General features: G+C 31.0%; 5 protein-coding genes across 8 annotated transcripts; 4 read left to right on the forward strand and 1 right to left on the reverse strand.

Moving 5' to 3' along the window:
* The first annotated feature begins 18721 nt into the window (after nt 1-18721).
* LOC115706456 (probable E3 ubiquitin-protein ligase RHB1A) lies at nt 18722-21763 on the forward strand. Of its 4 annotated transcripts, none has more exons than XM_030634108.2 (5): nt 18722-19134; nt 20293-20412; nt 20555-20930; nt 21009-21118; nt 21243-21763. In XM_030634108.2, exons 2-5 carry the CDS (start codon nt 20350-20352, stop codon nt 21270-21272), a joined length of 579 nt encoding a protein of 192 aa, XP_030489968.1. In that variant the 5' UTR covers nt 18722-19134; nt 20293-20349; the 3' UTR covers nt 21273-21763. The 4 variants fall into 4 exon arrangements, with proteins under 4 accessions (XP_030489968.1, XP_060969723.1, XP_030489969.1 ...); XM_030634109.2 differs by lacking the exon at nt 18722-19134 and adding an exon at nt 19156-19323; XM_061113740.1 differs by having other exon boundaries at nt 18790-19134; nt 21009-21763.
* Nucleotides 21764-26333: 4570 nt separating this feature from the next.
* On the forward strand, nt 26334-29498 carry LOC115706457 (G-type lectin S-receptor-like serine/threonine-protein kinase SD2-2). Its single transcript, XM_030634111.2, has one exon. It carries the CDS (start codon nt 26536-26538, stop codon nt 29374-29376), a length of 2841 nt encoding a protein of 946 aa, XP_030489971.2. The 5' UTR covers nt 26334-26535; the 3' UTR covers nt 29377-29498.
* A 1203-nt stretch (nt 29499-30701) lies between these two features.
* On the reverse strand, nt 30702-31529 carry LOC133034346 (uncharacterized). The gene has a single exon (XM_061109410.1). The coding sequence runs from the start codon at nt 31527-31529 to the stop codon at nt 30702-30704; it is 828 nt and encodes a 275-aa protein (XP_060965393.1).
* Nucleotides 31530-34042: 2513 nt separating this feature from the next.
* Nucleotides 34043-37494, forward strand: LOC115706459 (eukaryotic translation initiation factor NCBP). Its single transcript, XM_030634113.2, has 6 exons — nt 34043-34425; nt 35466-35558; nt 35690-35794; nt 35906-35983; nt 36876-36995; nt 37080-37494. Exons 1-6 carry the CDS (start codon nt 34237-34239, stop codon nt 37209-37211), a joined length of 717 nt encoding a protein of 238 aa, XP_030489973.2. The 5' UTR covers nt 34043-34236; the 3' UTR covers nt 37212-37494.
* Nucleotides 37494-43614, forward strand: LOC115704479 (protein DETOXIFICATION 34). Its single transcript, XM_061109412.1, has 8 exons — nt 37494-37557; nt 40340-40947; nt 41084-41709; nt 41822-41878; nt 41971-42209; nt 42569-42687; nt 42973-43059; nt 43339-43614. The coding sequence occupies exons 1-8, from the start codon at nt 37494-37496 to the stop codon at nt 43408-43410; spliced, it is 1872 nt and encodes a 623-aa protein (XP_060965395.1). The 3' UTR covers nt 43411-43614.
* The last annotated feature ends 11016 nt before the right edge of the window (nt 43615-54630 follow it).

Here is a 54630-nt window from a genome sequence, read left to right on the forward strand (position 1 = left end):
GACTCTAGTGGGGAAGAGTTCAAATCTTGAGGGAGTTTTTTTTTTTCCTTAGTTAAATTGTTATTGCTGGTTGTGTTTGATTGTTTACTTAGTTTACTTTTATTGTTGTCTTTAGTTGTGTGAGTAATAAATATTATGTGGATTAGATGTGTATTAATCATGTTGTTTTGTCATGTTTGTTACGTTTTGTTTTAGCTTGCAAATGAGAAAAATATTGCATGTATTTTCAGCTTGGTTTAGTGTAGCGCTCGATGATGAAAAATATCCATTTTCCTCTATTTGTGGAGTGCCTTGGTTTGTGTGTTGAAAATGCTAATTTTAAGTGTTATTTTTGTCCAAATGCTAGCCTATGAGGAATGCTTTCAACAATTGTGTGCTTGTGTTATTCCACCATACCTTGAGTTTTTAGAATAGCTAACACTTTGAGAGAGTTTAAGCATCTAGAATTAGCTAGTGTAATCCTTGAGGCGAAATCCTGGCGAGCTTTATAACTTAGAAATGATTTAGGCCATCTTTGGACGTTTGAGCCTTTCTAACCTTCCCTATAAAATCAATTTTTCTCTAGTCACCCAAGTTTGAGCCGTTTAGCCTATTCTTGTTGTGCAACCCAATCATACATCTAACGCCAATCCTAATTTGCATTTCCACATATATCCTAACTTAATTGCTCACTTGTCAAGAGCCAAGTTTCACATTAAGTTTGGGGTGAGTGCGGTGAGTGTAACTTGTGGCGAGCTAATTCAAGGTTATACTTTTAGCCACATTGGGGACAATGTTGGATTGTAAGTTTGGGGTGGGGGAATTAGCTCACAAAGTATATGAGTATGAACTTTCAATTAACCTTCTCTTGCTATTTATTATATAAGTATAATATAGTAATAAATGTCTTTCTAATATATAAAAAAAAAAAGAAGAGAATAAACGTAGCAAGAGAAGTCAATTTTAATATCAAGTACTTGTGAGTATTGAATTAGGGAAGAGGGTCAAGAGAAAAAAAAATTTACGGAAGAGACTCGGCTTTTGACAAGTGAAGTGGTTAGGTGTTGAGCTAGCTTAAATACATCCTATACCATACCCTAACCCAAGCCTAACATTCAAGCCTAGTCAAGTCCTTTTGATCTAAGTTGCAAAGCTAAGCTACATTAGTGGAGAGGATTGCACTAATTCAACTTATGGAAGCAAACCTTTAAACTTGAGGATCAAAGGTGGTTGTTATAGAAATTCAAGTTGTTGGTGGGAAGTATTTGTTGGAAATTATTTTACCAGGATCTTAGATCTACTCACAAGTATGTTTATTAACATCCTAAATAAGAACTTTCTAAAACGATAAATTAAACACATATAAAGTTTAAGAAACCTTACATTGGTTGCAGCGGAATTAAATGACTCCTTCCGTTCAGATATCTAGCCCTTGATTCCTTTCTGTAGCAGAGCATTATCAATATCTGAACCTGGATCTCTTTCTCTGAATCTTTTATGCTGAAACTCCTTTGCTGATGATCTTTCTTCACGATCTTCCTCACTATGATTGAGGTATCACTTGATGTGTGTGGGCACTACTCAAATCACTAAGGATTTCGAAATTCTAAGGAAGAAGAGAGAGAGTGGTCAGCTAAAGATAGGGAGAGAGAAGGCTCAGTTTTTCTGAATAGAAAAAGTCAGAAGAAAAGTGTGTAATTTTTCTGAAGCCTTCACTATCTATTTATAGCATTCCTACTAGGGTTAGATTTTAATTATATGGCATTAAAATAATGAAAAAATCAGTTTAAATTTCCTACAAAAGTGGCTGGCCCTAAACTTAGTGGATTGGGCCTTGCTTTTTGCAATTTTGCAATTTTAACACCTTTTGTATCTGATTTTCTCAAAAATGCCAATTTCCTAATTCAACCATTTAAATGCCAATTCTAACTATTTAATAACTATAAATAATTATTAAATAATATTGTCATTTATCATATTTATTAATTGAACCATACAAAGTATCATAATTAACAAATATGCCCCTATAAACTCTTTCTTTACAATTTCGCTCTTACTTAGTGAAAATTTCACAAATAGACATAGTCTAACTTGTGAATTATAATTGATTAATCAAAACCAATTACATGAGTCTTACAAGCAATATTATCTCAACTAGTGGGGGGACCATGGGTCTATATAACCGAGCTTCCAATAAGTAGATCAAGAATTTAGCACTAAAATTCACTAACTTATTAATTCTTCGTTGAATCCACGCATAGAACTTAGAATTGAACTCTCAGTATATAGAATGCTCTATATGTTCCACCATATAGACACATCATTAGTTATCCATTGTTATAATCCTAATGTGATCAATGATCCTCTATATGAATGATCTACACTGTAAAGGGATTAAATTACCGTTACACCCTACAATGTATTTATTCCTTAAAACACTTGACCCCGTATAAATGATATTTCAGCTAATGTGAAATGAGTACTCCACCATTTATGTTCGTTTGGTCAAGCTCGAAGGAGATCATCCTTTGCTTACTATTCGCCAGATAGAAGCTATAGATTCCATGTTTATGCTAGCGCTCCCACTCAATTGCACTACCGTGTTCCCAAAATGTACGTATCACCCTGACCTAAAAGTAGGCTTAACTAACAAATCAAAGAACACGAATAGCCTTTCAAGATTGAGCCTAATCATATCAGGATTAAGATCATTTGATCTAGGATCAACTTGGCGATATTGACTTGAATAGATATTACGGTAAGTTTAATAAATCTAAGTCAAAGTTCAATATCGGTCCCTTCCGATGCATACTCCATGCATCCAACCTGAGCTTTACTTTAACCAATGTTGGAAAGAACATAGTATTTCTCCAAATACAAGTAAACTCTTGTTGTAGATTATCATATCAGTAAAACCCTGTGTCTGATAAATCTAGGAAACTTTATTCACATAGTCATGTTTACTTTCCAATGTGTTGACGGCACAATAAACAGGATCAAGTATGTGAAAAGGGTTTCAGATGAATTTATACATTATGTACATATAATCAAGAAATAAATCATGTGAACCATGCAACATTAAATGTTATTTACGATCTATATTAATAAGTAAAATACGATTATATTGAAATGAGTTTTATTTAGGGCATAAAACCCAACAAACTCCCACTTGCACTAATATAAAACAAAAAGTGCGTTTCAAATAATCTCAACACCTTGATATACAAATCAAGTGTAGTAGTAGTAAACTCCTCATAATAGGATCTGAAAGGTTGAATTAACCACAACCTTTTCTCCACCATTACTCTTCCTTTAATCACAAAATCATTGATAATGTGAAATTCCTCTCTATATGTCTACTCTCTTGGGATGTTTGGATTACTATATCTTTGGCAACTACTTTTGGTTAATCAGGAAATTAACACTAGTAGTTTAAGGCAATTTGGAATGGTGCCAAAGATGTATAGAACTTTCCTTAGACTGAATAAGTACCTTTAACATTCAGTCTCTCTCTGGTAGACCTAGAGACTTCAGATAGGTTTTTACACTTCTCCAAAATCACTATTCCACCCCCAGAGTAACCACCATCTTATCAGAAATATTTACTAGCACATAGGCAAATTTCGAAATCTGATATGGTGTAGTCTAAGAGTTTTAAACACACCCTTATAGACTAACATATAGTTCCTCTTCTTTATCTTAGGATTTACTTGATTGTCTTCCAATGTTCTTCTCCTGGATTAATCTGATACCTACTCATTACTCCCACTCAACAGCAGGTGTCTGGTCTAAGGCATACAAAAGCATATCTAAGACCTCTCACTGTTGATGTAAGAAATTCTTTCATGGCTTTATCTTTTCTGGAATAGTCAAGACTTTTCCTTAGATAAATAAAATCTATACCTAAGAAGTTGTGAAGCTTCTATAGATTGCCATTAGAAAGAAAATGCTTGACATCTTACTAAAGTAAGTTGCTTGCATTAGAGTAAGTCATTACCAGGTATACCTCAAGCCATAGATTTAGATAAACTCGAACATATAATACTAGGAACGGGAAGTTTGTTAAGTCTATTGAATGGACTTATAAACAAAAATTTCCTTTTATGTCCTTGTAATAGAAAACTTTAGGTTATTCCATGTGAATGGATTAAACCATAGTTCTATTGGCTTTCTTCTTAGTTTCTTATCTTGACAATCCATTACTTGTTTAAACTCACAATGGATTTTAATCACTTGTGTCTCCCAAGTCATAAGAAGGTGAGTTCCTAGAAACTCTCCCACTACGACAAGGTACCGTGAATTATGTCGAAGAAAACTAAATGGTATTGATCTCTTCGGTTGTGACAAGACAACAGAGGCAGTGGGATCATCATATGTTATATAAGATGATAGAACACTTTTGGAATCAAGAATAAATATCTCCTTTATTTGCTACTTGTTTTTCAGACTTAGTCATTTTCTTAGAAAAGTAGTATTTGTTTGAACAAACACTTTCTTATCTATTGACAATGGGATGGTCCACCCCTAATCACTTAGAAAAGCTAACAAACCATGGTTAACAGTTCTAGCCTTTCTTAAGATTTTGATTAGGTCATCCATGAATCTAGTAATGATTTACATTAAGTATACAACCATTACATCATTCTGAAATTGTATTACCATAGAAGGACTTAGGCAACGACTAGTAACTAATCATCAATATGCAAATCGAAATTTACGGGGAGGTAAGTTTGGATATAATTCAAAAATCAATGTAATGATCTTTGAACCGCATATCTACTAACTATTTCTCCACCCCTATCGATTCGCAAGATCTTTAACCACATACCTTAATGGTGTTTAACCATTCTTTAGAAATTGATGAAATTTTTCAAACATTTCAAATTTCTTTGCATAAGGTATAATCTAGAGTTATCGTTTTAAGAATACAACGAAAAACTCATATCCACCCCTGAATGTACATCCATCTGCGAATGAGATGAACTACTTTCAGTGGATATAGGCATATTAACTCTTTGCAGAGATTGATCTTGTCAAAACCACTATGAACAAGATACAAATGCCATAGATTAAAAAAAATGTGGTAGTGTCTTTGGATGATATAGGTTTAGTTACATCAAAGAGTTCTTAGAATACTTCAAGTGGATCACGGTCACCGAGAATACCTAACTCACATTCCATACGGTTTTAATCCATTAATAAAAGATGGATATTAAACACTTGAGAAAGTGTAAGCTGTATTGTATTACGGAATTAGAAATTTAAGAAAATTTCTATTTGGAATCTAAAATTAAAGTCAAAGACTTAAATTTATACCAAATATAAGGAGTAATTCTATCTTGGACCGACTACTAATACAAACTCTAAGTCGATTTGCCCATACAAGTAGGAGATTTCTAAGATTGAGGATTTATATCAATTGGGAATAGAATTTCGGGATTATAATCATATGCGTCATATAAAATGACATGAAATGATTTATAGACCATTCATCCAATGATATGTTTTGAAAGCTAATTCGAAATGAATAAGCTAAGAGGAATTAGGATAATTTCGTTTAAAATAAGAATCCAACGATGCTTCGATTAGCGAAAGTCAAAGTAATCTTATTTATATAATCTTCTTGTTTCATATCGTAAAAATACTAGTCTAAGGTGTCATCAATTGATGAACAGCTAGATGTCGCATGCACAATATTTATCTTTCGAAATCTAACACTATTATGTATGTCTAATGGTGAAAATCCACTAGGGATTTATCTCATTAGATAAACAAGCCAAGTTAGACCAACAATGAAGATTCGAAATTAAACTACAACTTAATAACAGAAAATAACATGGTTCAATATAAATTCATACACAATTCAGAAATTATAAGCATATAGCAAGTAGGAATGACAAGTGAAAATACTAAAACTTACAATCCTAAATAATTTCCAAGGTTTTCAACAAACTGATACAGTGTCCCGGTAGGCGAGAGTCAAAGCATCATTTATTGAATAGAGTTGTCAGCTCTTCTAAAATAGAAACCATTCTAGCAACCTTTTATTCGATCAAAATAAGAATCCAACGTTGTCCCGGTAGGCGAGAGTCAAGGTTATTCTCATTTTATGAGCTTCCACCATTGTTTCATGTTTCATAAGTTTATCTCTAAGTAGTCACCGTAGGGGAGAGTCTAATAGAGACGAAAACTTACAAAACACTTATCAAATGAAATCTTACGGTGTTAAATGCGTTCAACGAATAACCATCCATAGGGGGACGAAGTCTAGCGTCTCGAGGTTATATTGAAAACATTTAACTTTTGTAAGACCAACAATGGAGATCGAATATCTTAATAATAATCAAGCTCATTATTTAAAGTGAGTTGTATTTTCTTTGATTCTCTTTATTTAATTTATTTATTTTAAATATATATTTATTTAAAATTTTCAATTTAGAATGAAAAATTCTAAATATAAATTTTAATTTAATATTTATAAATTTTACTTAGATGGATATGAAAATAACATGAATTATTTCCATCTTAGTAATAATTTCCAATAAATATTTAGAAAAAAATATTTAAGTTGTTACAAAATTAATTTAAATTAATTTACAACTCAAATTTAATTTTCTATAAATATATATTGCATTTCGAAAAATTAAAGTATATAAGAATACAATTTTCGAAAAATGCATATTAAAATAAAAAATAAATCCTGGAAAAAATTATTCTAATTTAATGTTGGCCCAAAATTAATTAATAAAATTAATTTACAACAAAAAATATAATTTTCCTATTTAATTAAATATATAAGAAAAATTACAAATATTTAAGTATGATGATGAAAATCAACTTAAATATTAATTTTCTATTTAATTAAATACTGCTTAGAAAAATACTTCAAGCAAAAATATCACCTATCTAGATTTTCCTTTGACTAATTAATTCTATTTCTAATAATATACTTTAATTCAATTTATTTTAAATTAATCAATAAATGAAAAAATCATTGATTTAAGTTGATCCAAGAATTAATTAAAATAATTAATTTACAACTTAATCTATTTTTCAAGATAAAATTCGAAATTCTAGCATTTAAGAAATGCAATTTCGAAAATTGATTAATAAAATAAAGAAAAAATATATTTTGAAAATTATTTAAATTTAGTTGAAAAAATAAATTTCAACTAAAAATAATTTTCTATTTAATTAAATGTCATGAAAAAGAAATATTTAAGTATGATGATAAAAATCAACTTAGATATTTAATTTTCAAATTAATTAAATGTATTAAATTCAAGAAATAAATAATTAAGTGGAGAGAAGGCTTAATTATTAATCTCTAGTTTAATACTAGGAAAAAATATACTTAAAATAAATTGTACCAAAATTAATTATTTAAATAATTAATTTCACAATGTATAATATTTTCCTATTTAATATTAGAAATAATAAGTAGTCTAGAAAATAATTATCTAGAAAATATCTTATTTGACTAAGTATCTTTTCCACAAAATTTGAAAAAATATCTAATTTAAGTTGTATTAGAAAAAAATCTAGAACTTAAATATTTTTCAAATTTAAATTTAATTAAATATCAAAAATTAAGTTGTAACCACTTAATTTGAAAATATTCCATTTTAAGTTAATATTCGAAAAGATATTAACTTAAAAAATATCTAAAGAATCTTAATAACCAATGCCTAAAATTCCTCAACTTAATTTTGAAATTTTGAATTCAAAAGATATTCAGATTTAAGTTGGTTAGTTGAAGATAACTAAATATCAACTTAAATAGGAATATTTAATGAAAAATTTAAATTAAGTTCCAGAAAGAATCTAGATGGTTATAATTCTATATTTAATTAAATACAAGAAAATACACATAGTTTAGCTTAGAATAAAAAAAATTCTTTAAACTATGTTTTTCTTAAATTAATTTCAAAATAAATGAAATTAATTATGTTGCTAATCAATTTTAATTAGGTTAAACTAGTGTAATTAACCTAGTACAGTCATTCAAATCAGGCAAATGGGCCTTCACAATTGGGGTGGTTTGTGTGAGGTCTTGGGTTCGGTATGTCGTACCCACTTCATGGCTCCCAACTCTCACACAAGGCCCAAAAGAGAGGAATTTAACCTTAATAAGAACAAGCGTTATTCATTGAATAAGTCCCAATAACTAAATGGGCCTAAATAAATTCTATCAAGAAGCTATGATAATTTATTTTAGCAACAACAACCTATATGTATCTATAATCAAATTAAACACATAGGCTCACACAGCACACTTTGGATGGGTCCTATCATGTTGCTAGGTCATACACGAGATGAAAGAAGATTGTAAAATTTTTGTTACAAATTATTAACTTGACCAAGGGAGCCATCAGATCATTAGATCTGGCAAAAAGTAACCATGGCTATTTGCAATCAAGTAATAATAGGTTTTGAAAACTTACAAACAAGCTAAAACACATACTCCTGCAACAGGGTTAGCTGGATAGTTGGAATTAGGATTTATTTAATTTTAAATAAATAATTTCGAATAAATAAATAATTAAATTAAAAAAAAATTAATATTCGAAAAATAATTTAAAAAAAATTAATTTCGGAATTTAAAATTAAATTTCGAAAATAAAAAAAATTAAAATTAAACCTACTTTTTATCTTATATCTATTTAAAATTACATGATTATAAATATCTATTTTAAATTTAAATAAGGTCAAAATATCTTAAAAAGATTTAAAAAAAAATAAGATATTTTTAAATATCTTAAAAGATAAGATATTTTAAAATATCTTAAAAGATTTTATAAATATCTTAAAAGATATTTTTAAAATATCTTAAATATCTTAAAAGATATTATAAATATCTAAAAAATCTGACCTTAAATTTTAAAAAAAATATAATCAAATTTAAAAATAAGATAGATTTTTAAGCAAAAAGATAAATACTAATTCTATTCGAATTCAAATTACACTAATATCTTGAATTAAAAAAAAATTAAATTAATTCAAAATGATAATTAGAATTGAATTAGGAATAGTAATAGTATATATACAAAACCATACAAAAAATTGGAAGTTAATTCCATGAAAAAGTATGAAAAATTGAAGAAAAAGGAAAAAATCCGAAACTGTACGGACAGTTCTGCGATCATGAAACTATCAATATGGCCCCGATTTTGTCAAATCTTCAAAAAATCATAACTAATTCAAATAAAATCCAAATTGAGTTCTGTAAAAGGCTAACTTGCTTAATTTTTTCCATACTATCCAATAAAAATAATTCCAGAAACGAAATCACAATTATTTTTCACGAAAATTTCACAAACATCAATCAATCATCAAATAACACTCAATACAACATGATACCATCCAAAGAACATACAAACAATCGTTTTAAAGTCCAAATTTCTTGCAAGTAAATCAATTACCTTGGCTGCGAGGCCGGTTGTTAGAAATTATTTTACCAGGATCTTAGATCTACTCACAAGTATGTTTATTAACATCCTAAATAAGAACTTTCTAAAACGATAAATTAAACACATATAAAGTTTAAGAAACCTTACATTGGTTGCAGCGGAATTAAATGACTCCTTCCGTTCAGATATCTAGCCCTTGATTCCTTTACGTAGCGAGCATTATCAATATGCGAACCTTGGATCTCTTTCTACGAATCTTTTATCTTTGAAACTCCTTTCTTGATGATCTTTCTTCACGATCTTCCTCACTATGATTGAGGTATCACTTGATGTGTGTGGGCACTACTCAAATCACTAAGGATTTCGAAATTCTAAGGAAGAAGAGAAGTGACAGCTAAAGATAGGGAGAGAGAAGGCTCAGGTTTTTCGAATAGAAAAGTCGGAAGAAAAGTGTGTAATTTTTAAGAAGCCTTCACTATCTATTTATAGCATTCCTACTAGGGTTAGATTTGAATTATATGGCATTAAAATAATGAAAAAAATCAGTTTAAATTTCCTACAAAAGTGGCTGGCCCTAAACTTAGTGGATTGGGCCTTGCTTTTTGCAATTTTGCAATTTTAACACCTTTTGTATACGATTTTCTCAAACATGCCAATTTCCTAATTCAACCATTTAAATGCCAATTCTAACTATTTAATAACTATAAATAATTATTAAATAATATTGTCATTTATCATATTTATTAATTGAACCATACAAAGTATCATAATTAACAAATATGCCCCTATAAACTCTTTCTTTACAATTTCGCCCTTACTTAGTGAAAATTTCACAAATAGACATAGTCTAACTTGTGAATTATAATTGATTAATCAAAACCAATTACATGAGTCTTACAAGCAATATTATCTCAACTAGTGGGGGGACCATGGGTCTATATAACCGAGCTTCCAATAAGTAGATCAAGAATTTAGCACTAAAATTCACTAACTTATTAATTCTTCGTTGAATCCACGCATAGAACTTAGAATTGAACTCTCAGTATATAGAATGCTCTATATGTTCCACCATATAGACACATCATTAGTTATCCATTGTTATAATCCTAATGTGATCAATGATCCTCTATATGAATGATCTACCTTTGTAAAGGGATTAAATTACCGTTACACCCTACAATGTATTTATTCCTTAAAACACTTGACCCCGTATAAATGATATTTCAGCTAATGTGAAATGAGTACTCCACCATTTATGTTCGTTTGGTCAAGCTCGAAGGAGATCATCCTTTGCTTACTATTCGCCAGATAGAAGCTATAGATTCCATGTTTATGCTAGCGCTCCCACTCAATTGCACTACCGTGTTCCCAAAATGTACGTATCACCCTGACCTAAAAGTAGGCTTAACTAACAAATCAAAGAACACGAATAGCCTTTCAAGATTGAGCCTAATCATATCAGGATTAAGATCATTTGATCTAGGATCAACTTGGCGATATTGACTTGAATAGATATTACGGTAAGTTTAATAAATCTAAGTCAAAGTTCAATATCGGTCCCTTCCGATGCATACTCCATGCATCCAACCTGAGCTTTACTTTAACCAATGTTCTGGAAAGAACATAGTATTTCTCCAAATACAAGTAAACTCTTGTTGTAGATTATCATATCAGTAAAACCCTGTGTCTGATAAATCTAGGAAACTTTATTCACATAGTCATGTTTACTTTCCAATGTGTTGACGGCACAATAAACAGGATCAAGTATGTGAAAAGGGTTTCAGATGAATTTATACATTATGTACATATAATCAAGAAATAAATCATGTGAACCATGCAACATTAAATGTTATTTCTGATCTATATTAATAAGTAAATCTGATTATATTGAAATGAGTTTTATTTAGGGCATAAAACCCAACAGTATTTGCACACTTATTTGATCGAATTACTCTTGATAAGTTTTAAGGACATAAATAGCATGCAAAATTCTATTGAAACACACAAGTTCGAGGCATATTCACTACAACCAATTACATTTCCATTTCGTCTAATTCTGAGAGCAAATTTTGTCCCTAGACCAAGTGTGAAAGAGCAAGATTTTCTCTGCTGCAAGCATGTTAGTGTCGCTGTCATTTTCTGTTTTTATTGTTTAGTTCTTTTTGTTTTTCATTACTCGAGGACGAGCAATACTCTAAGTTTGGGGTGTGATAACTCTATGGTATAGAGTTAATTTTTATGCTTTTAAACTAAAGTATTGTGAGGAGAGTAATGAAAATGTGTTTATTTTGCTTAATTTTAATTAGTTTTAGTGTTATTTTCTATTTAGTAATCTAATCTTTAAGTTTTGTAAATATTGATATTGTTGGGTGTGTTTTTCCAATTAACTGTGCTTATTTTGTTGAAAAGGAGGAATTAAATTGACAGGTAAAAGAGAAAGAAGCAAGGAAGAAAAGGAGTACAAGCTGGAACTGGGTTGATTGCTGAAGCGATGCTAAAGCAATGCTGAAGTGAATTCAGCATCCTGGAAGTGACGTGGAAACACGAATTTCACTTATCCACCTCAGCAATTTCGGTCCAATCATTCAAATTGCATCAGCTAGCTGACACGGAAGAAAGAGGTCTCACCCTAGTGGGCCAAAGTGGAAAAGTTTGGGCTTCTATTTTGGGGGAGGAGGTTGGTACCCTAAAAACCCAACATCAAAAAAGAAAAGGAAAAGGAGGAAGTACACACAGTCATCTTCATCATCCAGTACGGGGCAGCTGCCATTTTTTCTATGGAGGAGTTTTAATTGCAGCAGGAAGTACAACAAAGAAGAAAGAAGAGGGGACCAAGCCTAGTGTTTGAATTTTCTTTTACCCTTTCTTGATAGTCTTCTTTATTTCTCTCTTTGTTATTGTTGTTTGTACTTAGTATTCAAAACTTCTTGAGATTGTAAATTTGGGCAGCAGCCATGGATGAAGTATTTTTAGCTTGGATTTTATCTTTTTATTTGAATATGAGCTAAGCTTTTGAGGCTTGAATGACTATGAACTTCTAAGTTGGGTATGATTAAATTTTAAGCTTACTTTAGTATTTGTTTGCCTTTGTTCATTCAAGTGAGTTTCATTTTAATTGATTGTTGTTTTTTGGCCATGAATAACAATTTGCTAAGCTAAATCTTGTACTGGAAGGGCTAGATCTAGTAGTTCAACTTGAATGAAGCAAGTGAAAACCTAGATTTAGGCTTTTCTTTGTAAGTGGATAGGAATATTTCATTTACCTGTTAATTCTCGATTATTAAACGGGTCGTGTTCGGATCAAGTATATACCTGTTAATTCTCGACACGAAACGAATACGACCCACGAAAACTAATTGCCACTCCTACTCCTGTGGATCCCAATTCTTTCTTGTTTTAATGAACTTTGGTTCAGGCAAAAAAAAAAATAACAAGTTCAAAGAATCAATTTTTAGGCTCCAATTTTTAAGGGTACGTTTGGTAACACTTTTTTAATTATTTTCATATTTTTTAATTAAAAAAGTGAAAATATTTTCTAAAAACATGTTTTATAATACTGTTTTTACTTTTTAATTTTTTAATTCAGAATCAAAATTTTAAAATTTTAAAAATAAAAAAAAAAATCACTTTCACAGTTTTTTTTTCTTAATCAATATTTTGGACTTCGACTCCAACCTAGACCTTAGGACCCGGAGTCTGACCCCGGCCCCACTCTCAGACTCGAACCATGGTCTCGGCCCCCATACTCGAACCCAACATAAATAAATTAAAAAAATAAGAATGAAAATAAAAATTATACAATACACTTTTATTTTCTGTTTTTAAAATTAAAAAATAAAAGTGGTTATAAAACACATTTTTATTTTTTAAAACACAAATTTTAATTTTAATTTTGTGATTAAAAATTTAAAAAACAAAATCGATACCAATAGACCAAAATATTATAATTACAATTTCAAGAACAATTAAACTATTTGGACTTGGTTCCAAAATTTATCTTTACCATAAGCTCCGAGTACCTTGAGAGTGGAGAATGACCATCATAAACCTTTTGTGTTTGACAAATCAAAAGCATATGTATATACATAGATTACATAAAGTATACTTATCGAGGACAAAAATAACTCTAGTACGAGAACAAGGAAAACAAAAAAAAAAACTGCTTTAGCATACTACTTTTCTTTTTCTTTGTATCATAAATTTATAGGCAACCGATTTTGTGCCCATCTTGTAAAATTACGGATTGTATTCCGTTGTACTGTATAGTAAGTCCTACGTACTTTATTATTTTTTAATATTTTTTATAACCGGTTGTTCTAAGTTTATAAGACCGACTAATAAATAAATTTCTTTTTGATTTATATTATTATATTTTTGTAATAATAAGTTATTTATTTAAGGTACAATTCTTTGTTAAAGTTGACAGGAGCAAGGACAGAAGTACAACAGTTGATGGTCCTTTTTGTCAGTTCAAAGGGTAAAATTGTCTTCTCAAACGTGGTTTTTGACGGACTTTGTGAAATAATTTCATAGTACAAAATTTGGCATATGTAGAACGTAATTTAGTGTATTGTAGTGTATCAGATAGATGTTTTAGTACATTAAAAAATTTATTGACCTATCAAAAATGCTTAGGACATGTAAATGTAAATATTTTTGTTGTACTTATTTTAAGTTGTATTCTTATGATATAAAAATCTATTTTTGGATATTTAATATTATTTTTTCTTTGTTAATTTATTTATGTTACTTATTAATTTATTTTTCATCAATATATTAGTACTTGTTATTAAAATTAATCTAACGTTCTCTGAAATCACCCTAATATTTTAAATTAGTAATAAGTAAAGTTGTATAGAAACTAAAGTATAACTATAACATAAAATTAAAATATAGAATTTAAAATTATGTAAAATCAATAGGTATTAAAAATATTTGAGATGGATACTTTATTTACAAAAATTTAATTAATTATTATGAAAATACATAATTTAAAAAAATATAGTTTGAATTATTATTTATTTTTTTACATAATAAATAATTTTATGCTATAAATTTTTTTTATTATAGCACTAATAATTTTTTTATTATTAACTTTAGTATTTTAACATTTATAAAAAAAATATATATTGAAGAATTTAATGAATAAGTGTTGAAATTAAGATTTATAGTATTTTTTTTAAAAAAAAAATAATATAATCAATATAATTTGAAAAGTTATTAAAGAGTACAGTGTATTATCAGACATCAATCATGTCATGTCATGTCACTTTTCATTTTTTTTTTAAAAAAAACCAAACAATTAATATTTAAAAATAGTATCTGTCAGTACATCAATCAATATCAACTTTTTAAAAATAATGATTTTTAAATACAATATCAACCGGTTACCAATTTATAAAGCCTAACTACCCCTACTTTAACCCCAGCCTTCAGATTATGCAACAACACAATTCTATGGCTACTATACAATCACGGATTGTATTCTCTTATTTACTATCACGGGACAAAATCGGGTCCCTAAATTTATAATGCATGCTGAGTGTGAACTGACTGGGTTTTACATATTTGTTCTTATTGCGTGTGATTGCACACTAGTTTCTTTAGGAAAAGGTTAAATTGCATTTATATAAACTAGTGCTACCACGAATATAATTGCATTTATATATATGTGCTTTTATTAATAAATTTTAAAGAAATATATATAGATAGATTTATATATATTTGAATAATTAAGAAGAAAAAAAATATCTTATTAATCACCAACAATTTCCACACAAGCATAGAAACAAAACTCCAATTACAACTTGCTAATAAAATCTAAAATAGTCAAATCTCTCATGTTCAATTTCCTATTGACTATGTTAAGGATTATAGCTTTAATAGCTCCTTTGATCAAACCCACAGTATGTCTCATAGTGAAAGACTTGCAATCATAAATACAAGTATTTTTATTTATCCATAAATTATAAATATTTGCTGCCACTGTAGCAGAGACAATATTAGAGAGATTTTTTTTTTTGGGGGGCTAATTAGCAATTTTTCTTCCCGAACTTTGACATGTACTAAATCATATTTCTTGAATTTTTTTAGCCGTTAAAAATTCCCCCTGAACTATTAAGATTGTTAAATGTAAGGACTTTTGTCTAATTTTAGTAAAAAAAATTCTTACATGGATGAAAATTCAGGTGGCATGATTTAGTACATATAAAAGTTTGAGGGGCATAATTTGGTAGATATTGAAGTCTGGGGAGCATGTTTTAGTACATAAACAATCATTGAAACAATAAAATTGAGGCTAATTAGTAATTTTTCCCCCTGAACTTTGACATGTACTAAATCGTGCCCCCTGAACTTTCTTTGCCGTTAAAAATTCCCCCGAAGTATTGAGATTGTTAAATTTAAGTACTTTTGTCTAATTTCATTCAATTTTACTGTTTCAGTGATTGTTTATGTACTAAATCATGCTTCCCAGACTTTGATATCTACCAAATCATGCCCCTCAAACTTTGATATGTACTAAATCATGCCCCTTGAACTTTCATCCATGTTAGAATTTTTTTACTAAAATTAGACAAAAGTCCTTAAATTTAACAATCTCAATAGTTCAGGGGGAAATTTTTAACGGCCAAAAAAGTTCAGGAGGCACGATTTAGTACATGTCAAAGTTCAGGGGAAAAATTACTAATTAGCCTAAAATTGAATGAAATTAGACAAAAGTCCTTAAATCTAACAATCTCAATAATTCAAGGAAAATTTTTAACGGCTAAAAAAAATTCAGAGGATGTGATTTGGTATATGTCAAAGGGAAAAAAATTACTAATTAGCCTTTTTTTTTTAATCGAATCCATTTTAGCCAATCTTGAAAGTGGAGAGGCCAAGGACTGTATTCAAGCCAATATTGTACACCCTGCAGCACTTTTTGAGAAAAACTACAGTCAACCAATAAATAAGAATGACTCTAAAAAGCTTGTTCACAAACAAGGCATAACGTCGAATTCAATTGGATGTTGCATATCGGAAGTTTATCTCTAGATAGTAAATGTTCATTCGGAGCTTGCCACAGAATAAACTTATGTTTAGGTACATTGAGTCTACACCAAATAAACTTTATGTAATTCACCTGCTCACAATAAATGGAGCTTTGATAAAGCTTGAAGCTTGTTAGCCTTGAGCTTGCCACTAATCCCAGCATTGAAGATATAGTCAGCTGAAAAGATCTTCTTATGATTAACTAGTTTCCTCGCACCAACTCACATCAACCTTCAAAGAATAAAACTAAAATTCATGATCGTTTAAGTAAATATCGCACATCAATTTCACCCAAAGAAGATCTTATTTCATAAAAAGGTCCCAAATAAATTTAGCTAAGATATCATTTTCTATTTAGTACTCTCTCTAAAGCTTTTGATAAACAAACCTCCCTCCCAAAAAGTAAAATGGAGCTTGTTGCGATTCTCTTTAACCCCCAAAAAAATAACAAAGTTCATCAACTTCTTTCACAATACTTTGAGGAAGCAAGAAAATACTCATTTAGTAGCTTTGTAATCCCAACAACACACAATGATTCAGTTGAGCTCCATCTAAAAATAAAAGATGGTGACTTGCCCAAGTGTGTAATCTCAACTTAATCTTAACCCCACAATTAGCAACTTTTCATTTATTATTATTTTTTTGAATGGAAAAAGTTGCTTCCATTAATTAAAAGTCTTTCAAAAGTAAGCACAATAAATTAGCACGAACAGACTCCTTACTAATCATGTAATCAGCTTTAGAATAAAAGTCCCTAGCTAAGAAGTGGGCCATTTTATTCGCAAATCGCTCTACAAAATGAACTGAAACATTAAACAATTCTAATAAAAATGAGTTTTGATTCGTGGATTACAATGTCGTATAGAGAATACATACGAACTTTACTCTTGATAGCATGCACCATATTGACACAGTCAGTTTCCACCAACACATTTGACCATCCATGAGATTTTATCCAACTTAGGGCATCTTAGAAATAAAATTAGAATATCAAAATATAATGTAAATTTGGAGGGTTTTACCTAAAATTTAACTTGTGGGGTTAAGTATTGTATTGTATATTTTAAGTAGTATTGCCGCAAATTAGGGGTGTTTGCGGTGCGGGTGGTGCGAGTTGTAGCTATTTTTTCAAACCAAACCGCATATTAGGGATGGTAATTATACCTGCGGGTTCAGGTACGCGCCCCATTGCGGGGGTAGGTATGGGTTTCAATGTTTATACCCGAGTCAAAAACGGGACAGGGTGGGAGAATGAATACCCACCCCGATATGGTATATATATATATTTAAGTTTTAAAATTATAACTACTACAATCAAAATAACTTCATGTTTTAGGCTTTTTATTGATTATAGTAATGAGATATTTCAGTTTTCATGAAAATACTTACGATGATGCATATTAATAATCACACTTAACTGCTTTAATAAATGACACAACCATTTATTTTCAATTACCAATTTTGTATTTACTAACTTCATTTACAATACACACTATTCCACTTATGTTTATTATTTTAATGAGTTTTTATGATTTTTTTTTTTAAATTCTCTTTGAGACATTATTTTTTTTTTCAAAAATATATATGTAATGGGTACCCGATGGGAATCCTTCCCCCGTCGTGTAATCCTTGTCCCAACCCCACTTTAATTTAAACGAGTATTGGGGTGGGTACGGGGTGAATTTAGGAAGCGGGTATGGGGTGGGGGAGCAATCCCCGCACCCGCACCGCCCCATTTACATCCCTATACCGCATATGCGATTTTTATAATATCTCAAATCGCAACCACACCGCGAGATCTTAATATCGAAAAAATCACACTGCAAAAATACGATGTGGTGCAGTGCGGTGTGAGCGGTTTACACTATCATCATTATCAAACATTATAGTAAAAAATTAAAAACCAAACTAGTAAAGCTTTAACAATACAAAATAAAAAAAAAATCTTATTAAAGTTTTAACGTATATTAACTATCAAGTCATTATATTAAATTTTTTTAAAAAAATAAAGTAATAAACACATATAGTATATATATTTATTCTTATATATATATAAAAAAAATTAAAAATTAGTGACTTTGTAACATATAGTGGAGTACGGTTTAAACCGTAATTATTAGATTTAAAATTGCAAATTGCACCGCACCGCACCGCACCGCGAGGTTTGGAAAACATACAAACCGCAGCCGCACCACAAAAGATTTTAAACTGTATTTTTTATACAGTGTAGTGCAATATGAGCCGTTTGTATAATTTGAACAGTTTGAAGAACATACCTACCCAAAAAATACCTATTTTTTTTAATCGAAAATGTTAAAGATGGTTTATAATGTATTTCATCATTTGTGACAAAAGTAATAAACATACATGATTGGTATGTCTTGAGCTTCACATATTAAATAAGGAAATCCATTTTTATAAATAATTCTATAAAAGAAAATAGAATTGACTGCATCGATGGCCATTGATTATTTTTGGAAAAAAAATATAATTTAATACGTGTTGAGTCCCCACTTAAGTCATTTAATATTGATTTTTAATCAATTAATTTCTAAACATAATTAATGATGTACTACATACATGTAGAACGATCAGCGTCACCCTACGGTGGTGGATATGACTTATGAGTGGAGAGAGCGTATTGGATAGAAACATACAAAAACCTTTCTTCGCCGAATCCTTCTTCGAAGGAACCCTCCATTTTCTACTCTAGGTAACCTACTTTTCATGAAACTTAAAGAATTTTTTTAGCTAAACTGGTTGTGATTCTTTATTCATACAAGAATTCAACTGGGTTTTGTTTTTTTCTTTTTTTCTTTTTTCTTTTCTAAAGATTTATGCATCAACTTTGGAATTGGGTGTGATTGGAATTATGGGATTGACTCATTTTCTTGCTTTCGCTGTATAATCTTCATTGGGTTTCTTTTTTTCTTCTTTTATTGTTTTTCCTATTGTGATTTTTCTGAATGAAGTTTGCTGTTTGTTTTTAATCTGGGTTTGTTTTCTATGGTTCTGTTTCATTATTTTGAGTGATTCTCTTTCTGGAGTAGTGTTTTTCATTGATTTGGATAAAGGAAGTGTGAAAAGTCCATATGAATCAATGGGCTGAAAAGAAGAATCCCTTGATTTTGGATTATAACTTGGCAACCCTTCAAGCATTTTATTTCCTTTTCTTGAGCGAATATGATCCAAATCCCTTTTAGAAATTTATTTTGTGTGTTAAGAGTATCAGGTTCTGCGTACGTTAAAACCAATAAGCAATAGTATCACCTAACCACATTAGGTGCTTGAAGTAGGGAGTTCTAGAAGCCAATTTTCCATTAATACTATATTATGTATGCTTGCCAAAATTTCAGGTCCAAATTGCTGGTGATTTTCCCAGAACAATAGTACGATTGCAAGTATACGTTCTTCAAAATATAACTGGAGTGTTTCCCTGAATTACATGCTCTTGTTAATATAGACTGTCAAGGAAAAAAGTACTAGGAAGCCAATAAAAGTGCTAACTCCTACATCTCTAGCTGCTTGGGCATTTTCCAGCAGCAATTCTTTTCATTAGATTATTAACAGTCAATTAATTATGCTAAGATTCTGTTCAATATAAGCCTTGCCGTTTTTTGTTTCTTCCAAGTTTGTATTTATATTTGTTTCCTGGCTGAACATTTAATCTTGGGAAGGTAGGAAATTCTAACATATTACTTGGTAAATCCCCTTGCAGAATCGAATACATTTAATGATTGGATTTTTGAATGTATTTGCTTGTTTTGGCATCATCTACTTTCATATTTTCTAAGTACTCTATTTTCTATTAACGTATTAAATCATTGATCAAACATGTTGGAAATAAGCCTCATATAATGTCAAATAACAGGGAGCAATGCCTCAATTTTGGATTATTTTGGCTGGATAACAAAATAAATTGTAGGCAATGGGAGGGTGCTGCTGTTCTTCCAGAAAAGCTCATTTGCATGGAGCACCTGTATATTACTATGTCAGTACATTATCATTCTCTTATCACTTAACTTTTGTATACCTTATATGCTTGTGCTTGAGCATTTATGTTGCTAACACAAGCAGCAGACTGAGCATTGGAAGGTGTCATTCTTGAAATGATTGATATATTTTTTCTGCAGTACCCCCCACCTTTGGAAGAGCAAGACTCCTTGGCATCTCACAATGGTCTGCAGTCCGAAATCACTGCAGGACTCTTGGTTCATTTGGATCTGGACACATCAACACCTGATACTTACCATCCTCCTCCTGCGCCTTTGCCATATGATTTAGTTTTTGGTTGTCCAGTATCAACTGATTCTGAGTCTTCTAAAGAAGAAACAATTAGCTGTAGCAGTTTCAAAACTTCAGCTACCTGTGTAGATCTTGAGGACGCAGACTGCAAAGCTAATGCAAATTCCTTGGATGTCTCGTCAAAAATGTTGGAACTCTCAAAACCACAAGACCTTAATATTTTACCTAAAGAAGAAGAGGATGCTTGTCCCATCTGTCTTGAAGGTGCAATACCCTTTCTGCCTTTTGAAATTAATGCTCTTGTTGGTATTTTTCTAATGATTCATACATATCTACATGCAGAGTACGATTCAGAGAATCCAAAATTTGTCATGAAATGCGAACACTATTTTCACCTGTCATGCATTCTTGAGTGGATGGAAAGAAGTGATGCCTGCCCAATATGTGACCAGGTATGTCTACTAAAACAATTAACTCATGCCCTGATGTTACTGTACTTAATAAGTGGAATGTTCAGACTTGAATTGAGAGCTGTGCAATTATTTTGCTTAGAATTTATGTTTTACAATGTTACAGGAAATGGTATTTGATCAGACTTCCAATTAATAGCTCTTTAGTACTTTGTGAGACAAACAATCAATGTTCTCCTTGAAACTACAGAAGCCCTACTCAATGGCTAGGTGATTGGGATCTGCATTCTCATAAAAAATCCTGCTCATATTTAGATGTTTCCATCAGTCATTCTTCAGTTGTAAAAGGTGAAGTTCACTATAAAATGTCTAAAAGATTTGCTCGTTGTTTTGCTGCAATGTGTAGAGGGTCATATCCAGTTCTCTCAATTGGATCCAAATATCATAAGTTGAGTATTTGGAGAAGAAATACTTAGGAATTATCTGAAGGTGGAAAAGTAATAGTGAATGCTGCCTTCCAACCCTTACCTGTTTCTGCATTGGTCTTGTACATAACTTTTTTTGTTTCTTGTTGTGTGTCACAATTTGATTCTTTCTCTGGCTTTAGTAATATTGATTGGTGTATCAAAAGCACACTCCGATCTCAATAGATTGTTCTACTTGTTCCAAGGCCGCCTCGGCCTTCCAGTCTTTATCTTTGAACACTATACTAGTCTTTCTTTATCTTAAGAAAGTTCACACACTCTTTGTTGTTTGAGACAAATCTATGCCTTTGTAGTTTCTGCATCAAATTTTTTACTCTGAATTAGAAAAATAATGTTTCAGAGAGAAGGGTATAGTATCTGAATTATCTATTGTCACCTATGGCAGTATTGATAATTTGTAATGATTTAGAGTCTGGAATATGTCAAAATAGGGGGCCTAAATATAGAAACCAATGGTTAGGATAGGAAGGGAGATGAGAACAACTTTTGCAACCTTTGAAGTTGTAAAAAAAAAACTATAATGGTTGCTTTGGTATGCCATAGAAGTCAAATTTTGCTGTAAAGTAATATCATATTTTTTTGACAACCTATAATGAGTGGGAAAGGCTGCTTTTGCCTTTTCCTCTACACTTTTTTCTCCCACTCAATAGGAATCAGTTTTGTGGTGTTAACTTTCCTGCCCTTCATTGTCAGAGTTGATTTAACAGTACCGTTACTTGAGAGATTTTAAATAGTACTAATCAACCTCATCCCAAATTTTGGTTTTAATTTTTCTCTTGTATCTTTTTGAGTCATTCTAACATTATAGGGGAAGAATGTAATACAACCATCTAAATCTAAATGAGGTAAGTGTTTGTTGAATTATATACGCAATAAACTTCCTAGCAAATTGACTTCCATTTTTTTTTTCTTCCTCCTTATTGTCAATAGTAGGGTAACAATGAAAATAAAGAAATGCTAAATGTACCTAATATTATATTTTTTATTTCCACTCTCTCAAATAAATGAACTACACATGAATTTCACTTTTAGAGCACTAAATATATAGTTTAGTAGAGAATTATTAAAAAGTATTATTGGTGTCTAATATTTTTCTCAGTGTTATATTATTATTGGTATAATTAAATATTGAATCTCATATAATTTAAAAATACAAATTTTAAAAAATATCAATAACTAATTATAAGGGGATATCTATAAAAAATTATTAGGGAACATGGGTGCCAATAACAATACTTTTTTAGTTAAACAAATGTTCTTATCATTCTTTCTTAGAAAAAAGGTGTACATTAAAAGTCCCAAAAAAAAATGTTCCCATAAGAATTTGGGCCTTTTGCTATTACCAAAGCTTGTTTGGGGACTCAATGTTATAAATTTTGGAGCCCTCAACTCCACTTTTAGATACTATTAATTAACAACTTTCCCTTATTATTATTATTATTATTGGAGCATTATTATTAAGTGCAATTAGTGTCCAATACTTTTTATAGTTACACTAAAAATTATTTTCTTAAGTTATATGAGATTTGATATTTAATTGCACTAATAACAATATGACATCGAGAACACTGTTAAATACTCGTAGTACCTTTTAGAGCATTGTTATTAGGGCACTAGTGATGCTTAGCACCTCTAGATATGTCGTTTTGCGATTGGCTAGTGATACTCTTTAAAAATTATTATATTAAACTATATAGGATCTGATATTTAGTTGAACCAATAACGATGTTGACACATAAGAAAATGCTAAGAGTAACAATTTACACATCATCTAAAAATATAATATTTTATTTTATCTTTCTTACACATCATTTTTGACACTTTTATTTCTAAATAAAAATACTTCAATTTATACCACTCTTTAAAAATACTATAATTATGATCTCATACATTATTATTTTATATATATATGTCCTAATTTTTAACTACAATAAATTTTTAGCTTCACTTTTTTATGAAAAAAAATAAATAGCATCAATACCACAACATATTATCTATGCAAATTTTTAGAATGGTATCTTTTTTTCTTCAATGGTATAGCATCTCAATATTTTACTATATAATATGGCCACCTCACCAAATATCTTTTAAAATTTTACCATTAAAGATACTCTAAGCACCACTAAATTTTTTTAGTATTTCTCTACTTTTTAACATTCTTATTAGGCTAATTAGGATTTTTGCCCCCTGAACTTTGACATGTACCAAATCATGTCCTCTGAACTTTTAAGGTCATTGAAAATGCCCCTGAACTATTGAGATGGTTGGATTTAAGGACTTTTTTCTAATTTTAGTAAAAAAAGTCTAACATGGATGAAAGTTCAGGGGGCATAATTTCATACATGTCAAAGTTCGAAAGGCATGATTTAGTCGATATCAAAGTCTGGGGAACATGGTTTAGTACATAAACAATCATTGAAATAGTAAAATTGAATAAAATTAGACAAAATTCCTTAAATTTAACAATCTCAATAGTTCAGGTGGTATTTTCAATGGCCTTAAAGTTCAGAACGCATGATTTGGTACATGTGAAAATTTAGGGGCCTTATTATTATTATTATTATTATTATTATTATTATTATTATAAATACCTTTACCAACTGGGTTAGTGGGAAGTGGGGCCTGGCTGCTGTCCACTTATTTTTTTTTTTTATATATGTCTTTTACTTTTTAATATTTACTTCTTAACACATTTTGGACCAATACATTAGTTTTTCTTTCTTCTTCTTCTTCTTTTTTTGTTTTTGAATTTAAACTAATGAGCCATTCCATCCTATATGTATCAAAAGACATGTGGGTCTCATTAGACATGAGTGTGTTGTTTCACTATTCATAAATAGTACAATTAATGAGCAAATCATAAATTTCAGCAAAAAATGAGCAAATCATAAAGGAAAACAGAGGAATATTTTTTCATGTAGTATGGATAACATTTAGCTTTAGGGCTCCCATATTTTTGGGGACATGTAGTCTCATGTGAAAGCACATATTAAAAGCTCGTACAAAAGACTAATACCAGTCTTGGTTGATACTTGATAGTGACATGTGTGATATAATGTATATGTTAATGTTATTAAAGTTGGGTTCTTTGTTATGTAATTTAGTATTTGAAAATGTTCTATTCTATATTAGATTAGATTGACTGGACTAGCATAATATATAACATAATATAATACATGAGCAATTACTAAGTTAGTATCCAAAGAAACATAATTAACAAATGTAAAAGATGATATAGACTTGTTCATAAATTTATATAATCAATTATATTTTTAAGGTGACATTAGCTTATAGTGACATAATAAGTGGGACTCTCATTATGTTTCTTGTGATGTACCCATCCAATTCTATATGTGAAAATTGAAATGTATTAGATTAATTGAGAAATGAATCAGGCTTCATGATCAAAAAAGTATTAATATTAGCGATATATATTTATGATAGTAATTAGCTTAAATTTGTAAATATCATGATGATAAGAACTATGTAAGGGATCACAAGTTTAATTCATCATTAGTTAGGTGGGGAAATTTTAATGTGATATTGTTAATCACATGATATAAAATGATGATACAATACGTGCAGGGCACTTGAATCATCCATTCATAGTCAGTGCATGGATTTTTTGTTCTAACATCATTAATATCTTACTGATTTATAATCTTTTTAAAAAAAGAATATATATCAACTATATATTATGTCACAAATAAAAACCACAAAATATATTTATCTCTTATACCTTATAAGAGAAAGGAATAATAATTGATATTCATTTAAGTTTCACTCAAATTTTGATAATATCATTACTAATATGTGAAGAGGGTCAAAGTCTTGGTACCACACTAGTACCAATATTGTGTATTTAATTTAATGTGATCCTAAAATTGTGTCTTCTTACCAATCAAGCAAAAAATTATGTTCACCTTAATTCCATACTTAAAAGTTAGATTGTTAATATTATACGGCATGATTTCAATTAAATTTTGGTTATATTCATTAGTTGTGTAATATTAGTATTGAATGTGTGGTTAGAAATAGTATTAGTGAGATACAATGATATATCCTAATTAGTGAATTAAACGAAATTAGAATATAGTAATAGTTCATTTAAGAAAAAAACATCGTATAGTAATATTGACCATACTTCAAAACGAGAATTGCACCCTTCCAGAAAAGAATAAAAAAAAAACAAAACGAGAGTTGCGCGTGTTGATGATTTTATAATTTTTTTAGTAATAAAAAAATACTACTTTTTTTTTTTTTTTGAAAATAATAAAAATACTACTTTAGACTTAGAATTACTTACTTCCGTTGAAAATATATGACCAACAAGCCTGCTCATTGGACTTCAGAACATTTGTCTGCCACCATATTCCTTTTCTGACCTCCTCCCATTACATATTATTCTTTTTTTACAAAAATATCCCCAACTCCAATTCCATTATTTTTATTTATTTAGAACATATATATAATGTAGTGTTATAAAAGTGGTGTATGTATAATTTAGTAGTATTTAATGCGGTGTAAATTTAAGGTATGATAAAAGTTGTATTTAACACAAAATTAGTATAAATTAAATTTTATATTATAATAAATATTAATTTTTTATTTAATTTTTTGTGACTAATTAATATAATTATTAATTTTTTATATTTTTATTTATGCATTTAATATGGTTTATAAACTTCTAATAAAATTTTATTGATTTTTTTTACACTTTTCTATTTAACACAAAATTAAAAGCATGGAGATAGTTTTACTACAGAAATATTTCAGAAAGGAGAATCATGTACTTTCAATTTAGTAATTTAATTCAAACTTTTCGAATTAAATTGATGAAGGGTAAATTTGTCATTCGAAAAACTTTCAAGTTTCATCCCATTTCTAATCTCCTTTGTCATTGAAAAAGTATTTTTAGCTTTTTCAGACACCCATGAATATCTCTATGGAATATCTTCTTCTCTTTCTCTCTCAATGAGCCACATAGATAAATATTCATGGCATCATTTATTTTTCCGGGAAAGTGATTTTCTACCTACCCAAACACTTCAAAGAAAAATGTTGCCAGCGCCACCACTCACAACCTTTGTTTTTCTTCTTTCCTTGACCTTTCATGTAATGATCTCGAATGCTAATCTTACTCCAAATTTCGAAACGTATGAAACCCATGTTCAGGAAAGTGATTACAGTTCGAAATTACTCAGACCCAGAAGAACAAGTCCTTATTCCTTAGATGGGTCTTTGGAGATGTCCGAACCTCAGAAGCTTGCTCAGAGTTCAGTCCCATCTGAAACGACGAGGCAAATCGAGGAACTGCTCTCGACAAAGATCTTACTAGAAGCAAATACGACAATCTTCAGTAAGAACAAGACGTTTCAGCTTGGGTTTTTCAGTCCAAATGGGAGTCGGTACTATCTGGGTATTTGGTATAGCTTCATTTCGCCGCCGACCTACATTTGGGTTGCGAACCGAGAGAGACCCATTAAGAATATATCGTCTACGACCTTGGAAATCACTGAGACGGGACGATTGGCGGTCAAGGATTCCGTTAGTTCGATCGTGTGGCAGAGCACGAATCTTGAAGCCGGGACAGCCCTCAAGCTTTTGGAGAATGGTAACCTGGTTCTTCTCACAACCAGAGGCACGGTTTCATGGCAGAGCTTCGACTATCCGACTGACACGTGGCTGCCGGGAATGAACCTCACCACGGCAAAAAGCTTGACTAGTTGGCGGAGCTCATCAGACCCTTCTCCAGGTTTGTACTCTTTGAGACTCAGACCCGACTACAGCGAGTTCGAGCTCGTCTTCAATGGCAGTATGCCTTACTGGAGCACCGGAAATTGGACCGGCAAGGCTTTCTCCAATGTGCCAGAGATGTTGGTGCCGTACATATACAGGTTCCATTTTGACAACCCTTTCATGGAAACGGCGTCGTTTGGGTTTGCCGAGACGCCGTTGGATGGGTTGACTCCACCGCTGACCCGGTTCCAACTGCATTATTCGGGTCAGCTCCGGCAGAACACATGGTCGGCGCAGGTAGAGAATTGGAACATGTTCTGGTTTGAGCCCAGCAACACGTGCCTGGTCTTTGGTACGTGTGGGAAGTTTGGGCTCTGCGATAGCCTGACCGAGAGATGTAATTGCCTCTCTGGTTTTGAACCCGTTAATAAGATAAATTGGGAGTCATCTAGGGATTACTCCGATGGTTGTCGCCGTGTGAACGATCCCGTTTCTTGTGAAGAAAAAGCTGATGATATGTTTGAGCAGGTTGGTATTGCGAGCTTAGGCGATAGTAGTGATTCTGAAGTTGACACTTTTAACTCTAGACTTGATCTCTGTCAAAAGGCTTGCTTGGAAAATTGCACTTGTGTTGGTGTGCATTATGATGTGAGGACCAAGTTGTGCAAACATTTATTTGGGTCTCTCTTGAACTTGAGAAATTCGACCTCTGATAACATGGATTTGGAAGTAGTCCATGTAAGGGTAGGGAAAGAAGGTATTCTAAAGAAGAGGAAAAAGCATCTGAATCCTGTAGTTTTGGCTGCTATCATTGTTGGGTTGATTGCTGTTTTGGGATTCGTAATGGTAGGTGTGTTATTTTTCAAGAGGAGAAAAGGGAGGAAGACAGTAGAAGAAGATGGAGATTTCCCAGTATTGACTTTGAAAGTTTTTTCATATAAAGAGCTTCATCAGATTACCAGGGGTTTCTCGGAAAAAATAGGCCATGGAGGTTTTGGAGCAGTTTTCCAAGGAAAGTTATTAACAGATTCTGCTGCTCTTGTTGCCGTTAAACGCCTCGAGAGGCCGGGCAGTGGAGAGAAAGAGTTCCGGGCTGAGGTTTGCACTATTGGGAACATTCAACATGTCAATCTGGTGAGACTTAGGGGATTTTGTTCGGAAGATTCCCATAGGCTTTTGGTTTATGATTACATGCCAAATAGTTCTTTGAGTGTTTACTTACGCAAAGAAGGTCCAATGTTGAACTGGGAATCGAGATTTAAGGTGGCAATCGGTACGGCCAGAGGTATTGCTTATCTCCATGAAGAATGTAGAGATTGCATCATTCATTGTGATATCAAACCAGAAAACATTTTGCTCGACAGTGATTACACACCTAAAGTTTCAGATTTTGGGTTGGCAAAGCTACTTGGCAGGGACTTTAGTAGGGTGTTAGCCACAATGAGGGGTACATGGGGATACGTTGCCCCAGAATGGATATCAGGCGTGGCAATCACAACCAAGGCTGATGTTTATAGCTATGGAATGACATTGATAGAACTAATTGGTGGCCGCCGTAATGTGGAAACACTGCCCTCTGCTGGTGATAATGAAGGCAGAGGAGTTACTACTGATAAATGGTTCTTTCCTCCATGGGCTGCACGCCAGATAATCGAGGGCAATGTGGCTGCAGTGATCGATCATAGGCTTGGCAGGGCATATGATGTTGATGAAGCGAGGCGTGTGGCATTGGTGGCAGTGTGGTGCATACAGGATGATGAGGCAATTAGGCCTGCAATGGGGGCTGTTGTGAAGATGTTGGAAGGACTTGTGGAAGTGACTGTACCTCCACCTCCAAAATTGTTGCAAGCACTTGTTTCAGGGGAGTCTTTTCATGGAGTTAATGCTGATTCTGGGGGTGGTGGCGGGGTACCTACTGGCACTGGTAGCGACTTCTCTCCTGAGAATATTCGATTTTCAAATGCTGGTTCAGAATCATCTCTTGGTAAGACCTCTTCCCCTGTAAATGCAAATGTGAATGGACCCCATGATGTTCGTGAGCTTAATATACCAAAGGTATATGCACATACTATATAGTAGCTTTCTTTCTCTTGTAAAAATAGAGTTACAGAAGAAAAAGAAAATGTGATTTTCTGTAGATTATCTTGTGATTCAAGGATAGTTTTGGTAGAAGTTTCTAACCTTTTAAAACAACAAAATTTAGTCTCTTGTTCGTTCATTATTTTCTTAATCATAGCACAATCGAGCATAGAGATGGAGTTATGAGGGAATAGATTATCTCAAAGGTTCAAAATATGTTAGGTATATATCCCAACAAGATTACTTAATGACAAAGCTCAGCTTCTTTCTCAACAAATCAGCTTTTTTTTTTTTTTTTTGAAAAAAAAAAGAAAAGAAAACATTTGAGTCTTGTCTTTTAGGTAGTAATTTGTGTGGAGCTGTAATGATTTTGAGAGCTAGTAAGTGCATTTTGACATTTGCTTTTACATCTCCTGTAAAGGCTACTTATCTGCCAATGCCTCACACGGCCTCATTTTAGAGCTTTAAGTTGATTATATAAAAAAATAAAAATACAAAGTCTAGTAAGGCCAAAATATAAGCTGAAACTACTATTGTCAAAAGAATCATAGAGCACTTTTCTCAGTCTGATCAATTATTTATCACTTTATTCATTTCTCCTATTTCATTGTTTCTGATATATATATATATATATCAAAGTTTCATCATGACAATGTTTGACATTCTCTTGGCATATACATAAGGCTATATACATACATGTATTACTTCCTAATTTATACAAAAAGATTCAGCTGCATCAAACTTTTTCTTTTTGCCCTTTTTGATTCATATTGGCATGTAATATAATAATGGTCATATCTTTTGTAAGATATTGTGAATGTGGTGCCATAGTTGTAAAGCATCGTTGGATTCTTTATCAGACACTTTCTGCTGGAAAAGAAGGATCATGTGAGTCATGATTCATTAATATGGCCCATGATTTTGTCACTGACAATTTTTGTTCTGTCATCTGTGCTAAGTGCTCTGTTCAGTAAAAATCTCCCACCATTATTTTTCTTGTCTTTTGGGGGCTCACTTAACTGTTCCACTTAGATCAAATCATGGATGGGTCAATGACCTTAAGTTGTAGATTTTTCATCTCTAATTATTTATCAATTTAATAGGCCCTTTTTTATTATTTATATTGTGGTGTTGCTAATTTGTAACTATTGAACAATATACAATAGAATAAGAAGCTCATTAATAATAATTGAAATTGTACTTAAATTTTATGAAAGTTTGTATCACTATTCATCAAATTTATATTTAGGAAAGATAGCAAATTTTTTCTTGAATTAATGTACTTTTTTGAATAATAAGCGTATTATCATAAAACGAAATAGTTAGACCTCATGGTCATTACAAAATAAGTTCTCCGGTAAGGAGGAAACCGAAATAGAGCCGTTCAAATGGTGGGTAAAAGCCCACTTAGCGACATTGTGGGCAACAAAATTACAGGATCTACTAACATTAATAAAATTACAACTAATAAACGAGGGAGAAGACTTAGAGCAAAAGGAGACATAGTTCTCAAGAGCCCAATGAGACTCCTTCCCATTGAGCGCATTGATGACTAGTCTCGAGTCACTCTCCACTATTACAAATTTGGGTCCCATTTCTAAAGCCGCCGAGACGGCTAAACAACAGGCCGCAGCCTCTCCACACAGCGCATCCGAGAAGTCTAACTGAGTCGAGTGAACCCGGATCACCTCACTCAGGTGATTCCTTGCGACAACTGCGATACACATACTCTCCAGGCCCACTCTAACATCACAATTAAGTTTAATCCAGTCCTGAGGTGGAGGAGCCCAAAACTCTCGCCGAATCTGATCATGATCAGGCAAGATAGTAGGATGAATATCTGCAAATGAGTAACAAACAGAGTCAATGCATCTTTTCACATCAGGCAGACAGTCATTGTGAACCACCTTGTTTCTTGTCCTCCAGATGGTGTCGACTACAATTGAAGCATAAAGAAAGACCTCTTCAGCTCGTATACCCCTGTCCTTGAGACTCCAAATAAACTTAACCCAGTCCCACATGCGAATTCCGTTATCACACACCGGGTAGATACCCCAAGGCGAGGATCTCCAAACATGTGACGCCAAATCATAAGTAAGAAACAAGTGTTCGATAGATTCATCCCTTAATCCACATAGCGGGCAAGTCATAGTCTCAATCTGAAACCTGCTTCCGATTAAAGATCTAACAGGGAGTGCGTTGGACAGGATGCACCACCACAGAATCTTATGTCGCTCCAAAATTTTGCTGTTCCATAGTTTATTCCACAGAGTGGAGCCACCTCACAATGAGGCGCTCTTTCCAAAGCTTGAGTTAAATAGGCCGATTTGCAAGAGAATCGCCCATTACTCTCTAATGTCCAAATCCATCTGTCCTCACCTTGCCCAGAAGGATTGCCACCTTTTAAGATAGCAGAGACAGTATAATGATCAAAAAGGCTTCTTAATTTGTTAACATCCCATCTGCCACATGTTAATAAGAGATCGGCCACATAGATGTGACCCTGAGTGCCATTACCAATCGGTTTCGGAATGAAACCTTTTAAATGAGGAATCCAAGGATCCCTCCAAATGCTTGTATCCCTCCCATTGGCAATCTTCTTGCAAACTCCTTTTGATTTACTCTCCTACTCATTATTATATGAACGGAGTTGATAATTGTAGTGAAGTACATACAATGGGTACCTGATTACATAATTAATTGGAAAAGTAAAAATAAACTAAACATAATTTAACACCTATTGAAAAATTAGGAGAAAAAAAGGTCAAAAGTAAGTGTTATAGTTCATAAAATATTTTGAAATTTGCCATTAAATTTATCTTCCCGTACCGACCATCGCATCTGTTCCCTTCCTCCCATGATTTTCAGTCCATTTTGTTGAGTGGGACTGGGGCTTGGGATCTCAGTCTGCTTCAAAGAGAAACAAAACAATACTTTGCAGCATCTCCAAAAAAAAAAAAAAAAAAAAAAAAAAAAACTCAAAATGGTATGTTATATAGACTACAGTTCCCTACTTTTGCTTTACAAAAATCCAACACTCTTTTGGTTTACAAAAATCCAACACGTATTTCGAAAAATAGATTCTGATAACTACAACTCATGAATTTAGGGAAACTCTTGTGGTTAAAAAAATTAAAACAAAAATTAGTACTTTATTTTTGTTTCAACCGTAATTATGTCATTATATTTTAGGGTATACATATAACATGTATTTAAGAATAACTTCTATGTTCTTTTAAAATAAAAAATTAATTTGGGTCAGCTATAAATTTAGTTATACATCTTTTAATTCTTGTATTAAAAATAGATTGTTTAAAAAAAAAAAAAAGCACAAAAAAAATACAAAATTTGCTTGAACAAAATTTTAAATATTTTTATGGCTTTTATGATTTTATTTACATAAAATATGGTCTTTTAGTGTATTTTAATATTGTGCTCTTGTTATTTTGTTGTTGATTTTTTATTATTTTGTGTGTTATTTTTTTGTTATTTTTATGTAGTTTTTTTTATATTTTTATAAAATACCGTAAAAATATAAAAAATAAAAAAATTAAATGTGATAGTGTAAGAGTTTTACCAAAAAAAGGGTAATTATGATTTTTGCCCTCTGAACTTTTAAAGTCGTTAAAAATGCCTCTGAACTATTGCGATTGTTTGATTTAAGGACTTTTGTCTAATTTCATTCAATTTTACTATTTCAGTGATTGTTTATGTACTAAACTATGCTCCCTAGACTTTGATATCTACCAAATCATGTCCCTCGAATTTTGACATATACTAAATCATGTCCCTTGAACTTTTATCCATATTAGACTTTTTTACTAAAATTGGACAAAAGTCTTTAAATCTAACAATCTCAATAGTTCATGGGGCATTTTTAACGGCCTTAAAAGTTCAGGGGTATAATTTGATACATGTCAAAATTTAGGGGACAAAAATCCTAATTAGCCCCTTTAAAAAAACAGTTTATGTAATTTTTCCTATTAAAATAGTATATCTTTATATGAAAATAATTATATCTTAATAGAAAATATTTAGTGTTTTTTTTTTTTTGATAACATAATATTTAGTGTTTTTTTAATAGAATAAAATATATATTTATAAATTTATTTACATAAAGTTAATAATTTTATTCTAAATTATAATATATAAACAAATATAATATTAAAAAATGTACAAAATAAACTGAAAATTTTAAAAAATATATATATGACAACATGAATTCTTTTTATTTTTACACTTTAATTTTTTTCATTTACAAAAATACTTCTTCAGTAATTACAAGTTTTTTTTGTTTTTAATTTTATAGTTTATATATAGTTGTAATATAGTTGTCATGAAATTATGTTTCTAGTTTGTTTTTCACTGTTTTATAGTTTATTTATAGTTGTATGAGGTTGATTTCTTGTTATTTTTTAGTTGTTTTCTTATGTTTTATTGAGCAGAGTGTATTTTTGTAATTTTAAACTTTACAAGTATTTTTATAAATAAAAATTTTAGGCCATAAAATTGTTAATAATATTAAAAAAAAAAATCGAGAGATTATAACTGTATTTTTGTGTTATTTTTTTTATAAAAAAATCGTAAAAATGAAAAAAAAAAATTAACCGAAATAGTGATTTATCTAATTATCCTCTACATCAAATGATGGGAATAGCAAGACCCAGCCCATAGTTCAGACGGCCCAAATGACGGGAGGTGTGACGGCCTAGCCCATCTCTGGAAAGGGAAGTATCCGTGTTCTTTTCTTTTTTCGCCTGAAAACATCTGTACTTTCCTCCTCCTTTCCCAAACAAAACAAAACAAAAACTACATACATAGTTCTGGGTGTTCGAAGGAAACGAGTAGAGCTCACAAATGGAGTCAGTTTCGGAGAAAGAGAAGAAGCAATCTGATAACACTACCACCGCCACCGATAATGCCAATGCTCCTCAATCGCTTCAGGACTCCTCTGTCGCCGCCGCTGATAACTTCAGCAGTACGGACTCTCAAGAGTTTCGTGAACGCGTGAATCGCGACCTCAAAGCTGGCCTCCACCCCCTCAGGGTAATCCTAACCTAAATTTATCTTTCATCAACATTCAATATGATTTTTTTTGGGTTTTATTTGTCGAATCCTAAGCAGTTAGGGTTTTCTCGTATGATTTCCTTAATTACTAACCGAAAAATAAATTATAATCTGGTGTTTTTAGTATGTTATTGTTTTTCGATTGGGTGCACAATAGACAGTTGAGGATCACGTAGTTACATTTGTACTGTTATTGTTTGAATTTTCTCAATGTGCATGTAATGCATCATGAGTATTTATCTAACTAGGGTTCTTAACACGCTCCGTTAATTTCATAGTGATAAATTTCCTAAGTTTCTTAGGTATTAATAGGGATTATGAATCGAAAAGTGATAACTTTCAGACTGTATGGTGCTGCGAACTGATTATATGGATAGTATTGGGAAAATGTATGATTGATTAAAGTTTGATATGCTAATGGTGAATGTTTTTCTTGTTCTGAATTAAGTTTTTTGGATTTAGTTTGTGGCTTTGACAAAGCTTGTCAATTGAATTAAAATATGTGAACAGAAGCCAAGACCAAAATGTAAAATAGAAGAAAAGCGTCTGTATCTCTAGCCTCTGGGCAATATCCTTTTCCTACCATCAACCGCATGGACTAATATTGGAAAACAAAGTATTTTTATCTTCAAGAGCGTAATTGAATGTAGGGGAAAATCTAAGCTCTTGGTTGATTTGAAGTGATTTCATAATTGTGATTGTCTTTTTAATACTTATAATTATCATTAGATTTCTATTGATTGTTATTAGTCTATGCCCAACAACTTTACTTACTAAGATAAGGGAACAAAATAAATGCATGTAGCTTCTTCTTGAGAATTGATTTTGATTTTGTGAAAGTATATTCCTTTATAATGGCTTCAGGCCTCAATTGAAATGGGTTTATAGACGATAATGCTTGCTTGTGATGATGATCCAATTCTGCCATGTTGTTCTTAACTAAACAATTGACTTAATCCATTTCATAATCTAATGGCTTGTATCAATGCTAATTTAAAATTTTTACTTCTTAATATTAGCAAAAGTTTATATTTTGGTACACTCGTCGGACACCTGGAGTCAGGAACCAATCATATGAAGACAATATTAAAAGAATTGTGGAATTCAGCACGGTTAGATACCTTTTTTTTCCATCTCTTTCTTTTTCTTCCACACACAATCCCCAAAAAGAATTGGGGAAGCCTAAAAGATGGTTGTAAGACTTTCTCAATTGTGTTTGTATTTTCCTGCTGAAAACATTTAGGTTGAAGGTTTTTGGTTTGCTTATTGCCACTTGGCCCGTCCCTCTTCTTTGCCAAGCCCAACGGACTTGCATCTTTTCAAGGAGGGCATTCGACCTTTATGGGAGGTAGACAGCTGAAACCTGGCCATGTGGTGTGGTCTTATTTACTTCCGACTTTCAAATTTTCATCATCTATGTGGTACTTTATTTTTGTTCATTTCCTGTTTGGCTGGTTAGGACTCTGCTAACTGTAATGGAGGCAAGTGGATACTACGTTTCAAAAAAGTTGTATCAGGCCGTTTCTGGGAGGATTTGGTAAGGACAAAAATTGACTCAGGAATATATATGTTGCATCTTACTTACCCTGCTTCTTATTTTTCACGTTTTATTTTAATGAGATTCAGACCTGACCAACTGTACTGTTTGCGGTCTTTTGTTTCCTGTTCAATTTATTAGCCCAAAATATCTTGCTTTTCCTTTAATGAAAGTCTAAACAATGGGGATTGAGATGTATTTTCTCAGTCCAAAAGCCATAACCTAGTAAGGCTACCACTTTTGAAGATATTAAGACCCTAAGCCTCACCAATGGTTCTCATGTTAGGTAATTGAAGTGTAAGCCTCTTTTTTAGACATCAAGGGGCAACCCATAAGGCTAAAAAGTAAAACTTTTTACTTTTTATGAAGAAAAATGATTTACAAACCATTTCTATACATCTGGGGAATTGGGTTCATGTTGATTTTTATTTAAGTTGTTTTTGTCTATTCCTTCTGAAGTATTGTTTACGTAAAATATCTCTGAAATCATGGTCTCTTTACCTATTCTGGATTCTAGACCATATAGTTTGATGGCTTGCTGATATCAACCTAAACAATTCGGATTTTTTTTTTCTTTCCTGAATTGTTTTCTTAAAATTGGCCTTGTAAATTTGTTTATGTATTTGTTCTTGTAGGAGAAAAAGTAAAAATCTTTCCAGTTGTTTAAACTTTTATCTGTATCATTAGGTGATTTAGATTTAGATGATGCAGTCTTTTGCATTCCAAGAAGTCTGAAAAGAAAAGATTTGTAGAAATTATCCATAATAGCGACAGCTTGTTTTTCATTTTCTCAATTGGAGGGATTTTCACTTGTGTGATTGAATAAAATCAAACCATCAGAGGTGGCTCACTCAATGGTGCAACTTGAAAGTCATAATTTTGGTGTATGCAGGTCCTTGCATTGATAGGTGATCAACTCGATTATGGAGATAACATATGTGGAGCAGTGTTGAGCATTCGTTTCAATGAGGATATATTAAGTGTCTGGAATAGAGATGCATCTGATCACCAGGTTGGTGATAGTGTATTATGTTGTACTTGTTGTATATCTGAATAAGTGAAATAAACGTGTCTTCATATTTCTTGGTCGTTGTAGGCTGTGATGGCTTTAAGAGATTCAATCAAGCGACATTTGAAGCTTCCACACGGATATGTAATGGAATACAAGCCCCATGACGCTTCATTGCGTGATAACTCATCCTACAGAAACGCATGGCTGAGAGGATAAGAAGTTGGCAGCCAGATTATCTTTAAAAGGTTCTGAGTCCTAGTTTCGGATTATCACTTACTACCTTGACATTATATATAAACAACTTTATGGGAATGTGTTTGTACTGAAAGTCACTAATGATCAATCAAATGAATTCAATTACTACTTTCAGCTTAAAACCCAACAATATAATATGTGCTAGAAGTAAAACACACGTTGTCCAACAATTACTATGTAAAAAAGTTAAAATGACATATACTAGTGCTGCTTAAAATAGCTCGATAGATTTTTATTGTTAGAATGCCACCTGAGTCTACTATTACTGCTATTGCTTTTGAGATAGAATGCGTTTTCTCTGAGTGGAGTAAAAGGTGAGAAACATGTCAAATTTTTATCCAGTGCCATGGTTATAAAATTTCACCCTGTACCTTTTTTTTTTTTTTTTGAGATAAAGCACCCTGTACTTGTAATGGTTCATTTATTCATTTTAATTATTCATAAAAGAATGATTAATATGAGTAAAAGAAATAAAAAGTATCTAGGGCATATTTAGAAAATGAAAATTTTGTTTTGCAAATGCCACCTTACTACTAGTTCACAAGTCTTCTGTATCTGTATATAATGCATAAAATTTTGTTTTGCAAATGCCATACAATTTATAATGCATATAAATTGTTCGATATCCCCAACGATGGCCGACATTGTTATGAGAAACCAAATCCAAGTGTGATCTGCTTATTCACAAACCCAAAATTTTGCCTTGACAAATTGATTTGGATCATATTTTTTCTTCTTATTTTCATCCCCATGGATAACTATGAATTAACATAAATAAATATGATTTTTAATTGTCTTATACATTACAACAAATATTTATGAATGCAACTTTTTTCTTTTTCTTTTTCTTTCTGGAATTGGAATAGTTACATTTTTCATCGTGATTTTCATTTTATAATTGAAATAATATACAAACTTTATTTACTCTGAATTCTCTATAACCAGAAACAGAAAATGTTTTTTTCATTTTTCATTTTTCATTTTTTAAAACTAAACTGTTTATTGAAAACAATCAGAGTTAATACATAAATAAGAAATGATGAAATAATTTCTATCTAGCTTACCATCCACCTCGAAGGTCATTTTTATTTTCTTTCTCTTTCTTCCCCTGTTTCTTTTGTGAATCTTTCACTCTATGGACAGCCACGACATGGGATGAGGAACTTGGTGGCTAAGGTTTCAGAGGTGTGACTTGGACTGTATTTTATTGTTTCAGCTAACTCTTCTCACGTCAAGTCGTGGTGTGAAACAAATTCAACCACTTTTCATTCTTTTTCAATTCTAAATTTTTTATTTTTGCTCAAAATTTTCAATTATAAAGTTATGATGGCAATAAGAGCATCTGATCATGTACCCAAGTATGAAGTGGTGGTGGATAAAATCATTTGAAGTTGTAAAAATTACATAAATATCAACCAAAAAATCCTTCAAGAAAAAAAAAAACTAAAGCAATTTATGGTAATAATAATAATAATATAAATGGGTCATTAAATGATTGTCTTCAGATGAAAAAACAATATAAATAAAGAAGAGGTGTAGTGTAGGTATAATGTAGAAAAAATAAGCTGTCCCCATTTATTTTAGATAAATTATCTGTATACATAACATAATATTAACAATGATATTCTTATCTCTTCTTAGTTAATATTAATACCCTCTCTAATTAATATTACTTAAAAAAAATTGTATTATATCTGCATTAAAAGTCCTATAATTTTGGTAAATAAAATATTCTATTTAAAATAATTACATTCTTTTTTTTTTATATTGGAGGAGGAGATTTGAACTTAATGTAAAACTAGAATTTGTTAGTCAAATTTACAATTAATTTTAAGGGGTTTTCTAAGGAAAAAATATTTTGTTTTATATTATTTTATTTATAATTTTACAACGTAAAATCTTTATTTATAAAAATATAATTTCAAACTTTCAAAATTATAAAAATATAATTTTCTTAGTAAAAAGTAAATAACAAGAAATTAACATCACAACAACTATCTATTAACAATATACACTAAAAAATAATGAGAAAATTAACAACTATAAATAAACTATAAAATCAAATAAAAAATTATTAAATAGTTTATTGAAGTCTGTATTTTTTATAAATAAAAAAAATCATAAAAATAAAAATTTATCTATGTTAATGTATATCTGTAAAAAAATTTAAATTTTTGGTCTATGAATTTTTTTTTTTAATTTCAAATCAATTATCAATCATATTTTATCAAAGAGATACAAAAATTAAAGAAAATTACATTAACACGATAATACATCATAAGAAACGAATATATAAATATTTTACATTAAAAAAATATAAATTCACAGTAATGTTGTACTCAAATTAATAAATATATTTTAGAAGTGTTAATTATAACAGATATACATAATAGATTTATCAATTAAAATAATGTATTTACTATGGCAAATTATTTGTCTCGAAATCTTCACAACAAAGTGACAAACTTTCTATATATTCTTTATTTTTATTTTTTTTAGTTAGTAGTCTTTATTAAAAAAAAAACAATATAAATTGATTGCAAAAATATTAGAAAAGAAAAAAAATTGCTATGATATATACAGTAAAAAGAAAGAAAACAACAATTTCAACAAGATCATGATTTATTATCTCCAAATAATCTAACAAATATTAATTAACAATACAAATTAATATCACTGTGTAATTATATTATACAGTACGTATAGGGTAGAATGATTTAAAATTAATTGTTAATTTGAGTGTGTAATAATATAATTACCAAAATAATATGACTTTTAATTGAGAGAGAGAGAGAGAGAGAGAGAGAGAGAGAGAGAGAGAGAGAGAGAGAGAGAGAGAGAGAGAGAGAGAGAGAGAGAGAGAGAGTATTAATATTGAGGAGAGTGGAAGTGAAAGAAAGAAAGAGGCTGTGGACAAGACCGAGTCACCTCCGACTCAAACGCCAATTCCTTTTAATGGCTTAGCTAAGTTATAGCCAACACTCAAAAACTCATATCAATAATTTACAAACATACAATACAACACGCACATTCAAACAAAAAACACAAAATAAAAACTTGGTAATAACATGATTCTGATCAAACTTGAGTGATATTAGCAAGGAATGCCAAACAAACAAAAGAAAAAGGATTAGCTTTACTTTTATATTATTATCATTATAATAAAACAAAATCAGTCAAAATAGGTAATAAGAGGAAAGAAAATGAAGAAGTACTCAAGTTGGAGGAGGAGGAAGATGGAGAAGAGAGAAGAAGGTCTTCTGCTTCATCATCTTCGTCTTCGTCTTCGTCGTTGTTGTTGTCATCAACAACGTTGATAACATCATCATCATCACCATCATCACCGCCGCCGTCGTATTCGAAGAAAGGCGTAAATGGGTTTGATGGGGTGTCGATTTTAGAGTCGGCAGAGCTTCAATATGCCCCAACAGGGGTGGTGGGGTCGACGGATGATGAGGATGGAGATGGAGATAATAAAGACTACCCTGCCATTACCAACTTCCATGATGCTAAGACTATTTTCATTGTTGAATCCTCCAAGCTTTGGACCATTGCATGCCCTATAGCCTTCAATATATGGTGTAATTATGGCATTAATTCCTTTACCAATATTTTCGTTGGACATCTTGGCGATGTGGAGCTCTCTGCTGTTGCCATTTCTCTCTCTGTTATTGCCAATTTCTCTTTTGGCTTCTTGGTAAGGAAAAAAAAATACTTTCTTTCTTTTCTTCATGTTTATGGTCTTCTGAGTTTTGCCATATTATTTAATGCATGATCTCAAAGAAAAAGACCATTAAATGTAATTACATGAATAATTATTTGGTTAATTGTAGCTTGGCATGGGGAGTGCTTTAGAGACCTTATGTGGGCAAGCATTTGGAGCTGGGCAAGTAGACATGTTAGGAGTTTACATGCAACGTTCATGGATAATCTTGTTCACCGCTTGCTTTTTTCTACTACCACTTTACATATTCTCTACCCCAATCCTCAAACTACTAGGCCAAGAGGATCAAATTGCAGAGCTTGCTGGGAAATTCACAATACAAATTATTCCTCAGATGTTTTCACTTGCTATCAATTTTCCCACTCAGAAGTTTTTGCAGGCTCAGAGCAAAGTGACAATTCTGGCATGGGTTGGTTTTGGGGCTCTGATCATGCACACTGGTATTTTGTATCTTTTCATCAAGGTCTTTGACTGGGGTACCACCGGGGCCGCGGCAGCCTATGATATCTCAGCTTGGGCTGTGGCTATAGCTCAGGTGGTTTACATTGTGGGTGGGTGCCAGGATGGTTGGAAGGGCTTGTCATGGTTGGCTTTCAAGGATATGTGGGCATTTGTTAAGTTATCTGTGGCTTCAGCTGTGATGCTTTGTTTAGAGATTTGGTATTTCATGACCATAATTGTTCTTACTGGACACCTTGAGGATCCTATCATTGCAGTTGGTTCTCTTTCAATATGGTGAGACATGTTTAAAAATTATAGTAATAGAATGAAAAAGTTTATAATGTCTTATTCTATCTACCAAATTATGTCCCTCAAAGATTTGCAATTGTATTCAATTTCATTTCAGCATGAACATAAATGGGTGGGAAGGCATGTTGTTCATTGGGGTCAATGCAGCTATAAGGTAAAGAGTAACATAGCTCTTTTTTATATAATATATATGTACATATCTTCATCTGTTTTTGTTTATGTGTTTATGTATTTATTTTGAACTAGTGTTCGAGTCTCAAATGAGCTTGGATCAGGGCATCCAAGGGCAGCAAAGTACACAGTGATTGTGACATGCGTTGAGGCACTCTGCATTGGAATATTATGTGCAATGCTCATCTTGCTTACCAAAGACCATTTTGCTATAATCTTTACTGACAGCAAAGAAATGCAAGAAGCAGTCTCTCGTTTGGCTTTTCTTCTTGGTATAACCATGGTCCTTAATAGTGTTCAGCCAGTTATTTCAGGTAATAAAACAAAATTGGAATATTCTACTCTAATGTGCAGGAAGAATAAAGCCATTTTAAATTTTAGTAAAGGACAAAACAGTATTATATTGTCTAAAGAACTTCATATGAAATGTGTTATCTATCACACATTAGAGTGGCCATGTTTTTCAATACAAGTCATTATCATAATCAATCATAAGCTGTACTTGTACAATAAATGCGTATTAATTAAATATGTTAGTATTGTATATTTTATTTCAACTTTAATTAAAATAAAGCAAGTACTTTTCTACTATTGCAGCTATAGCTTAGAGGAAGAAAGCAACCTCTTAACTTATTTGTGTGTTAATTTGGCAAAGAAAATGTGTACTTTTCAGGTGTTGCTGTAGGAGGAGGTTGGCAAGCTTTGGTGGCTTATATAAACTTGTTTTGTTATTATCTAATTGGTTTACCACTTGGGTTTTTTCTTGGTTATAGGACCAATTTAAAAGTGGAGGTAAAGTATTCTTCTGTTCTCACCACTCACTGAACCATGGTTTGGTTTTTTTAATTAATTTAACCCTATTATACTATAATATGGAGTATGGACCACTCATTATTTTAATCTAAATGTAAAATGTAATCCATCCTTTCATTATTTTTACACCTAAATAATATTTATTTATATATTGGTTGTTGGGTCTAATTAATGTTTGTGTTTGTCAACATTTTTAGCTTTTTCTTCTTTTCATTTTGAAGCCGTTTGATTGGCTCATGACATAGTAAGACATTTTTATTGTAGGGAATCTGGATAGGCATGATTTGTGGGACATTCTTGCAGACTTTGATACTTGTATATATCATTTACAAGACCAATTGGACCAAAGAGGTATTACATATAAAATAATATATCAAATTTCAAAGCCTATTAAAACATTGGTCTTTATTTTAGATACTTGGATTGGAGGGAAGTAAATGGAATAGGTTGTAATATTGTATGTGTGTATTAAAAAAATGTATATTGATGGGTTAGTTATTATAGGTGGAAAGAATCAGTCATCTTTAAATTTAAAAACATAACAAAGTTTAGAAAGTTCCATTTTGAGACTTCTTTCAGATCAATTTTTTTTTATAAATATATATAAATTTAATTTTTTAACTTGTACAGGTAGAACAAGCATCTGAAAGACTTCGGGGCTGGACAGCGCAGGAAAATGGCTCTGACATAATAAAAGTGTAATATGTTAAAAGTTTCGTTTTTGACTGTAAATTAATATTATGTAAATTAATTATTTTTCATTCCTTCAATAATTTCTTTATTTTTTTGTACATTGATATAATGAATTTTTTGAGCACGGCCGTGTAGTTTGAAAATTGTATTTAGAGGTATTGGAAATTGGATCTACTTTAATTAATGAGCAATAATTCTGGCCAGAATTATAGTTGTTGAGTTTGACCCATGCATGATTTACCAAAACTCTACTTGTATAAGTAGATTAATACAACTATAGCGGTAAATAGTGTTTGTCGGGCCGGTTGGATTCATATTTTGAAAAATTTATAATTATATGAGTATTTTCTTGTCAATATTTTATAAAGTAAGTCTGTAACGGTTTGTAAGTTTATATTTTTGTATCGTGTTTGAACTTGTATCATATTTTGTTTAGGGCGCTTGTTTTTCATAAATAAGTTATCATGTTTTCTTATATAAGCATCGGACTCCATTTTCTATTATTTTTTATTAATTGATTACTATATTATATATATTTATACTTTGAATTGTTTTTATATAACTTTAGAATTTAAATATTTATTAGGAAATACATATGTATTAGTATTATCATTATCAAACTAGAAGAATTTTTAACATGTTGTAATTTGGACTAGTCTATTTATTTTTACACGTTGTATAGTGTTTAAGTTTATTTTTTTTGTATCGTTTCGTGCCAATTTGCAGTATGGTGTTATATCGTGTTTAAGTCTATATTTTTTTTCATCAAGTAGTGCTCGTACCGCCAAGCTCGTATCAATTTCGAGCCATGTCAAAAAGTCTAACCCTTATTTATGATAATATATAATACAACTTAATTAATATATATATATGTATCCTAATATTAAATAAATGAAAAACGAAAAGGAAAAAATTAACTCAAAGAGGTGAACTTGAAAAATAGAACAATTGTCGACACCAAAACATAAATAGAATATATAAAGTACTTTTATTGAAGGAAAAAAAATGATTTAAGTAATTTTGTTACAATAAAACTATCCTAAAATATAAGTTTGAACTAAACTATAAGTGTGATAAATTGTAATAAGAGTATTGTTACGAGATAGTATGGTATCTATATACTTTTATGATATTGCATTTTATAATTAGTTAACAGTTTTTTATAATTTTTATTAAATTAAAGTAAGTACAACATGTTGAATTGCATTACAATTTTATAATGAGTATTGCTATTAGACACTAGTGGTGTCTAGCACTTTCTTCACATGTCACGTTGCGACTGACTAGCGATACTTCCTAGAAACTATTATATTAAATTATGTAGGAACCGATACTTAATTGAACCAATAGCAATATTGACACGTAAAAAGGTGCTAGAGACCACTGATGCCCTTTAACATTTCTCTTTTACAATTAAGCCCTCTGATTCTTTATAACGGTGGTGGTTGACCATTTAATGTAGCCATAAAATTTTAATTAAATCTTCAAACGGGTGAAACAAACAAACACACATGGCTTTTTATAGTTTAATAGGCAAAGCACATTCATGCCAGTATTTTAGTTTGATTTTAAAAAAAAATATATATGTATATTTTATTCTCTCTCTTTGAAACAATTGAATTATTATTATTTAATAATTGTTGGAGGTAGGACAACAAAATCCGTAGGAATTGAAGTATTTATCGTAAGTTTTGGACCGTTTTGATAATAGAGAAAGGAGGCCAATAGCTTTTGAATATTATGATTTAGACCCCGACGACATCTGTGCGAAATTACATCTTTACCCTTCCTCATATCTCTTTAAATTTGCACCCTCGTAGTTTTGTTAATTGTAATTCTGAGCTTTCTTTTGTGGTTTTCTTGTTATATCAGCAAAAAGAGAGCTAGCCCCAACCTCAACTAGCCAAAAAGAAAAAACTAAAATCTTTCATTTTTTTTTGAGAAAAAAAATTACTTTTAATTGTTAATTATTTTATATATTTTTGTGACATTAGACGTCACATTTAAAAAGGCATGAGAAAAATAATATTTTTTTAAAAAAGTAGAAAAATAATAATTTGACATCAAATTAGCTCTGTAAAAACGTATGAGCGATAATATTTCAGAAAAGTAGTATTGTTTAATAAAAGTTTTTTTTTTCTTTTTTGAAAGAGAATAAAAGTTAAATTTTGTTTTATAAAAATTATCCTTTTTTTAGTTTTTCTGAGGGTGGTATAAAATTTATCCCTATTAATTGCATATTATTGTTTATTTAAGAGCCTATTTGTTCTGTTCTACTTTTATTTATTTGAACTATTTATTTTATTAAATGATAAATTAAATTTTATATTTTTTAAAATAATACAAAATAGTATTATAAGTTGATTTTTTATCAAAATAAACTTAATAATAACTCGATCTATATGTGTTATGATAAAATTAATTATATTTTTTTTATTTATTCATACTTGAAATTATCTTAAAATTAATTTTATTAAAAAAAATTAAAAATTAAACTCAAAGTACTATTTTATACAATTTTAATAAATACAGGGTTCAATTTATAATTTAACAAAACAGAATATTTTGTTAGTAACTTTTGTAAAACATGAGGTTCAAAATAGTATTAACTCTTTATTTTACATTGTTGACTATTTTAAAAATACTCGATTGTGATTATACCGCACTAATTTATCAAAAATTACCTGTAGCACCTCAAAACAACCACACTATGTAATAATGTAGTATATTAACACATAGTCTAATAAAATTATAATTTTACCCTCACATGGTCAAAATTAGAAAAATGCCCTTGTACACACAAATGGACTTAAACTCAAATATTCACATATACATATATTGGATTATATACTAATATAACCCTTCATTAATAATTAATTAAGTTAATTAAGATTGTTAATTCATATCTTATTTTTGGAATATTACTTGTTCCAAATTTGAGACAATTTTCATACATAAAATATATTTTAACTTCACAATATATATACAAATATATATTTTACATTTTAATAAATAAATTGTACTCTTATGATAACCTTAGAAAGTGAATTAACCAAAATACATTACTAACACGTTAGTCTTAGTTACCCTACTACTTCCACCAATAAGTTTAGCGTGAGAATAAATCATTATTATTAATTTTCTCATCTACATATGATACCACCACCACTTTAGATTTTTTTTTAAAGCATTATACACGCATACACGCATGTCGTTAATATATTAATAAATTGACATATTTAAACAAAATCTATTTGTAAATGGATTATACGGGTCGTGTCGTGTCAACCTGCTTATAAATGGGTCGTGTTTGGATTTCATATTTTGACATGATTATTAAATGGGTCGTGTTCGGGTCAAGCATAAACTTGTAAATACATAATGTTATCTATATTTTTGGAAGGAAGACATGTGGCATTCCATATACAAAGGCTTGCTCAGAAGTTCAAAGAGATAATAGGCCAAGATTATATAGAGAAATCGAGCTCACAACCATTCGAGATCCAATAAATTTACATTCGAGACTGTGCCTCTCCAAATCCAGTAGGACTTCTCGTCTGAATACGAAGGAGCAGCTGAGACCCTTCGAATGCGCATATGGGATACAACTAGAAGGGCATTCCAAGAGGCGCTCTGGAAGCTTCTACTGATGCAGCGATCCTCTGACGTCGAATCCCACCAAATCAAAGCCTTATCCCATGTTAGTGATGTATATTAGTTGTAAAATTAGGCTAATTAGTTTCCTTTATTCTTTAGTTTCTTAATTTAACTTCATAGGTTGTGTATAAATACTAATATATTTTCTCAATGAAACACAAGTAAATTATTCTCTTCACTATTGTTTACATGATGTCAGAGCCACTTTAGAATAGGAATTCAAAATTCAAAATTCAAAATTTGGGTTGTCACAAAATTAGAGTTTATAGTTGGAGGTTTTCTTTTCTTAAGGAGTTCTTTTTTGGAAAACCCTTTTAGAGTACTTTTCTATTCTCATCGTCCACTTAGACAACTTATCGAGTCGCCGATCTCAAAATCCTTAAAGTCCGGTCACTAAAATCTCTGCACGTAAGGCTCACGCACTGCCTGAAGCTTTTGCGCACATCCCCACGCATCGACACGTGGAGGCGCGTGTGACGACATTATTTTTCTAGTTATTTTCTTGATTCTTCTAAGCCTACTCGCATCTGTCTCAGGTTTGAATTTGGTATTTCTTCTTTCTTTGTATTTGGGTGTTCGTTTTCTTCCTTTTCTCCATCAATTATATTTTGCTCTCAAGATTATGGCAAAGACAAAATCAGACCTAAAATCAATAGTTGTTTCTGATGTGGTTCATGTGATGTCTAAAATCACAGACTATAAATTGATTGCTTTAAATTATTTATAATGGAGTAAGACGATTCGACTTTATCTGAGGAGTATTGATAAAGATGATCATCTGACTGACGATCCTCCCAAAGAAAAAGACGATTTACGTAAAATATGGCTACGTGAGGATGCTCACTTGTTTCTTTAAATTCAAAATTCAATCGATAATGAAGTAATTAGTTTGATTAATTATTGTGAATTGGTTAAAAAACTAATGGTATACTTGGAGTTTTTATATTATGGCAATAACAACCTATTTTGTATGTATGATGTTTGCAAAACTTTTTATCAGGTAGAGAAACAAGATCAGTCTCTTATTAATTAATTTATGACATTTAAAAAGACGTATGAAGAGCTTAATATCTTACTTCCATTTAAAATTAATATGAACGTTCAACAGCACCAACGAGAACAAATGGCTATTATGAGTTTTCTTACAAGACTCTCATCTAAATTTGACTCTTCAAAGTCACAGGTTCTTTCTGGTTCTGATGTCTCCTCTTTACAAGATGTGTTTACTCTTGTTCTTCGCACAGGAACTACCTATTCAGCTCCTCTCAATAGCACCTTGGTGAGTCGTAACAATTTTGCACCATGGAAAAACTCCACTCCAAATGGGCACAAAAGAGGTAATTCACAAGGACCTAATAATCAAACACCAAATTTTAGGAGCATTATGTGCAATTATTGTAAGAAACTAGGTCATACCAAGTTTGAGTGTAAGAAGTTACAGTTCAAAAATTAGCAAAAATACTCTGCTAATATTACAAGCACTGCTGGTGCATATGACAAATTGATCCTTATTTCTGCTGATGAATTTGCCAAGTTCTCAAGGTATCAGGAATCACTTAACTCTTCATCTCCTTCTATTACTACGATTACTGATTCAGGTAACTCTAATGCATGCCTTCTCTCCACATCTTCAAAATGGGTCATTGATTCTGGTGTCACATATCATATGACAGATAATTTCAATCTCTTTTTCACTTTCCAGTCTCATAGTCACCACTTCTACTGTTACCTTAGTTAATGGATCACCATCTTCTGTTCTTAAATATGGCATTGTTGCTCTTACACCTCTACTCCCTTTGTCATCAGTCTTATATTTACATAATTTGTCCTTTAAATTAATTTATATTAGTCAACTCACTTGTAATCTAAATTATTGCATCTCATTCTTTTCCAATCACTGTTTATTTCAAGATCTTATGACGAAGAAGATTATTGGTAAATGACATGAATCAGGAGACATGTATGTTCTTGATCCACTTCCACCAACCTCTATTGCTTGTCCGAGTGTTGCTTCCACTTTTGAGGCTCATTATCATTTGGGTCATCCATCCTTTCATTTGCTCAAGAAACTTTGTCCCCCATATACTAAGGTATCTTCATTAAATTGTGAGTCATGTCAGCTTGCAAAACATCATTGTGTTAGTTTGAGTCCTCGAGTCAATAAACGTGATAGTGTTCCTTTTGAGTTAGTTCATTCTGATATTTGGGTCATTCTCCTATTTTGTCTAAATTAATCGATATTCATATATTTTGTTACTTTTGTAGATGATTATTCTCAAGTAACTTGGTTTTATTTTTTGAAAAATTGTTCTGAGTTGTTTTCTATATTTTTGTGTTTTTTTTTTTTTTGCTGAAATTCAATATTAATTTAATGTGTTTGTTCGTACTTTGCAAAGTGATAATGTCAAAGAATACATATCTGCTCAATTTTAATCTTATATGACCTCTAATGGTATGCTTCATAAAACTTCTTGTGTTGATACACCATCCCAAAATGGTGTAGCGAAACGTAAAAACAAACATCTTCTTAAAATTGCACGTGCCATCTTGTTTCAAATGAAAGTTATTAAACCTTTTTGGGTCGATGCAGTTTTTACAGCATGTTTTCTTATCAATGACATTCCATCCTCTATACTTAATGGTGAGATCCCATTTAAAATTATTTTCCTAGTAAGTCATTATTTTCAGTTGCTCCTCGAATATTTTGACAATGTTTGTTTTGCTCGAGATGTTCGTCCACATGTTACAAAATTAGATCCTAAGTCATTAAAGTGTGTATTTCTTGGTTATTCTTGTCTTTAGAAAGAGTATATGTATTATTGTCCTGATCTTAATAAATGTCTTCTTTATATTAATGTTACTTTTGTGAAAAATGCATCTTATTTTTCATCTTCACCTACTCCTACTCATTAGGACAAGGATGATGATCTGTTAGTATATTCTGTTACATCATCTGCGCCTGATACATATCCTGACGAGTCTCTTGTTCCTTCACCTACCTCAATCATAGCTCCCACAATGCACCTCCACTACCTCAACCACTTCCTAAGCCTCCTCAACCTCCTATAGTCTACCACCAGGCGTCCACCTCTAATTTTAACTTGGAAATGAAACAATTTCATGTAGCAAAAATTGTACAGAACTCAAAACAATTCTGATCAAACAACCAACCTTTTCCAAATCTAAAAAAACACTAGAAACAAGTAGTTAGGGGTGAAAATCGGTCGGTTATGGTCAGTTTTTACAATTTTATAACCGACCGATCGGTTATAGTTTTTATTTTACAAAAACCGTGACGTTTAGAAATTATAACTGTATAAAACCGACTGTGCATTTTTTGACGGTTTCTAGTGGTTTTTTGATTTGACAATTTTGGATAATTTTTGGCAGTTTTTTGCGGTTTATTGCGGTTTTGGCTGTTTTTTAATTGAACCATTTTTTATTTTAAAAACCAAAATCGACTGCCATTTAAAAAAAAAAAAAAACCGTAACCGAAATCGACTGCCAAATTCAGTGATGACGTGAAATCAAAAATTTGATTACGGTCGGTTGGTTAGATAGTCGGTTTCAATTTTAAAATTTTTATGAATACCCCTACAAGTAGATTCGGGAATTAATCTAACAATATCATGAAAAACACATTATTTCCTAAGCTGCTCATGTTTATAAATGAATTTAATAATAATATCCAACCAGATTCTTACAGGTATAAGTTCAAAACTTTCACTTTTCAAAGATAAGGCACTATTTCTTTTTATATATATATAAAAAAAAGGATAATGGAAAGCAATGAAGAGGAAAGCCAATTGTTTAGGCCTTTTGATGTAATAGCATGGTTACAATATTGGGCGATCGATAAATCTCTATTGCCTACACCAGCTTCCGAACTAGTGAGTTCTCCATCTTCGTCATCGGCCAAGCTCCAACACCGAAACCAGTGATTGAAGCTCCTACCCTCTCAGCGCTTCCCTACCGACACTGGTAGTAGAATATCTAGGAGGAGCATCGATGAACTCTCCCAAAGCTGATGGAGAAAGCTGCAAGGGTCACATGCACACACCTATATTATTAACCGAGCAGTTGCAAGGGCTTTGGAAAATATATAGTTTTTTAATAAAGAAAAAAAGATAAAAGTATATATTTTTTAGGGCTATTTTCAAAAATATGGGAAAAATTATTAAGGTTATAATAAATATGGCATAAAAAATAAATGCCACTAAATATGATATTATCTAACAAATCAAACTATAAATAAAAAACCACATAAAACATTAAAAAGAAATCTGAATTTAATATTCATAAAAAATAAAAACGTAATTAAATTACCATAAAAAATATTAAAATTTCCTTCATATTTAAAACAAATAAAACTATAGTGATCGCCGAAGTTGTCACTCGTGCCGGAAAAGTCACCGAAGTTTGCTACTGGCAACGGAAAAGTCGTCGGAGTAGCTGCTGGTGCCGGAAAAGTTGTCGGAGTTGCTGTCGGCGCCGAAAAATTCGTCAGAATTAGCATTATCGCTGAAAAAATCACAAAAAAAATCACCAAGAAACTGGTTTTTTGATGAAGAAACTGGTCTCTTAGTGATTTTTCCAGTAGTTTCACCGGTGACAATGCCAATTTCGACGACTATTCTGGAGTTTGATGTCAGTACCGGAAAAGTCACAGGAGTAGTTACCGGCGTCGAAAAAATTGTCGGAGTCAAAAAAGTCGACAGAATTGGCATTGTCGATAGCAAAATCACTAGAAAAATCACTAAGAAAGTGGTTTTTTCATCAAGAAACCGATTTCTTCACCAAGAAAGTGGTTTTTTCATCAAGAAACCGATTTCTTCACCAAGAAAGTGGTTTTTTCATCAAGGAACTAGTTTTGTTACACAACAATAATAAATATTATGAAAACAAAACAAAAATGATATACACTGAAAGTAATTGGAACCAGTTTCATCAATCAACCAAATAGAGAAAAAAAAACACAAAAAAAATTACCAAGAAACTTGTTTCTTCATCAAGAAACCAATTTCTTGATGAAGAAAAGAAACCAGTTTCTTGATAATTTTTCAGGTAAATTTTTCAGCGACAATGTCAATTTCGATGAATTTCCTAGAGTTTTCTGTGGGTACTGGAAAAGTCACTGGAGTAGTTGTCGGTGTATTAGTTGTCAGAGTTACTACTAACGCCAGAAAAATCGTCAGAATCGTCATTGTCGTCAAAAAAATCACCAAAAAACTAGTTTCTTCATCAAGAAACTGATTTCTTGGTAATTTCTCCGGTGACTATGCCAATTTTGATGACTTTTTCAAAGTTTACTGTCGGTGCCAGAAAAGTCACCGGAGTAGCTGCTAGCATCAGAAAAGTCGTCAAAATTGGCATTATCAACGGAAAAGTCACCAAAAAAGTGGTTTCTTCATCAAAATCGGTTTCTTGGTGATTTTTCAGTGATTTTTCCGGCGACAATGAAAATTCTGACAAATTTTTCGGCGCCGGCAGCAACTCTGACGACTTCTGGCATCGACCGCTACTCCGATGGCTTTTCCGGCACTGGCAGCAAACTCCGATAATTTTTCCGGCATCAATGACAAAGAAAACTTCCTAAACAAATAAAAACATTAAATATAGAATTTGAAAACCTAATTACACATATATAGCATATCAAATACCATAAAAAGACCTAAAAGCAAAAAAATACCATATAAATTGGTCAAACTTAAATGTGCCATATTTATTATAAGAACTTTTATAATCCCATAGTAAATATAATTTCCTTTATTTTTTTTAATTTATTTACAAAATTATGGCATATACAAACCCATAAAAAAGTAAACAAAATAAAATAAGTATTATTTAATTATGCCATAAAAAAATAAACACTATAAAATTTCCCAAAATTTGTAGAATTCATTTTCAAAATATAACGTTTTTGTAAAAATACCATAAATCCTAATGAAAAAAAAATTAAGCCTTTAACTTATTTAAAATAGTAAATCAAATATGGAATTCATCAAACAATATTTAATTAATTAAGTAAATTAAATATGGTTGTTATTCATATTTTTTAAAAAAGAGTAAATATTATGTTTGATCTTGTGTTTTACAAAAGTTATTAATTGAATCCTCTGTTTTGTTAAATGACAAAATAGACCATGTATTTTCCAAAATAGTACAAATAGGATCCTGAATTTAATTTTTGACAACTTTTTTTTTTTGAATATAACCAACTTGAAAATACGAATCAGATACAGAAAATGTAAATAGTTTTGTCATAACAGTTTTAGATCGGATTATTATTAAATTTTATTTTGACAAAAAATCAGTTCAGGATCCTATTTTTATCATTTTAGAAAATACAGGGTCTATTTTGTCATTTAACAAAACAAAAGGTCTAATCATTGACTTTTGGAAAACACATGGTCTAAAATGGTATTTACCCTTTAAAAAATATACTGAATATCTTGCACAAAAAACGAAAATATCATAAATACCATAAAAGTTAATATATATATATATATGTATTTTTTTGAAATCGTTAATATTTAAATTTAAAACATTTAAACTTTATTTTTATCTTTCTATTGAAGAAACTTTAAATTTTGAAATGGTTAACCAATTTTATCTTAAAACATGCATGAAAAAGTAAATTTTCCATAAAAAAGGAGTTCATATTTCGATGCATACATGTAGATGGTTCTCCCTAGAGAAATCTTTTCTTATTGGGAGAAATGTTTTTAGAAATTGCACTTGCCAAATAAAATTTTTAATTTTGCATGTAGAGATTTTTATGAAATATTACCTACCACATGGGACTTAAAAAAACAAAAGGTGGTTCTACATTCGAGTTGGCCTTTATGTAGTTTTGATATAAATATTAATAGGCATGTAATTTTTTGGTGTAGTGTTTTTTGTCAAATTTAAAAATTCTTACACTTTAGTTTTATTGATAAGGTTTTAGTGGATGTAAGTTTTAAATAAGTTATGCTACGAGCTTCGAACGAGTTGTCCCAATCAAATTTTGAGTTATTCATTCTTTCAGGGTAGTATATGGAAAAGAATCACAACATTCAAATGTGATTATTTTAAGAATTAAATTTCTTTCGAATGAGTAGCAGATTTGTTTTATAAGTTTCTTAAGATAGCTAATTGTTTTTTGGGTTTGTAGTTTTTATAGTGGGTGTTCCATCTAAAATAATATATTCTTAGTATTTTATACCATTGCTTTATCATATATAGAATAATGGGTGAATAATAAAATTTTAATTTGAATTTGTTTGTTTAAATGAAAGTTGATTTTGTTTGCCAGAACATGGTGATACAGATATATTGATTCTTAAACTCATATTATAAAGGATGTTAGGCCATAATAAGTTATCTATTATTATTATTGCGTAGTCATTGCAAAACTTTACTTCTACTGTTTTTTTTTTTTTTTACTAAGAAACTGAAATTCATTAAGCTAAAACACATTTGGTGAGCACATGGGGATGGGACTCATCTACCAAAAACGCAATAAACCGTTACAAGAATGGTATAGTTACAATAATAATAATAATAATAATAATATATGTTCAAGCTATT

Source organism: Cannabis sativa, chromosome 1, assembly GCF_029168945.1.
Source record: "Cannabis sativa cultivar Pink pepper isolate KNU-18-1 chromosome 1, ASM2916894v1, whole genome shotgun sequence".
Taxonomy (NCBI): domain Eukaryota; kingdom Viridiplantae; phylum Streptophyta; class Magnoliopsida; order Rosales; family Cannabaceae; genus Cannabis; species Cannabis sativa.

Bases quoted from the DNA above. Each gene is read 5' to 3' on its own strand.
- LOC115706456 (XM_061113740.1), top strand. From the start codon at position 20,350: ATGGGAGGGTGCTGCTGTTCTTCCAGAAAAGCTCATTTGCATGGAGCA. The intron at 20,413-20,554 runs GTCAGTACATTA...TTTTTTCTGCAG, and splicing joins GAGCACCTGTATATTACTAT to TACCCCCCACCTTTGGAAGA. The intron at 20,931-21,008 runs GTGCAATACCCT...ATCTACATGCAG, and splicing joins TTGTCCCATCTGTCTTGAAG to AGTACGATTCAGAGAATCCA.
- LOC115706457 (XM_030634111.2), top strand. From the start codon at position 26,536: ATGAGCCACATAGATAAATATTCATGGCATCATTTATTTTTCCGGGAA.
- LOC133034346 (XM_061109410.1), bottom strand. From the start codon at position 31,529: ATGACTTGCCCGCTATGTGGATTAAGGGATGAATCTATCGAACACTTG.
- LOC115706459 (XM_030634113.2), top strand. From the start codon at position 34,237: ATGGAGTCAGTTTCGGAGAAAGAGAAGAAGCAATCTGATAACACTACC. The intron at 34,426-35,465 runs GTAATCCTAACC...TCTTAATATTAG, and splicing joins CTGGCCTCCACCCCCTCAGG to CAAAAGTTTATATTTTGGTA. The intron at 35,559-35,689 runs GTTAGATACCTT...GAAAACATTTAG, and splicing joins GAATTGTGGAATTCAGCACG to GTTGAAGGTTTTTGGTTTGC.
- LOC115704479 (XM_061109412.1), top strand. From the start codon at position 37,494: ATGCCACCTGAGTCTACTATTACTGCTATTGCTTTTGAGATAGAATGC. The intron at 41,710-41,821 runs GTGAGACATGTT...ATTTCATTTCAG, and splicing joins GTTGGTTCTCTTTCAATATG to CATGAACATAAATGGGTGGG. The intron at 43,060-43,338 runs GTATTACATATA...TAACTTGTACAG, and splicing joins AGACCAATTGGACCAAAGAG to GTAGAACAAGCATCTGAAAG.